Here is a 72,089-nt window from a genome sequence, read left to right as displayed (position 1 = left end):
GAATAATGGGCATCTTTCCTTGGCAAATTTCCCTGAAATGTGAGCATCCCCAACCCCAGGAAAAGTCAACCTCAGTTGCCAAACAAAAGAAGTGTGTCAGCGTGAGACTTGTGCAGAGGTGGTATTCAGCAGGTTCTGACCAGTTCTGGAGAACCGGTAGTGGAAATTTTGAGTAGTTCGAAGAACCGGCAAATACCACCTCTGACTGGAGATTTTACAGTATCCTTCCCCTGCCATGCCCACCAAGCCACGCCCACAGAACTGGTAGTAAAAAAAAATTGAATCCCACCACTGACTTTTGTGCTTGGGGTACTCCATCCAATTAATATTTTTTCTGGTTTTCTCCTAAAGATTGCTGCCTAATCAACCACCAGATGGCAACAAAAAGTTTGTCTTTCCGAATTGCAGTTTTAGTTTGTGCATGGATTTGGGCAGTCAATGTGTGAATGTTCCTGCCTGGAGCTGGAACTCAAAAATCCCTCAAGAAAGGGATTTTAATGTATGCAAGGGACAAGTTTAGCTGTAGGACACTCTCAGGTATACTCACAAAATTTCTCCAAAATTATTATCGACTTGTTAAATGATCAATAACTGGGTAGATGTAAAAAGTTCTGAGTTTATCTCTCTTAGATGCTATTTAGTAGTTTTCCATGTTTGGGTAGCACGATGCAACTGCTGCATATCTTTAAGACCCGGAAAATTGATTTTTGTTAAATCTCCCTCTCCCTCTCCTTCTCCCTCCCCCCCTCCCCCCCTGTGTGTGTGTGTGTGTGTGTGTGTGTAAAGAATACAGCAGATAATTCTCGGCTTACAACAACAATTGGGACTGAAATTTCTGTTGCAAAGTGATATGGTTGTAAAGGTCGACCATGTTGCTTAATGATGGCAATCTTTGCAGTTCTGATTGCTGTCATTAATTGAATCCCTGAAGTCATTGGGGAAGCCAGTAGGAAGTTGCAAGTCCCAGGCCCAAAGGCAGATAATTGGCTGCTGCTAGATGGGAAAGGAAGCAAAGGGGTAGGCAAGGGTCAGGGAGCATGTGCAGGGATGCTTTAGCAGTCTGCAAATACAAAGGGGCTGGGGAAGAGTGCCTGGGCAGGAGAGACATACCACCCATAACTTGTGATCTTCCTTAGGATAGATAATCAGAGTTGGAAGGGAACTTATAGGTCATCTAGTCCAACCCCCTCCCCAAGCGGGAAACCCTACACCATTTCTGACAAATGGCAGTCCAATCTCTTCTTGAAAGTCTAAAGTGATGGCATTCCCACAACTTCCGAGGGCAAGCTGTTCCATTGGTTGATTGTTCTCACTGTCAGAAAAAATCTCCTTATTTCCAGGTTGAATCTCTCCTTGTTGAGTTTCCATCCATTATTCATTGTCTGGCCTTCAGGTGCTTTAGAGAATAGCTTGACCCCTTCCTCTCTGTGGCAGTCCCTCAAATATTGGAAGACTGCTATCATGTCTCCCCCAGTCCTTCTCTTCACTAGAATAGCCAAGCCCAGTACCTGTAACGGTTCTTCATATGTTTTAGTCTCTAATCCTTCTTCATTGACTTTCTGGGGGAGCCAGCAGAGAAGGTTGCAAATGCCAATCATGTGATTGTGGGGCACTGCAACCAGTTGTAAGTGTAAAATGGTTGCCAAGTGCCTAGTTCATGTGACATGGGAGTGCTGGGATGGGCAGAACTCAAGGGGACTGGTCATAACCACAATTCATTCAGTGCTCTTGTAATTCCAAATAGTCATGGGTGAAGGACTGCCTCTAAATACAAAAGCTACTGGTTAAGGCACTGGCTTAATAACTGGGAAACTATGTATTAAGCATGCTACAGCCTTTCCGTAAGCCAGCTATAGCCTTTGGACCAGTCCCTCTCTCCCAGTCCTAGGAGGGAGGCAAAGGTAAACCACATCCCCAAAATATTGCCAGTAAAACTGCGAGGGCCACTGCTAGTCACCAGGACTCACAATTGATTTGAAAGCACTCTGCCTTATCTCCATCAGAGATGGAAATAAGGTTTGAAAAGCTTCTCAGAACAACGTTCAGGAGGAGAGGAACTGAAGTCAGGGCTTCCCTGAGGGTAGCGACTACTAGGAAAGGAATTCTGTAGCTGCAGGAGTGAGAGAGTAGAGACCTTTCAATTATATGCATCAGTTGGGAATAGACTTTGTTACTTTCAGAGTCTCTCTCTCTCTCTTCTCTCTCTCTCTCTCCCCCTCCCTCCCTCCTTCCCTCCCCCTCTCTCTCCCTCGCCCCCTCTCTCCATCCACCATTCAACTAATCTATTGGAAAAGGGAATCAGTCTGGTGCAATGGTTAGGGCACAAGACTTGAAACCAGGAGACTGTGAGTTCTAGTCCTCTTTTAGGCATGAAAGCCAACTGGGTGATCTTGGTCCAGATATTTTTTTCAGTCCTAGGGAGGAGGTAAGGCTAATCACTATCAAAAACCTTCCCAAGAACACTACAGGGCAAGTCCTTGCAGCTACCAGGAGTAAAAAAAAAAAAAAAACCAATCCAAAGGCACAAAAACAGACTGCCTTTAGAAGGAATCGGAAAAGATGAGGAGGGGAGTATTATCTTGATCTGGGGGTGGGGGTGAGACAAAGAAATGGAAACATGCAGAAAAAAGAACATACTTATGTCAGACAAATGGGGAAAAGTTATCTTTCCATTTCATTTTATTCTGCCCATGGCTTAGTTTAAACTGCCCAAAGGCACTTGTCACCCCCATTTTTGTGATTGAGATTCTTGAAATACATTACACGGGGAATCTGTGTCTCTCCAGATGCCGCCGAACAGCACCCCCAAAATCTCAGCCAGCATGGCCAATAGTAAAGAAGGCTGGCAATTGTAGTTCCCCAACATATGGAGGGAACGCAGGTGCCCGGTTCCTGTAAACACCTTTTTCTTTGTTCCATCTTTTAAGAATAATCCTATGCATGTTATTTGAGAGAAAGCTGTTACTATATAAATCAGTGGGAAACATCTGGTCCTTTGTATTTTTTTTCTTTTTTTCAATTCTACCTAGGTATTTTGTTTCTCATTTTTTTCAATCATATATAGCCACAGAACTGCTTCACTCCTCCAAATATATCTAGTGGTGTGTGTGTGTGTGTGTTTTGTATTTGGGTACTATTTTATGAAGCCGAGTAGGAGGGCAGCAGACTGTACTTCTGCTTCTCTGTGCACTAGTGGGCATGAAACAGTGGGACTCCCTTGGTTACAGTTGCTATGGAAAAGAGACTATAAATTGATATTCCAAATATGACAAAAGTAGTCTTCATTTATCTAAATTCACTGGAGACAGCTGTCTTGCAGTCACCTTGTGAGGAGCAACTGTCTGGAACACTTGTGGATGATCTTAAATCCTCCCCCTGTCTGGAGAGAATGAAGAGCCAATCTACTCACCTGCAGAGCACCTGGAAAATTAAATTTAAGCCTCACTTTCCCTGGAATCTCTTCCAAGCATGTTATCTAATTAAGCAACCTTCAGTGTGTCTCCTGGTCCATCGCTCTGAAGTGGCTGAGCTGAGAAGAAGAGTTTGGTAGTCTCCTGGATGCCAGTGGAGCGGCAGTAGCCTTTCTGTTTCCTATGGCTACATGGCTAGGCTGTCATGAGGCAAAAGTCAGCTGTGGATTCAGGAGATGGTGGCAGATAGAAGCTTGCAGGGAGGATGAGAAGAAGGCAATGAGAGAAAAATGGAGCAGCAGCAGCTGTGTGTGCTTGTGAGAGATATTGTCCCAACTAGTTTTGGCTTAAGACTCTTAAGACAGGGCTGTCAAAATCCCGGCCTGTGAACCGAATGCGTCACATGTTGGCCACACCCACACCCGCTTTAGTGAATGTCCTGATATGGGGGAAAAGTCCTGATATGTCACGTGACACCACCGTGACATGAGTTTGACACCCCTGTTCTAAGAGCTTCTTCCTTATAGGAAGATGCATTCCAGTCCAGTATGCTTCCCCATAATTTTATTTCATCATCACAATATTTTTGACTGTTGATTTTCATTGTTCACAGACTTCTCAAATCCATTGATTTACTGTGTTTTCATAATTACGTATCATCTGAAAGAAAATTGTTATGTTGTGCATTCATATAATTCCAGCAAATATAAAATAAATTTACACTGCTAAATGTTGCCAGGTATCAGTTTGTATCAAAGTAGATATAATTACAGTTGGGTGTCATTATAGTGAGAATCCCATATTTGACAGAATTTTTGTATTTAAAAAGCTTGCTGCATTTACATCTAGAATACAAATGGATGAATGCTGGGTAGTTAAAATGGTTGCAGGTAATATAGCAGATGGTATTTATAATAATTTGGCTTTTAATTAAGCAAATATAAGATCCTATAAAATATTGAGTTTAAAAAAGCAACAACAAGTAATGTGGAACAGATTGTCCCCATTGCATCGTTTAATTATTCACACATAGATTTGGATACCCCCACAAAATAGATCTTGTTAAAACGTAATTTAATAAAACACCAGCAATGAATTTTGTGAATAGTCTTCTTTATTACATTAAAAATGAATTGCTACTGTGTTTAAAGTTAACTACTTGCTTAAGGGGTTATCCAAATCAGGCTCACAGAGGAATTTATTCTGATTTTCTAATCTTACAATTACATCTTATTTCTTTTCTTAGAGATCACTGGAAAAGCTGGACTCTAATACAACTTATGCTCCCTTAAAAATATGTGTACAATTGCATGGATCTGTCTCTCTCTTCCTCCCTCCCTTCTCCTAATGTAGTCATGGAAGAGTATCTGTTATGTCCTGAGGACTCAAGGAGTTCTCACTCAGGTCCACTCACTTTGTGTGGGCGATATTCCCCCATTCCCATTGGTTGGTTCTTCCCCAGCAGCCAGCTATAAAAGCAGGCTGCGGGGTCCAACTGGTTGCTGATTGCTGCGAGCCAGTTCCAGGCTTGGCAAGCACGGTCAGCCCTTTATTTGTAAAATAAAGTACTGTTGCACTCATGCTCTGGTTCAGCCTCTCATTGCTCAAACTTAACACTGGCGACGAGGATGGGATGGCTACCAGATGCACCTTGCAACCGCTGAGTCACTAGCCACCGATCCGCAGCCCAGAGAGAGCGATCGGCTGGCGATAAGGGGAACGCTGATCCGCAGCCAGAGAGAGCGGTCAGCTAACTAAACGAGCGATCAAAAGAGCAAACGCAGATCCGCAGCCAGAGAAAGCGGTCTGAGTCAAAGTTAGAAGCGCTCTGTAGCCGCTTGTTAGCCCCGCTACGGGAAAGTGAAGCGCTGCGAGCCGCAGCCGCTCAGATTTGGCGCGAAATTCAAACGGGTGTCATTTGAATTTCAACCAGTAGGAATCACAGCACAGCGCTGTAGAGAGTCACTAACGCCCACTTTTTTGGCGCGAATCCAGACACCTCCAACGGCTGGCAGCCAACGTGGTAACCCAGAGAGAGAAAGAGAGGTTAGCAAAAACCTCTCCAGAGCTGATATCACTAGTAACTCACGAGCGCCGTAGTCCCAGAGAGATTTTTCCGCAGGTAGCCCAGCCGCTCCAGCACCATGAGTTCCAACCCAGTATTCCCAGCGTTTAAACCAGACGAAGAGAAGTGGGAATCGTGATAAGAACCGTTTCAATCATTACATCGATGCGGTCGGCCTGGCGGATGCGGAGAGCATCGGAAAAATCCTATTTCCTAATCTACTGCGGAGCCACCGCTTTACGATACCGCCGCAGCACTCGTAGCGCCGAGAGAATTGAAAAACGCTCCGTGGTCCGAGTTGCTTGAGATCCTCACTAACCACTACGCTCCCAGGCCTTCACAAATCGCCAGGAGGTTCACGCCCGTATGAGGAAGCAATCAAGTAAGGAGACCATCAATCAATATATGGCCGCCTCAGAACAGCAGCCCTGCACTGCGGGTTTGGAACATACCTGGAGGACATGCTCCTCGATCAATTAGTTTGTGGGGTCAAGGATCTCAACCTACAGAGGCGACTGCTAGCCAAAAAGACCTCAACCTTGCGCAAGCGGTAGAGGAGGCCCTAGCAGCCGAGCTAGCAACGAACTCAGCCACCGAAATTCAGGGCCCAAGTGCCAAGCTAGCATCGCTCCCAGTCCATTCGAAGAGGTGGAAGCGGAGGAAGCCCACAATGATGAGAACGATGTCCATCGCCTCACCAATGACAGACGGTCGCAGGTAGGGGCCAAACAAGAATACACCGGTCCACCCAAGCACATCACGCTGTGCCTAGCCTGTGGGGATCACATCAAAGGGCCACCTGCAAGTTTAAAGGAGCCGTTTGCAACAACTGCCATAAGAGGGGGCACATTGCGAGAGTCTGCCAAGCCCCCAAAGCGCTGCACACAGACCCCCGTCCTCGCACTCGGGACCACAGAGGCAAGTATTAAACTGTCGCACGCACCGCCTTGCCAGGCGTACTTGCCACTCTGTTAGTAAAATTTCTCTCCGTTTCCCTAGAAGGTAAACCATGCCACATGGAGGTGGACACAGGGTCAGCGCTCTCAATAATCTCGTGGAACACCCTCAAGAGACTCCACCCCAGCCTATCTACTACCCGGCTTCAGAGATGCCAGTTCGGTCTGAAGGACTACCAGGGAAGGCCATTCCCGTGATCGGCAGAGGCAAGTTTTTTGTCAGTTTTAGAGCTTTTAAAGGCCACCTACCTCTAGTGGTAGTTAACGGCAATCTACCCACCTTATTGGGGCTCGATTGGTTTCCCCACCTCGGCCTAGGGTTAACAGGAGTCCATGCTGTCTCAACCTCAGACACTGACTCCTTATTCGCTGACTACGCAGATGTGTTCAGCGAGGAGCTGGGGTGTTATAATGGAACCCCCATCTCGCTCACCGTTGACCCCCAGGCAGTCCCAATCAGATTAAAACCGCTGAGAGTTCCATTTGCTATTCGACCAAAACTAGACGCTGAATTGGATAAACTACTAAAACAAGGGGTCATTGAGCCAACAGATTTCGCCAAGTGGGAGACGCCCATTGTCACACCCTCAAAAAGATGGTAGCCTGAGAATTTGCTCGGACTACAAGACAACAATCAATAAATATTTACAAGTTAGTGCCTACCCCGCGTCCGTCATTCAGCACTTATTGCACACATTCGAACCGGGCAGTATTTTTGCTAAATTGGACATGTCTCAAGCATATCAACAGTTCCCTGTTGATAACCAAACAGCGGAACTTCAGACCATCATCACTCACAGGGGTGCCTTCCGATGCAAGCGCCCCAATTTGGCGTAAGTGTTGCCCCCGGTATTTTTCAATCCCTCATGGAGCGGATTTTACAGGGCCTCCCTGGTGTAGTACCCTACTTGACGACATCTTGGTCTCGGCCAGGGACAGACCCCAACTCTTCCAGAGAGTGCAAGCAGTGTTAGAGAGGTTCAGACAGCATGGCCTCAAGTTAAAGAAAGAAAATGCGCCATTGCCACTAGACAGGTGGACTTTCTGGGTTATAAAATTGACGCTCTGGCATTCACCCCTGGAGTCCAAGGTCAGGGCGATCCACGAAGCTCCCACACCGACCTCCAAAACGGAGCTACAAGCTTTCTTGGGGCTCCTAAACTTTTATGCATCCTTTTTGCCCCATAAAGCCTCAGTAGCCGAACCCCTACACAGATTACTAGACAAAAAGTCACCGTGGCACTGGGGGCACAAAGAAGACCAGGCGTTTAACTCCGTCAAATCACTACTTACGTCAGAGGCAGTGCTCATCCAATTCGACCCCAACCTTCCTTTAGTACTGGCAGCAGACGCATCCCCTTTTGGAATTGGGGCGGTCCTTAGTCACCGACTCGCCAATGGCGCCGAGGCCCCCATCGCCTTTTTCTCCAGGACGCTCTCGGCCACGGAGCGAAATTACAGCCAAATAGACAAGGAAGCCCTAGCAGCTGTTGCAGCCGTGAAAAAGTTTCACGAATTCCTTTTGGCCACTTTTCGAACTGGTCACCGACCATAAGCCCCTCCTGGGCCTACTGGCCGGCGACAAGCAGACACCTCAAGTCCTCTCCCTCGGATGACAAGGTGACACTTTTCCTAGCGGCCTACTCATACAAACTTATCCACCGCCCGGCAAAACTCTATCCCACGCTGACGCGCTCAGTCGCTGCCCCTTACCCGCTCCGGCTGAAGACCCAGCTCCTGTCAATGCCATTTTGAAATCACCCAGTTGGACCTGCCCATCACCGCCTTGACATCGCCGCCAAAACCAAGGCAGACCAAACGCCGCCCAGGTGCTCGACTGGGTGAGGAGGGGTGGCTGGGAGGCAATGTTGATAACAAATTCGCACCCTTTAAGACTCGCATGCAGGAGCTGTCCAGTTTGCAGGGTTGTCTACTGTGGGGCACTCGAGTGGTCATTCCGACCTCGCTGTGTACCCGAGTCCTGGAGGCGTTGCACCAGGGACACCCCGGCATTGTGAGAATGAAGGCGTGGCACGCAGCCACGTGTGGTGGCCGGGTCTAGACGAGGACATTGTCAATTGGGTAAGTTCCTGCAGCATTTGCCAGGAATCCCGTCCTGCTCCCCCATCGCCACCCCTACCAGATGGGAGAGCGCCAGCGCCCTTGGTCTAGAATCCATATCAATCTGGCCGGCCCGTGCATGGAAAGATGTTCCTAGTGGTCGTGGGACGCTTATTCCAAATGGATAGACGTGGCACAGCTATCCACGACCACCACACTAGCAATCACCAACGTGTTAACGCGCCTGTTCGTTACATGGACTACCCGACTCCTTGGTCTCCGATAATGGCCCACAGTTCGCATCAGTAGAATTCAGCCGTTTTGCAGCCAACCTAGGCATTCGCCACATTTTCACAGCCCCATTTCACCCTGCGAGTAATGGGTTGGCTGAAAGGGCCGTCAGGACCACCAAAGAGGCCTCGCTAGGTTTGGCAGAGATGACTGGCACCACAAACTCTCACGGTTCCTGATGAGCCAGCACTCAACCCCTGTGCAGTCACCAATAAGTCCCCAGCGGAACTTCTGATGGGCCGGCGCCTGAGGACTGTATTAGATAGACTGCACCCACAATACTGCCCTGACTCTCCCCTCGCTTCCACTTCGGGGTTAGACATTTTATGTTACAGGAGCCGATATTCGCAAGGAATTTCGCTGGGGACCCACTTTGGATTCCGGGCGAGGTCATGTCGCCGTCACCGGGCCGAGATCGTATAGAGTCAGGCTGGAGGATGGTCGCGCCTGGAGGAGACACATAGACCAACTCAGAAGGCGCCTCAGCAACCTCGCAAACAAGAATCCAGAGTCTCCAGTCGAAGGGGAACCGCCTCATCCGCCACCCAGCCACACCGCACCCAGTGACCAGTCTGCGCCAGCGGTCGCCCGGTCAGCCCAAACTCGGACAACAGCGCCCAGAGAGTTGACCAACCGGATCCAACCCACGAGAGCTCGACCCCAGAAACCAACCCGGTGGTTTCCGAGGATGCCCAGGCCAGAGAGAGTGTTGGCGACACTATGCCAGCTCAACCGTCACAGACTGATACCGAACAGTCAGACAATGTTCCCGAGTTGCGCCGCTCCGGCGCCAACACAAACCCCCATCTACCTCAAGGACTATGCGTGTTCGCATCTGGGGGAAGGGGTGTTATGTCCTGAGGACTCAAGGAGTTCTCACTCAGGTCCACTCACTTTGTGTGGGCGATATTCCCCCATTCCCATTGGTTGGTTCTCCCCAGCAGCCAGCTATAAAAGCAGGCTGCGGGGTCCAACTGGTTGCTGATTGCTGCGAGCCAGTTCCAGGCTTGGCAAGCACGGTCAGCCCTTTATTTGTAAAATAAAGTACTGTTGCACTCATGCTCTGGTTCAGCCTCTCATTGCTCAAACTTAACAGTATCTTTGTTGAAACTCAGGTGGGAGAGAAATTCTCTCCCATGTAGATTTGCATGTTGAAGCTGCTAGGCTCCTTCAGTTCTGCAGTAGAGCAGATATGTCCTTTTAAAATCAGCATGTGTCTTTTTTTCCCTTCCCTTTGTGTATTATCAGTATCATATAATGGGTAGCTTACCTTAAAAATTAAGTAGGATGGAGCCTATGTGCTCCTTGGAAGGAAGACCACTCCAAAAACTTAGAGCTGTATGCTGGACTGTGAACTTACATAAAATCTTAAAAAAAGACAATAGCAAAACATTATTTCCAAAGTAAACCATAATGTCCATGGAGAAACCTGATATTAAGCTCAATAAAAGGCTGCCATGGTTTTTTATAATAATAGTAGTAACTAGACAGCCCATGATCCACTGGGTCATCATTTCAGAAATATTTTCTCACCTAACACCTCTGCACACATTCTCCGAATCTCCCTCGAACACTTGTGTGCCCTCTCGTGCCCCTCGGCACCCATTCACCCACCCATACACCTCCAGCCCCCCCTGTTCAACCTGTATCACATCCATGCACAACCTTTCTGACTTGCATAGCACCTTTCAAGTATCCCCACACATCCACACACACCATCCTTGACCTGTGTAGCAACTTTTGTATATCCTCCCCATGACCCATTTGCATTATCTCACGCTGCTTTAGAGGGAATCTAACATAGTCCAGATAGAAAACCCAAACCGTGAGTACTGCCATTATTGTTGTATGATTTTGCAGAATACTACTGATCATGAAAACGATTGTAAGATTATAATAACACAGTCTTGCAAACCTGAAAGTACTTCTCTCCTTTCCTTGCTTTTAGTTTCCAGAGAACTTACAAAGGATATCTTCTGAGACATTTTCTCTACCCTCTTTCCTTCTGTGGGCTGAGATATATCTTAACTGACTAATGCCCTGACTACATCTCTTCCTTCTGTCTCCTAAACTTTTTCTGACTACCCCTTCCAGATTCAGCCTATAATTTTGTGAGGAATCAAAATACAATTATTTGTTCCCAGCCCCTTAAGAAGGCTTTATGAAATCCTAAAAGATGCACATTTTTATAGGCTAAGGCTGGACTTATGTTTTGGTTCTTATGTTATAGTCTAGTCCAAAAACTCAGGGATTTTCCAAGATAAAAATCTAGATTTGATTTTATTTGCATGTACATTTAAATAGAATAAAAATTAAATATGGTAAAATCTGATTATTCTCCAGGTCTGTATTTAATGATTTCCCTAATACATTAAACAAGATCATTCGAAACAAATTTTAACAGTGTTTTATATCACGCAGCTCCAGGTTCTCAACTTGTTCCTCTGTCAGAATGAAAAAAAGAGAAAAAAACAAAAGAATTTTCCAAAGGATTGTAGCAAAACAATGAAAAACTTGGCAACACATTAAAGACTACTGTAATGCATTTATTATCTGCAGAAATGGATTGAATTCCTCCTTAGTGACAAAGCATACATGATAATAAATTTGTCATTCTTTAAAGAGCCATAAAAATCTTGTTTCTGGAAGTGAGCAATATAACATCTATCTATGGGGTAGAGTGGAGACAAGGGAGGGTGAGTCATTTTTAATCATCATAAGTAGTCATGGATGGTTATGCATACAAATACTAGAAAACTACAATACTGTAGTCTTCCTATTCAACCCAATAATCCAAACCTCTTGATTTGGTGTGTTGTAATGAATTGTTTGGAGAGTTGTTTAAAATGAGGCAAGCCCTATCAGGATAAAAGGGTCTCCAGTGCTGGAGCCTAAATAGTTCTAGCTTTTCTTTTTTGCTTTTTAAAATAAAGTAATAATAATAGATATTACGATTATTTATTCCCAACAGTTAGATGATTAGGAAATGCCATGTTTTTAATTTCCCCAATGTCTCAGACATAGAAAAATATATGACCCTTTGAAAACAAATGAATCATTTTTATAAAGATTCCTGCAACAGTTTTACATCATTATTTTTCCAATAATAATGTTATTAATATTTATTTAATTTCTGAGCAGCTGAGCACTCCAAGATTTTCCTGGCTTTTACCCCAGTGGCATTTCTGTAAGGTAAGATTTGATCACATACAATACACTAACTTGAGAGTTTGAAATATCAGGCTCAAAATTCCCATCAAATAAGTAGGAGATCCAAAAGCGCCATGCTATTGACTATTGTGAGCAAAATTACTTCTTTTTCAGATTCAGTTCTCTTACACAGAATCCCTGCTGTTTATCTAGTGATGGAAATAAGGTTTCAATACCTAGCACTGTTGGAGTACTATAAGCAATTAGAAAGCCTTCAAGAAAAGCACTTTTGCCAAACTTTATGGGGTTTCTTTATTGCACAGCTGGGAATCCCCGACCCAAACTTTTGTCACGTAACCTCCAAATGTATTTGCTATCCACTTTGAACTTAGCTTTTGGAACAGATAAAATATTAGAGATGATGGATGTTTGGTTTCAGCACTATAAAAATGTCAGAAGCCTCCCCAAAAGCCTCTGGTTAATATTACTAGTGCCCCAATTATGAAGGCTTTGATGTCCCTTTGCTTGCAGACCAAGCCTCCAGCATATCTTGAAAGGAGATTTGTTAAGTGCCCTGTTGAACAGTGTTTCTATCCTTATAGTTGGTCAAGAGAAGGACATTAAGTCTACCACTGCTTTAATTAGAACAAGATCAGGCTATATACTATTGATGCAGGGGTGGGATTCCACCAGTATAACAACCAGTTTGGTGATCGCGCACTTCGCACTAAATGTGTGCTCCGTGCACATGCTCTGCATTTCAAACACTCTAATACTTGCCTTCTACAGAAGTCCCTGTGAAGAAAACAGCTGAGGTGTTCAGAGACAGCTGATCTTCGGAGCAAGGAGTTCACCTGAACCAGTTGAATCCTACCCCTGTATTGATGGTAAGCAAATTCAAGGGCTTGGACTTTGAACAAGTGAATTATCTTCTTATGGATGTGTTTTCCATTATTAATACTCAAGTTACTATCTTTGCTTTGTTGTGATTTATACTTTGAACAAAATATTGAAGTTCATATTCACAGACCTGGCTGCTTTTGTTTTAATCTCAAAACATTTTTTTATTATTTCATTGTTATTTCAGTTTATTGAATTTTATGCAATTTTACCCTATTACAAAAACCTTCAGGAATTCCTAAATGTTTTTTCCTTGACTGTGATTTTTCTGTAGTGAGGTTCAATTAACTATTTTTTTAAACAAAGCTCTCCAAAATGAATTTACTAACCCCATCTTCAAAGAGTAAAGTCATAAAATATCAACCCAGATTCCACAGTCTATGCCTTCTTTTTCCCTTCTCATCCAGCCTGTGTCCTCTGATGGCAGAGCAGCTGCATTGTGTTTATAGCAGACAAACAGATGTCTAATCTACTAATGCTATACTTAAAATATTAAAGGGTGAAATTGCCAAACAAGTTTCTTCTTCACCTCCTAGACTTGACTGAGGAGGTGGGAAAATAATGGTTTTTGACTGGGCTTTCAGGCTTGATTTAGTTCCTTGCTTGTGTTGTATGCAGTTTCTTCTGATGTAGGAGGGAGATCTCTTCAGATCAAATCTCCACAACAGAGAACAAATACATAACATTTGTCTAGCCTTCAGGTTCTGTAGAAAAGCATCAAATGTTCCCTGCTGGCAAACCCACTACAAACTAACAAAATCAATGAACAGCTAAGTAGGGTTATCTATATGAAACACTTCCAGATAAAGCTTTAATGCCCAATTGTCCTTTCTTATTCATTATTTCTCATTCTTTTTTCCTGTCTTTTTTCTTACCATAAAAAAATCCTTAAAGTATTACTTGGAGCCTTTTATTGGAAAGCAATTTTATGATCTTTCAAATTCCCACTGTATATAAACTCACAAATCAATGCCATCTTTTATGTTTTACCAGTTGTCTCCACAATAAAGCTTATGCATTTAGGAATCTCAGTAATTTTCCCCCTGTTCCAGTAGACTTGTTATAGTCTGGAATCCATTTTAAACAGTGATACCCAGAACTAGACACATGTACAGTAAAGTAACTGCTATCCACTCAGCTTTTGAAAGCTTTACATTTCACTTAAAATGAAATCTATATTTTTCATTAAAATTATCCATTTAAAATGCAGACTACGTTTTTCATTATGCATTTTGACTAGAGATAGGCAAAACTCAACTGATTTGGGAAGTGAATGCTCCAGAGAATTCTATTCCCCATGGAGCAGGGGTGGGATTCTACCAGTTCGCACCAGTTCTATAGAACCGGTTGTTAACATTCCCGTTTGTTCAGAGAACCGGTAAAACGGCCCCCTGGATGGCCCTGCCCCTTTCCACCTGCTCCTCCGCTCTTGGAACTGGATTTTGTTATTGTGCAACATGCCTGCAGCCTGCTTTTGCCCGCCAGGCCAGCCATTGTTGCCTGCCTTTCGCTGCAACAGAGCAAAAAGCTTACAATCCCCTCCCTTCAGGAATCAGTTGAATCCTGTTTCTCTCTGCTGCCCAGGAGCCATTTCCGAAGGGAGGGGGACTTGCAAGGTTTTTGGTCTGCTAGGAGCGGCTCTCCCAGCAAGAGCAGGTGAGAAGTAGCCCGGAGCCAGCATGAGCCTCTCCTGATCTGCCTGCTCACAGGTAAGCCTGCAAGTCATGCTAGCCTTTTCCCCACTGTCCCTGGGGCTCCCCTGGCCTCACCCAGCCTCCTAGCTGCCCTCCCAACGTCCCTGGGCTCGGCAGGCTGGCTTCCCTGCTGGTGCGGCCCCATCCCGCCAGTGCGGGTGGCTGGGGCCTACCTAGTTGCCTCCCCAATGTCCCCAGGATCAGCTGGTTAGCTAAGCTGCCACGCGGTGCTCTCCCGGCTTTCCCTGGTGTTATGTCCTGAGGACTCTAGGAGTTCTCACTCAGGTCCAGTCCCTTTGCGTGGGCGACCTTTCCCTTTCTCCCATTGGTTGGTTCTCCCAGCAGCCAGCTATAAAAGCGGGCTGCGGGGTCCAACCAGTTGCTGATTGCTGCGAGCCAGTTCCAGGCGTGGCAAGCACGGTCAGCCCTTTATTGTTATAATAAAGTATTGTTGCATTCATGCTCTGGTTCAGCCTCTCATTGCCCAAACTTAACACTGGCGACGAGGCTCGGATGGCTACCAGAAGCACCATGCAACCGCTGAGTCACTAGCCGCCGATCCGCAGCCCAGAGAGAGCGATCAGCCGGCGATAAGAGAAACGCTGATCCGCAGCCAGAGAGAGCGGTCAGCCAACAAAAAGAGCAAACAAAAAGAGCAAACGCTGATCCGCCGACAGAGAAAGCGGTCAGCAAGCGAAGAGAAGCGAACGCTGATCCGCAGCCAGAGAAAGCGGTCAGGTTCGAAAGTTAGAAGCGTCTGTAGCCGCTTGTTAGCCCAGCTACAGGGAAAGTGAAGCGCTGCGAGCCGCAGCCGCTCTGTATCAGGCGCGAAATTCAAACGGTTGTCATTTGAATTTCAAACCTAGGAGAGACACAGCACAGCGCTGTAGCAAAGTCACTAACGCCCACACTGGCGCGAACCTAGACACCACCAACGGCTAACAGCCAACGTGGTTAACCCAGAGAGAGAGAGAGGATAGCGAAAAGCCTCTCCAGAGCTGAAATCACTTGCATACCACGAGCACTAAAACCTTGCCCGTTGTCCCAGAGAGATTTTTTTTCACAGGTAGCTCAGCCGGTCCCAGCACCATGAGTTCCAATCCAGTATTCCCGGCGTTCAAACCAGATGAAGAGAAGTGGGAATCGTATAAGAACCGCTTCAATCATTACATCGATGCGGTCGGCCTGGCGGATGCGGGAGAGCATCGGAAAAAATCCTATTTCCTAATCTACTGCGGAGCCACCGTTTACGATACTGCCGCAGCGCTCGTAGCTCCAAGGGAGTTGAAAAACGTTCCGTGGTCCGAGTTGCTTGAGATCCTCACTAACCACTATGCTCCCAGGCCCTCACAGATCACCAGGAGGTTCACTTTCCGTATGAGGAAGCAATCGAGTAAAGAGACCATCAATCAATATATGGCCGCTCTCAGAACAGCAGCACTGCATTGCGGGTTTGGAACCTACCTGGAGGACATGCTCCTCGATCAATTAGTCTGCGGGGTCAAGGACCTCAACCTACAAAGGCGCCTTCTAGCAAAAAAAGACCTCAACCTCGCACAAGTGGTCGAGGAGGCCTTGGCAGCCGAGCTGGCAACGAACTCAGCCACCGAAATACAGGGCCCAAGTGCCAAGCTGACTTCACTCCCAGTCCACTCCGAGGAGGTGGTAGCAGAGGAAACCCTCAACGATGAAAACGACGTCCACCGCCTCGCCAACGACAGACGGCCGCAGGTAGGGGCCAAACAAGAAAACACCGGTCCACCCAAGCACATCACCCTGTGCCTAGCCTGTGGGGGATCGCATCAAAGGGCCACCTGCAAGTTTAAAGAAGCCACCTGCAACAACTGCCATAAAAGGGGCACATCGCGAGAGTCTGCCAAGCCCCCAAAGCGCAGCACAAAGACACCCTCCCTCGCACTCGGGACCACAGAGGCAAGTATTAAACTGTCGCACGCACCACCTTGCCAAGCGCACTTGCCACACTGTTAGTAAAATTTCTCTCTCCATTCCCCTAGAAGGTAAACCGTGCCACATGGAGGTTGACACAGGGTCAGCGCTTTCAATAATTTTGTGGAACACCCTCAAGAGACTCCTCCCCAGCCTATCTACTACCCGGCTTCAAAGATGCCAGTTCGGCCTGAAGGACTACCAGGGGAAGACCATTCCTGTGATCGGCAGAGGCAAGTTCCTTGTCAGTTTTAGAACTTTTAAAGGTCACCTACCTCTAGTGGTAGTTAACGGCAATCTACCCACATTATTGGGGCTCGATTGGTTTCCCCACCTCGGCCTAGGGCTAACAGGAGTCCATGCTGTCTCAACCTTAGACACTGACTCCTTATTCGCTGATTACGCAGATGTGTTCAGCGAGGAGCTGGGGTGTTATAATGGGACCCCCATCTCATTCTCAGTTGACCCCCAGGCAGTCCCAATCAGACCAAAACCACGTAGAGTCCCATTCGCTATTCGGCCAAAACTAGATGCTGAATTGGATAAACTATTAAAACAAGGGGTCATTGAGCCAACAGATTTCGCCAAGTGGGAGACGCCCATTGTCACACCCCTCAAAAAAGACGGTAGCCTGAGAATTTGCTTGGACTACAAGACAACAATCAATAAATATTTACAAGTTAGCGCTTACCCTGTGCCCGTCATTCAGCATTTATTGCACACATTCGAGCCAGGCAGTGTTTTTGCTAAATTGGACATGTCTCAAGCATATCAGCAGTTCCCTGTTGATAACCAAACAGCGGAACTCCAGACCATCGTCACTCACAGGGGTGCCTTCCGATGCAAGCGTCTCCAATTTGGCGTTAGTGTTGCCCCAGGTATTTTTCAATCCCTCATGGAGCGGATTTTACAGGGCCTCCCTGGTGTAGTACCCTACTTCGATGACATCTTAGTCTCGGCCAGGGACAGACCCCAACTCTTCCAGAGAGTGCGAGCAGTGTTAGAGCGGTTCAGACAGCATGGCCTCAAGTTGAAAAAAGAAAAATGTGCCATTGCCACTAGACAGGTGGACTTTCTGGGTTATAAAATTGACGCCTCTGGCATTCACCCCCTGGAGTCCAAGGTTAGGGCAATCCACGAGGCACCCACTCCAACCTCCAAAACTGAGCTACAAGCTTTCTTGGGGCTGCTGAACTTTTATGCATCCTTCTTGCCCCACAAAGCCTCAGTAGCCGAACCCCTACACAGATTACTGGACAAAAAGTCACCTTGGCACTGGGGGCACAAAGAAGACCAGGCGTTTAACGCCGTCAAATCACTACTCACGTCGGAGGCGGTGCTTATCCAATTCGACCCTAACCTTCCTTTAGTACTGGCAGCAGACGCATCCCCTTTTGGAATTGGGGCGGTCCTTAGTCATAGACTTCCCAATGGCGCCGAGGCTCCCATCGCCTTTTTCTCAAGGACGCTCTCTGCCACGGAGCGCAATTACAGCCAGATCGACAAGGAAGCCCTAGCAGCTGTTGCGGCCGTGAAAAAATTTCACGAATTCCTTTTTGGCCATTTTTTCGAACTGGTTACGGACCACAAGCCCCTCCTGGGCCTACTGGCCGGGGACAAACAGACCCCTCAGGTCCTTTCCCCTAGGATGACAAGGTGGACACTCTTCCTAGCAGCCTACTCCTACAGACTTATACACCGCCCGGGCAAAACACTGTCCCACGCCGACGCTCTCAGTCGCTGCCCCTTACCCGCTCCGGCTGAAGACCCCGCTCCTGTCAACGCTATTTTCGAGATCACCCAGTTGGACCTGCCCATCACTGCCCTTGACATTGCTGCTAAAACCAAGGCAGACCAAACGCTCGCCCAGGTGCTCGACTGGGTGAGGAGGGGTGGCCGGGTGGCAACGTTGAAAACAAATTCACACCCTTTAAGACTCGCATGCAGGAGCTGTCCAGTTTGCAGGGTTGTCTACTATGGGGCACTCGAGTGGTCATCCCGACCTCGCTGCTGCACCCGAGTCCTGGAGGCGTTGCACGAGGGACACCCTGGCATCGTGAGAATGAAGGCATTAGCACGCAGCTACGTGTGGTGGCCGGGTCTTGACGAGGACATTGTCAATTGGGTAAGTTCCTGCAACATCTGTCAGGAATCCCGTCCTGCTCCCCCCATTGCCACCCCTACCAGATGGGAGAGCGCCAGCGCCCCTTGGTCTAGAATCCATATCGATCTGGCCGGCCACTTGCATGGGAAGATGTTCCTAGTGGTCGTGGACGCCTATTCCAAATGGATTGACGTAGCACAGCTATCCACGACCACCACACTAGCAATCACCAACGTGTTAACGCGCCTGTTCGTAACACACGGACTACCCGACTCCATTGTCTCCGACAATGGCCCACAGTTCGCATCGATCGAGTTCAGCCGTTTCGCTGCCAACCTGGGTATCCGCCACATTTTCACAGCCCCATTTCATCCTGCCAGTAATGGGTTGGCTGAAAGAGCCGTCAGGACCACTAAAGAAGCCCTCGCCAGGTTCAGCAGGGATGACTGGCACCACAAACTCTCGCGGTTCCTGATGAGCCAGCACTCAACCCCCTGTTCAGTCACCAATAAGTCCCCAGCGGAGCTCCTGATGGGCCGGCGCCTGAGGACTGTATTGGACAGACTTCACCCACAATACTGCCCTGACTCTCCCCTTGCTTCCTCATCGGGGGTTAGACATTTTATGTTACAGGAGCCAGTATTCGCGAGGAACTTCGCTGGGGACCCACTATGGATTCCAGGCGAGGTCATAGCCATCACCGGGCCGAGATCGTATAGAGTCAGGCTGGAGGATGGCCGTGTCTGGAGGAGGCACATAGACCAACTGCGGAGGCGCCTCAGCACCCTTGCCAGCAGGGATCCAGAGTCACCAGACGAAGGGGAACCTCCTCATCCGCCTCACAGCCACATCGTGCCCAACGACCAGTTCGCACCTACAGTCGTTCCTGACAGCCCGAACTCGGACAACAGCGCCCAGAGGGTTGACCAGCCCGATCCAGTCCACGGGAGCTCGTCCCCAGTAACCAACCCTGCGAGTCCTGGGGATGCCCGAGCCGGAGAGCGCGTTGGCGACACCCTGCCGGCCCTACCGTCACAGGCTGATCCTGAACGGACAGACAATGTTCCCGAGCTGCGCCGTTCCGGGCGCCAACACAAGCCCCCTGTCTACCTCAAGGACTATGCATGTTCGCATCTGGGGGGAAGGGGTGTTATGTCCTGAGGACTCTAGGAGTTCTCACTCAGGTCCAGTCCCTTTGCGTGGGCGACCTTTCCCTTTCTCCCATTGGTTGGTTCTCCCAGCAGCCAGCTATAAAAGCGGGCTGCGGGGTCCAACCAGTTGCTGATTGCTGCGAGCCAGTTCCAGGCGTGGCAAGCACGGTCAGCCCTTTATTGTTATAATAAAGTATTGTTGCATTCATGCTCTGGTTCAGCCTCTCATTGCCCAAACTTAACACCTACCATGTGGCGGACCAGTTGGGTGGTGGATCTGGCTGCCGCCCATAAGTAGCATCATCACCACAGTGTCTCCGCTGCCTCTGCCTGCTTCTCCCAGGGGCAAAATGGGAGGAAGCCAGGTCCGCTGCCTCTGCCGCCCGTGGAGATGCTTTCGGAGGGCTGGGAGGGTGCTCACGCTTTAAAGCAGCATGCTTTAAAGCATGCAGCTGTTGCTGCACGCTTAAAGCAGCAGGGCCATGAGCACCCTCCCTCCCCACCACAGCCATCGCAAACACACACACACACCTGGTCCGGGATGAACTGTGATCCTGCGAGCTCCGGTCAGCAGCGGGTGGTGGGAAAAGGAAGAAGGGGGGGAGGAGGGGGTGGTGTGTAATTGCAACGGGGCTTTGAGCACCCCCACCCAAGCCGTTTTCGTTCCACTAAGAGATGCTTTTGGAGGGCTGAGGCAGGGGGTAATCATGCTTAAAGCATGCATGCTTCTTTAAATTCTGCCTGCCACTTTAAGTATGAGTACCCTTGCCTCAGCCCTCTGAAAGCATCTCCCAGTGAAGCCAAGACGGCTGGGGTGGGGGGTGCTGAAAGCCCCGTTGCAAGGTCCCCTCACGCTTAAGTGGCAGGCTTTAAAATGGCAGGCAGGCATGATGGGACTTTGCAATGGGACTCCTTTAAGCATGATTACTTATGGAGGGGCTCTGAAAGGGAGGGGCTGCTTGCTTTCTTATTCTCCCGCTGCCCGCTCATGTGTGGGGGTGTGTGTAAGAGAGAGAGGGGAGGGAGAGAAGGAAGGAAGGGAGGAAGGAAGGAAGGAAGGGCAAGAAAGAGGAAGGGAGAGAGAGAAAGAAAAAGAGAAAAAAAGAAAGAAAAAGGGAGGGAGAAAGGAAGTGAAAGGAAGAAAGGGGATGGAAGGAAGGGACAGAAAGAAAAAGAAAGAGAGGGAGAGAGGGAGGGGAGAGAGAGAGAAAGAGAGAGGGAAGAGAAGGAGAGAGAGAGAGAAAGAGAAAGAGAGGGGGAGAGAGAAGGAAAGAGAAAGAGAGAGAAAGAGAGAATCCCACCCCTGGGTGGCTGCTGCCCAGGGGTGGGATTCTACCAGGTTGCACCTATTCGCTAGAACTATTTGTTAACATTCTAAGCAGTTCAGAGAACCGGTTGTTAGAAGAAATTACTGGCCTAATTCTGTAAGGAAGGCAGGAAGGAAACATTCTGGTGTTGCTTACAGAAACTGCCTCTCCGTTAACCCTTATTACATTCCTGGCAGGACTAGACTTCCTGTCTCAGGAACTTCTCTGGAGTTTTTTTCCCCTCCTTTGCTGGTACTTTGCTTGTGTGGAGTGACCATTCAAAGTTACAATGGCATTGAAAAAAGTGACTTATGACCATTTTTCATACTTACGACTGTTGCAGCATCCCCACAGTCATGAGAGGCCAGGCAAGGAGATGCATGCCACAATGTGAGTGGTGTTGAGTTGGCCACACCCAGCCAGTCACATGACCACCAAGCCACGCCCACCCAGTTACATGATCACCAAGCCATGACCACCAACTAAGCCACGCCCACAGAACCGGTTGTTAAAAAATTTGAATCCCACCCCTGCTGCCCCCCCCACCGCATCTGGTTCAATAGCTTGTGATCCAATGTAAGAAGGATGTTGAGGAACAAAGAGTGAAAGGGTGCAGAAGTATTCATCCAGAATCGAAGGTTGGGCTCCTGGGGAGAAGGAGCATCTTTGGGACTGAAACTCATGTACAGTAGATACAATAAGAAGCACCAGTTGGGTCTAGGAAGGGTCACCAATCTGAAACGTTAAAGGCTGCATGATTCTGCAGCCCTCGGTAGAGTGGTTTCTTTCTTTCTTTCTTTCTTTCTTTCTTTCTTTCTTTCTTTCTTTCTTTCTTTCTTTCTTTCTTTCTTTCTTTCTTTCTTTCTTTCCAGCCCTCAGTAGGTTTCTTCTTTCTTTCTTTCTTTCTTTCTTTCTTTCTTTCTTTCTTTCTTTCTTTCTTTCTTTCTTTCTTTCTTTCTTTCTTCCTTCCTTCCTTCCTTCCTTCCTTCCTTCCTTCCTTCCTTCCTTCCTTCCTCCCTCCCTCCCTCCCTCCCTTCCTTCCTCCCTTCCTTCCTGCTATTGCCTTTCTTCTGGGCTGTTGTTATTCTATGATACTGTAGAACTGGGATTGCTCTGAGCATCCTCTTGTTTCTAAGCTGCCTCATTTGTTTCTGTTGATTGCATGCATTTTTTTTAAAGACCCTGCACAAAGATTAAAAAGCACAGTCCCTGCCTGCAGGCTTATTCTCTGATAGGCAGAGTACAATAGAACAGGGCCAAACTGGGAGAATCCCACCCCTGGGGGTGTGTGCATGTGTGTGTTTCAGGTGGGCTTCCTAGCTTTAAAAGGAGTGAGGGAAGGAGGAAGGGACAGAAAGAAAGAGAGAAAGAGGGAGAGAGGAGACAAAAAGAGAGGGGGATACAGAAAGAGAGAAAGAGAGGGAAAGAGAGGGGAGAGAGAAAGGGAGAAGGAAGATACAAGAAAGAAAAGAAAGAGAAAACACAAAGAAAAAGGGAGAGAGAAAGGAAGTGAAAGGAAGAAAGGGGGATGGAAGGAAGGGGCAGAAAGAAAGGGAGGGAAAGGAAGAAAGAAAGAAAGAGAAAAAGGAAAGAAAGAGAGAAAGAGGAGAAAGTAAATGAGATACATGGATGGATAGATAAATACATGGAAGGAGGGAGGGAGACAGAAAAAAAGGAGAGGAAGGAAGGACATAAACCCTGGCTTCAGAAGACTTTGAAGCAGCACAGCAATCTAGGGCTGGCCTGCAAGGGATCTCGGAGGTCATCTAGTCCAACCCCCTGCTCCAGCAGGAGATCTTTACAGAATCAAAGAATAGCAGGGTTAGAAGTGTGTGTGTGTGTCTGTCTGTCTGTCTGTCTGTCAAAACACCAAAAACAGGCCAAGTAGCTCTGTGGAAGTCAGTCGTAAATTACAACACTTGCTAAGCAACTGACCATTAAACCAGGACCTGGTCATTAAGCAAGGACCACTTACATTTGGTTTGCCAGTCACATGGCCACCTGCCCAGACCTCACTCTGCCCTCTCCAGGGATCCCGAGGCCTTGGAAACTGGCAAAAAACACTTGCAAAGCAACTGGCCATTAAGCAAGGACCTAAGCAACTGATCATTAAATGAGGACCATTTACATTTGGTTTGCCAGTCACATGGCCACTTGGCCACACCCCCGTCACATGACCACCTAGCCATGCCCAATCAGCAAGCCACTTCCACCCCAGTCACATGACCACCAAGCCACACCCACAAATTAGGCCACACCCATAGAACCGGTTGTTAAGAAATTTGAATTCCACCCTGCCATGTAGGCTATGCCAAACCTTCTCTAGACCATGCCATTCCAGAGAGACACTTTGAATCACATCTGGTTTGGAGAACTATAGCTCTTTGGAATGGCCCAGTCTGAAGGTTTTTGGCATGGCTTGGAGAAGAAACAGAATGTTCTAGAGTTTTCCAGAACATTTCATTTCCAAATTAACAAGTTTTGCCCACATAAATTTATTTTTAATTTATTACTTAGACTAACATACTTCCAGAATCCAAAGATTTGTTTGAATCATTTTTCCACTCTCCAATCTGTCCAATCAAGTCTCCTTTTATAAGCAGAACACACATCTATTGGCAGCATGATCTACTGCATCGGGTAGATTACAAATGGCTAAAATAATGTGTTTGCTTTGAACTGAGTATCTTGTATTCATATTATTATTATGAGTGTGTTCTGGGGAGAAGTGAAGCACTAGAGCCCAATGACATAAATAGAAATAAATTTCTAAACAAATCTTATACTATCAAATTCAAAAAGTATTTGTTTTTCTTCAGTTTTGAGGACTTAAAACTATTGCCATTTTTTTCACTTATCTGGTCTTATATCCTGTAGAGCTAATTACCTGTTCTTCACCAAGTATATTTTATTCTTCAAACATTACGTATGTTGTCATGGTTATAAGCACCGTCTCCCTTTTCAGGGTTATTTAAATGTGTTTTGTCTCCCTTAAATGTGTACTCAGTTTTATAGTTTGTGTGTATTTTACTTGACACAAAGAAATAAAAGTGAGGAAATGATTTGCACTGAAACTGAAATGATGGAATATTGGAAGGCACATATTAGAGATTTCCATAGGAATGATAGTGATAATTTGAAGAATGGAATTTAAACAAATGCTGATCAATGTCTGTTTCAAAGAAAAAAAAAGATGAGGACAACATATATGTGGCAATATTAAAAAATGAAAAAGCTGCAGATACTGATGGCATAACTAATGAAATGTTGAAGTATAGTTTAATATAAGTGTGTGTGTGTGTGTGTGAAGAGTGTATTGGGCAAGATATCAGAAAAGCAAAGGCAGCAAGAAGTAAGCAAAAACTATACAGAGTATAGTTTAAGTGTGCCTAGGAGGCTGTTTGGCAAAATTCTGATTAAGAAAGAAAAAAAGTAATGAGCAAAATTTGAGAACTGTGTTGTGGCTTTATAACAACCATTGTGTGTGTGTGTGTGTGTGTGTGTGTGTGTGTGTGTGTGTGTGTGCTGAATTCTTGCTCTTCAGAAAATAACTGAAAGAATAGGTAAAAGCAGTGAAAGAAGCAAAAAACGATGTGTATTAGAATGTGTTCTAATCTATACAACTGAATGCTGGGTCAAGGCAAGTCTAAATTTAAGTGAATGTTGTAGGAATGTGAGCCTTAGATGTATGTATAACAGCAACTTTTCCACTCTACTGTACAATTATTCTATCTGTTGATGTTGCAGTTTGGGCACAGACATGCTCTGGTTCCTCATTTGGTGACATCAAGGAAGAAAGTCCAGTTGGCTGGCCAAGCCAGAGGAGAGAAAGGAGCTCTTGCCACAGGCACTTTAGAGAACCCCCAGGGATGTATGGATGTGGTTGGATAAAGGATAGAAAAGTACACTGAGACAAAGGGCGTGTCAGATTTAGTTATATTTTCTTTTATTTATTTTTTTCTTCTCTTGCATCTCTTTGCTTTCTGATCATTTCTTTGGCCTCATAGCACTTTAAGACAAACAAATATTGTGTACAACACAATATGAAAGTGAGAGTAGAGCAGAGCATGTGGTGCATCTGTAAGCTGTTTCAGCAATCCCGGAGATTTCGTGCTATTTAACAGAAAAGGGCTCTCAACCAATCCAGAAAGGCTTCTCTGTAGCCAATCCAAAGCTGTTTTACAGAGTTGTCTGAGAAAAAGGAAGCATAACAAGCAGGGCTTCTGTGCTGCTTGCTAATGGTGCTTGAAGACTCTCTGAGGAGGGGTGTGTGTGCGTTTAGGCAAAGCTGAAAGACTGGGGGCAGATCTACTCACAAAAAGAAGAAACCAAATGCAAAGAAGCCTCTCCTTGGTTTTGCTGCTGCCCGCTTGAGGGCTTCCTTTCTCATTAATGCATTCACTCACCCAAGAAATCAAATCCTTCTCCAGGACTAATTTGAAAAAGCAATGCACCAGAGTCACAACTTTATCTGGGAGGAGACTTATTGAGACTTGGAGGGATGCCCAGATGCAAGTGGTGGAAGTGGCTGATTGTAAGGAGGGGGATGCCTGTGGTTATGTGCAGGATCTGAACCTGGATCTTCAAATTGGGGTGATTAAGCCGTGGCTCTTGCTGGGTATGTAGGTTTTAGCCAAAGTAGTAGTAATAATTAAGCATACTGGTGTGCACTGGCAAACTGTGGGTGTGTATGTATGGCTGTGCACCATGGCCATGCATGGTCGATATGTGCCTGTGTTTGTGTATATACTGGGATAAGAGACTATGACTTGGCACCAGGTTTTTGTTGTTTTTAATGTGCATTGTTTTATAGCAATTAAGATTTTTAGGTTCTTGCTTTTAACTGGGAGCTACCCAGAGTCGGTTATAAATGGGTAGCTATTGCTTTGGGATCAAAATGGTAATAGTGTAAAATACAATAATAATAATGCACTGATTCTATCAATGTACTACTTTCAATAGATAAGATTAACTTCAGAAATGAAATCTGTAGATCTTCAATTGGTAATAATTGGCATAGCTAATTCAAACTGGATCCATTCTATAAAAAGGTTTTCCACACAACCCCTTGGCTGTACCCATGTCTGGTATGTACATATATGTACATATACATGCATGTGTGTAATAATGTACTTAATTTCATCACAATGATACGCAGTATTTGATCTTATTGTCTGCATGCAGTTATTTCCCAAAATTGATGGGAATAATATCTCTCTTTCACAGGTTCCCAGGATGCTGCTCATGACCTGGAAATAATGAAAAAATATAAGGTAATATATGGGTTTTTAAAAAAGCTGTTGCAGCTGATGGTTAACATTAATATAGTTCTGGTATTAGAAAATTGGCAACATTTGGGTAAAGCTTTGGGGCTTTTTTGCCCATAGCCTCTCACAAAGCCCCATCAAGTTCTTGCAGAACCTAGAGTTTTATAAAACATAGTTTGAGAAACTCTAGTTTACTGGTTTTGTATTGAAATATACTTAATCACAACCTTGCAGTTGATTTCATGACAGAAGATAATTGCATGTTTTCCATTCTGAACACGGAGATAATTAAAAAAACACACACACATTCTTTCTAACTGATGGGCTGCAGACAATATAGCATGTTGGCTTTCAAGATAGTTGTAGATTAGAGCAGCTACCCCTCCTTTTGGGCACCAGGGACTGGTTCCTTGGAGAGATATTTTTCTGTGGACTGGAGGGGGCATGGTTTTGTGTGCTTGCCTGCATCCTGTGGATGGGGTTTTGCTTGTTTGCGCAGACCTGTTTCTGGCATGAACTGGTGCTGGTCCACAGACTGGGAGTTGGGGACCCCTGTATTAGAGACCTCAACTTGTTTAGGGTAACATGAGCAAGGTTAAGGTAAAATTAGCTGTGCTTGCAGGACACAGGGCATATTATGCCAAATTAAGTTAATATTGTTTTATTACTGTTGGCAAGGAATCTTGCTTATCTATGGGCTAAGGATGGTAACAATATCTACATCTTATTTATGCTGCTAAAATGTTTTTTTTTGTAATTTAAATTTTTTTTTAACAAACATAAACATAAAGCAACAAATAAAACCTTTCAATTGTACAGTGTGTCAGATGGTATATATTTCTTGTGCATAATGTCTGTAGTTAGTCTTTTCCTCTTAGATTTAAATTTACATTCAAATTATATTAATCAATTTTCCATGTCATGTTATATTATTATTACATCATTAGACTTTAATTTCAAATTCACATTATCCTTTTAGAGCATATCCCAGTTCTTACTTATTCTAATTCATATTATAATCCATTCCATAATAACTAATTATAACATGTCATTACTATTGTATTATATTTACTACTATATTATATTTATATTATATTTCATTAAATGTTATGTGAAAGGCTCAATTGACCAGAAAAGGAATGAATATTTGTGACCCCCACTGATGGTAATCATAGTAGGCAAAGATTGTGACTTGAAATGTAAGAGGAGAAATGATCATGATACAGAAGAATGAAACGATGTAGAAAAAGTATTTGTCAAACTAAGAGAGAGTATGAATTTAACAGAACTGAATGAAGGTGCCGCTCTGATCCTGTGACTGATGAATGGAATTCTTTTGAAAGTGCTATCTTGATTGTATGTCTTTTCTGTTTTAGGTTACCCATGTTCTAAATGTAGCTTATGGAGTCGAAAATGCCTTCCCCAATGACTTGACATATAAAACTATCCCTATTCTTGACCTGCCTGAGACTGACATCACCTCCTATTTTCCTCAATGTTTTGAATTTATTGAGCAAATCAAGTTAAAGGTAATTAGTTGTTGCAAGGAGTGATGCTTGGCAATGTGTAGCTCTGTGTGTGTATGAAACTCATCCATTTTTGCATTGATTAGTTAGGAGTCTTTTAGGACATGTCCAGTTAAAGTATCTTAAGGTTGGAACTGCCTATTTATTCCCGTCCTTATTTGAACAAAGGTTTAGATATGTATTTCCCTGGCAGGGAGATGATCTTCTTTAAAAATTGTCTCAAGGTAATCATGGTAATGTAAAGCTTAATAATGCATGTTAAGTCTTGAAGATCCAAAAGCTGTGGAGTGTGATTGTGTAGTGGAAATCAACACTGAATGTGGATCCTTGAAATGCTTTTAACTCTGTACTAAACTGTGGCACTGAACCCAATAGGAAATATTTAGTTTTCGTACATATGACTAGGATTTTGTTTTGCATATACAGGATAACCTGTCAAAAATAAATTAGAAAAATCATTTTATAAAGATACAATACTCCTATACCTAAATGCGTGTATAAATAACCTGATGTCTGATCTATTTCATATAACTTCACTTGATGCTACAACCTGTTAGTATCTTCCCATTTTCAAACCTGGTTCCAAGTACTTGAGTTTCATCATGTTCATTATCTACACAGTTTGAAAGAAAGGAAGATAACTTTGCTCCATTACCCTTTGTCTTATTTTAGAAAGAAGAATGTGGTGTATTATTAACAAGTTACCTGAAACGTGTCTTCATTTCATGCTCTCCTGAAGGTTTCTAGTTACCGTTTCCACTTCATTTCTAAATTAGATTGGCCATTCTAAGATCCTGGTATTACTGTTCTGCCTCAGAAGTTTTAATTTTTCAGTTAGCTTTGTATACCCAAGATTGTTTTTATAATCTTTCTTTCCTGATATTTCTGATACTTCATAATGCAAATTTTTCTTATTGTACAGACAGAAACATTCAATATTTTATTGAAGGCACCCTGCCAGGCAAAGCAGGACAAATTAATAAAATATGAGATCACAAATTGCTTTATTAAAGCAAACAAACCTGCAATAGAATACATTTTCTATATTCCCCTGCATGACATAGGTTTTTGAGATCAACATTCTCAATTATAGAAGTTTACGACTACCAAATTATATTTTTGTACAGTGTTGTTATTGTTGCGCATACAGTAGCTATGTCAATTTGAAGGGTAGGATCACAAAAATTTGCATTATCTAATTTTAATGAAAACTTTAATTCTTAGAGCTTTAACTTATCTGTCTTAAATGTAATCCTAATCCTATGTGACCATATGTTCTCAAATCCCCAATTACTTCTAATGTACACCAGAAAAAAACGAGCATTACCCATTCTGATGTCAAATGATGTACTGTTACATTCAGTACATTTAAATTTTCTGATTATTGAAACATGCCATTGCCATCCTAATAAAATGGATCTTCGGTAACTGGTTAAGCCCACTATGGCAGATCAGACCATCATCAGAAATATATACAGCAGACCGTTAAATGTGCTTGTTGACATGAACAGATGGCTTGTCTGTCATAACACAGACTCCAGCTACCATAAATCTCATATTTTTGCTGGTGTGCTGAAAACCATTGCAGCTAAGGGAGAGAAAAATAAACAGTAGAAGATCCTGGTTATCGATCTGAAAAGAGAAGCATTGATTCTAATTTACCTTTTAGCCGTCTCTGAGTACTTCAGAAAGAGAGCATTGACTAAATACTGAGGCGGCGGGGAGATTGAATCTAGCAAAATCTACGCAGTCCACAGGGATTCTGGTAAAAATAAATGTATGAAAAAGAGTATGCATATACTAAGTTATATTTCTGATGACTTTGTAGGAAGCTTGCTTAAAATGCCTTTATAGTAAAAGAAAATATCGGTGGCTCCATTTTGATTGAAAATGTAAGTTTAAATGTGTCTTTTCTTTCTTTTTCAAAGGGTGAAGTTGTGCTTGTTCACTGTAATGCAGGAGTTTCCCGGGCAGCAGCAATTATCATAGGGTTCTTAATGTACTCAGAAGGACTCAATTTTGCCACGGCTTTTTCTGTGGTGAAAAATGCAAGACCTGCTATTTGTCCAAATCCTGGCTTCATGGAGCAGCTGCAGAAATACTGTCAATTCAGTCATTAAAAATGGACACTCAATAGGGGAACAATGAAGAATGAATTTTATGGTTGTGTTTTAATGAGAGAAATGGACTTTTTAAAAAAAAAATCATAGTGTTAATAAAAGTTGCACACCATTATAGTTCTATGTTATCGAAAACTCATGCTCGTTCTTATATGTAATGAATTCATCTCAAATGCATTTTGCTTTTTTTATTTTAATAAATATAACGATTACTGTGGACTTAAGCTTCTTTGATTTAACAATTATGTGTTACTTGCAACTATGTTGTACAATTAAAAAGTTTAGGATAACAATCATATCAACTCACAAAGGTATGTCTGGTTTGTTATGCTGGTTTGTTAGGTTACACTGGAGTCAGCCCAGAATCCAGTAGAAAATTGGCTATTAGTCCATGTGGGTCCTTATAGTAGGAGTCAGGTTCAGAAATAGACCAAACAGGCAGGTCAAAATTCAGACAGATCAGAGGTCAAAGTAAAGAAGCAAAAACTAGGCAGATTCAGAGACAAATCCCTTGGGATATGGATCAGGTCTTTAATTTTGCTGGATTAGGACTGTCCATGAGAAAAACAACAAACTTGCTCCATTTGTACAGTGGCTAGAGCATTGATAACAAGGCATCTGAAGATAACTTCTAGTAATCCAAATACAAGTTTTTCTGCTTGGTGGTATATATTCAAAATCCAAGAAAGAAATACTTAGACTCTTTTAATCAGAGATAAGATATCTTTTACTGGAAATCAAGTGGTAGCAACAAAAGAATTCTGAGAAAATGGGCGCGTAAATCACATATACAAAGTAATGGCAACATTCCCACCCCCAATAGTTCAATTGGCTCATCCAATTAAAAGTTGTGTATATCATCATGTGGGCATCTCCAGGTGGTGAGGCTTCTGTCCGTTGACCTTGACATAGTTTGATAAAGGGTTGCAGCTGCGCATAGCATAGGATAAAAACCTAAGCAAGAATGTACCCCCCCCCTTTATACAGTGCTGGTTTGTAACACCTCCAGCTCACTTCCCATAACAATTCCCCGCCCCCCTTCCCCGGTTACTTATGACAGCCAAAAGATGCAAAGCAAAGGGAGAAAAATCTTGAAGGCTGACAGTATTCATCTGGCATTCCAGCCCTATTGGTCTTTGCATACTGCAGGGATATTGCCTCGAGTAACAATAGCATTTTTCTTTCAATAAGAAACACCCACGTACAGAATAGGGAAGGACTTTTAAACCCAAGAACATGCAACACAAATGCTCACTTCTAGGGTACTTTTTTCCTTCCCTGAAATCCATTTTCCTTCATTTATAAATGTGCCCAATGTTCCATATTTTAAATATTTCAGGGAAGCATTTGTCCTTCATGGCAACTTATACAATAACTGAAATATGCCTAATGTCCAGATGTCAAAAACAAAATGAATTTGAAAAAAAAAGCGTCAAAAAGTTTATATTAAACATTGAAGGATGTTCTGCAAAGGATCTTAAAAAGTAAAATTAAAAACTACTCTCAACATTTGTTTTGAATTTAAATCTTAGTAAGCATATTAATGAACATGATCACTCTAGATCAGGGGTGTCAAACTCATGTCATCATGGCATCACATGATATATCGAGACTTTCCCCTCCTTCACTAAACTAGGTGTGGGCGTGGCCAGTGTGACGCATCAGACCCATGGACCGGGAGTTTGACAGCCCTGCTCTATTTTACATTTGTATCCTAGTAACACATTTCAATTGTGGTAATGATCATAATAATCCCTTTTATCAGAATTTCTAAGCTGCATCAGTAAGGCTGAACATGAGACAAATTTCAACAATTTTTGTCTCAACATACGTCCACACAAAAATCATCAGAACGACAAAATCCCCAATTATAACTTCAAAAAAGGCAACTATGATCTTATAATCAACGATCTCTCTTCCCTTGATTGGCAATTTCTATTCACTGGATGCAATACTGTTGAAGACCATTACAACATATTCTTACTAGAAATCAAAAGAGCCATCGAACTATATGTACCAATAACAACTCCCCAAACCAGGAAAAACAGATTACCTATAACAATAAGAAAGCTTCAATCCAAAAAGAGATCACTTTGGCGGAAAAACAAATCTGGTGACGTTGCCAACTTCAAAAGCCGATACAAAAATCTATGCCACCAGATAAAAACTGAATGCACTAATTATCACATTAAACAAGAGGAAAACCTTCTATGCACCAATTCCACCTGTGCTTTCTACAATTTTGTAAACAACAAACTAAAAGACTCAAGGTCCATCCCACCCCTGAAAGGACCTAATGGCAAAGACTGCAACGACCATGAAAGCAAACCTCTTTAACACATTCTTTGGCTTAGTATTTGTAAACAGCAATGGATCAAGCTTAGTACTTCCTAGATGAACTACAGACAACTGCAATGATCTAATACATAGCGATTTTACAGAAGACAATGTTGAAAAAGCACTGCACAATCTAAAACCATCCCTATCTATTGGACCAGATGGAATATGTGCCTACTTCTTAAAAAAGCTACCCACTGCCATAGCCGAGCCTCTAAGCATAATCTTTGAAAAATCTTTCAGGACCATTTCCTTGCCAAAATTAGGGCAAGCCACGGTCAACCCCATCTTCATCTTTGTGACTTGACAAGCCACGGTCAACCCCATCTTCAAAAAGGGAGACCCCAGCCTAGTTGAAAATTAGACCAATCTCCTTATGCTCTGTCACCTGTAAAGTCATGGAATCAATTATTAACCAATCCATTATTCTCCACTTAGAGACAAACAACCTACTCTCTAATAAACAATTTGGTTTCAGAAAAAAACTATCATGTAATCTGCAACTCTTACACTGCAAAAACATATGGACTACACAACTCGATCAGGGCAAAGCAATACACACAGTCTACATAGAATTCCGTAAAGCCTTTGATTCAGTGGTACACGACAAACTACTCCTAAAACTAAAATCTCATGGTATCTCTGGACACCTACATAACTGGATAGAAGCATTCCTGTCAAACAGACAACAAATGGTCAAAATTGGGAGCGTCCTATCAAATTCTGTACCTGTCAATAGTGCTGTCCCGCACGGCAGTGTTTTAGGACCAACTCTCTTCATACTCTACATAAATGACCTCTGTGATCATATCAAGAGCAACTGCATTCTCTTTGCTGATGATGTAAAGCTATTCAACACCACAGACAATACTACTACCCTCCAAAAAGACCTTGACTATGTACCAGAATGGTCAATCAAATGGCAACTTCAAATCTCAACAAATAAATGTTCAGTCTTACATATTGGCAGAAAAAAATCAGAAAATAAAATGCAAGCTAAATAGTCAAAACCTTGTTGAGGATCCAAACTTTGTCAAGGACTTTGGAGTACTCATCTCTAATGATCTAAGTGCTAGAGCCCACTGTAACTACATAGCCAAAAAGGCATTAAGAGTTGTTAATCTAATCCTATGTAGCTTCTTCTCTGGTAATATCACACTACTAACTAGAGCATACAAAACATTTGCTAGACCTATACTTGAATACAGCTCATCAGTCTGGAACCTATATCATGTATCTGATATTAACACAATTGGAAAAAGTGCAGAAATATTTCACAAGAGTTCTCCGCTCCTCTACTCATTGCAGAATACCTTATGCCACCAGACTTGAAACTCTAGATCTAAAAATCTAGACCTATGCCGCCTCCGGTCTGATCTAAATATAGCATATAAAATCATACATTGCAAAATGAATACTTTCAACTTCAATGATAACAATACAAGAGCACACAATAGATACAAACTCAAGGTTAACCGTACCAAACTTGACTGCAGAAAACACAACTTCAGCAACAGAGTGGTCAATGTCTGGAATACTCTACCTGACTCTGTGGTTTCTTCCCCAAACCCCCAAAACTTTAACCTTAGACTGTCTACTATTGACCTCAACTCCTTCCTAAGAGGCCTGTGGGGGCGTGCATAAGCGCACCAATCGTGCCTACCGTCCCTGTCCTATTGTTTTTTTTATTTTTCTTATAAGTATCTCTCATGTATTCAAAACTATATTTATACTTATACCTGTATCTTGTAAGTGATTGACAAATCAAATAAATACTAAATACTACAAAATTATTAAGTTACCATTAAAAATGTACTACTACTCATTACAGAATGGTTGCAACCAGTTCCATAATGTTAAATTTGAGGATAATGTCTTGGTCATGTTGAAACGATATTAAGATTTTCACTTGCCTGACCCTTCCTATATTTACAATATTTGAATGCTAGTATTAAATCACATTATAAAATGGATCTTTCAAAATTTATCGACTCCAACTGCCATCTATTCCTAGGATTGTTATATTACATGAATATCTTAAAGTAAGATCATGAACTCTTTATGATAATGTCACAAATAATCTATCATTGATGCCATGATGTAAATAACAACTATATAATCATTAATGAGATAACCTATGACATCAGTATTGGTTCATATAATAGCACTGTAATTACTGTAAAGTTATTCTTTTACCACCAGATCCTTCCCCAAAGTGGCACTGCATCACTGAGGGCAATTCTATGCAAATTACTGAGGTTTCAGAGCTAAATCTTTTTCTTTCTCATGCAGGATATTTGAAACTGCATTTACAATAGTATTTTCTTTGAAACATGGCTCAGTGAAGCTTGTGGATGATTAGATATCATAGAATATCTCTGCAGATATTATAGAGTATCTGCAGATATTCCTCCTGCACTTGATTTCCTAAGCTTAAACCATCTTATAGTCTTTCAAATGCAAAGTCAGTCTGATATTGTGCAGCTGATATTGTGCAGTTTTCCTAAGAATTCTTTGTTTCTTCTCTAGGACCAGATAGATGCAACCTTCACTTGCACTTCCATTCTCCAACTGTTCAAAAATTCTTTGAAAACGGGCCATGGTGGTTTAATGCCAACAACTCATGATTAAGAAAAAGGAGTAAAGAAGCACACAGCTTAAGTCCAGGACACCCACGACTCTTTCCAAAGGGGAAATATTAGAAATTGTACTGTTTTCCTCCACCTTACTTATCTGATCTAGAATAACTTGTCATTTTTTACTATGAGCACACTGGCCCACATTAAAAATGAAATTTTGTCGTCTGCTCTTAAAAGTATATATCTACACATATACAACACACGTATACACATGCTGTATACATATACACCTATACACACACACTCATATGAATCACTAATTTGAATACATAGCAGAGTTGAGTTCACAAGGTTGATGCTATAGACCTCACGCAATAAAACAATATTCATATTATCCTAGAGCAGGAGGTATTGACGATGCAATTTATGTTTTAAATAACTTTAATTCCTTATTTTTCCGCACATGGAGGTTGAAAAAAGTAAAGAAGTTTTTATCCCGCCTTTCATCTTCCACAGAAGAGTCGCTGTCATTTAAAAAAAAAATCCGCAGCTTTCAAAAAAACTTTTAATTTCTAACCAGCCATGAAAAACCACCACTCCCTCAGACCCACTGGGCCAAGAGCGAAGGCGAGAAATCGAGCCAGGCAATAAAACCCAGGCGGAAACGGCCTTCAAAAAACGAAAGGTTCCGAACACTTTCGTTTCTCCGCGCATTCCAGAAAGGAAAAGACCATAGAGTCACAAACCTATAGGAGAGGCCGCCAACCTCAACTTTATGGTCCGTTCTTGTGAGGAAGTGGCGTCTGCCTCTTTCCCCCCCCACCGCGGGCAAGAACGGCACTTCCGCCTCATTTGAAAGTGACGGGCTGAGGCAAGAAAGAGGCGGCGGCTGTGCACGCGGCCGGTCTGGCAGGGGCTGCTGCTTTTCCCGGCGTGGATGGCTGCCTTCGCTATGGAGCTACCGCTGTCTTCCCCTTCTTTGGGTGAGCCTCGTCTCGTGTTAAGGGCGAAGAAGACGCCTAATGAAATTATACGAGATTAATTAAAGTGGACTTTGTGAGGAAGGCGGGAAGGGGAGGTGTGCTCGTTGCCGGTCGTTTCTCTCTCTCTCTCTCTCTCTCTGCCTCACGTCAAGGGCTCGGCCATTTGGGACACAGTGACGGGCTGGGGGGCGGGAGGTGGGATTCTAGAACGCCCCCTGAGTCTCGCGGGGAGGGGAGGGGGGAGTCCCCGATTGTGACGTCACTTGCACCTTGACCTGCATGGCGGAAAGATTGCAAGGGCGCCTGAGGAAGGAAAGCGGGTCGAGGAAAGGGCGTTTGAGGGGAAGCACATGAACCCCCAGTACGGGTTCAAAACACGGTCCGGGAAGCTGTTTTTAGACCTGTTGGCTTAGGTACGCTGTCAAGACTGCCGAACGCTTCTTTGCTCTAAAAGGTTACTGGTGGGTGGGGAGAAACTTGATCTTAACGACTGTTATAATCGTCCCTTGTTTGTTCGGAGGGAACGTCGTTCTGTCTAGGGATAGAGTAACTTGGATTCAAAAATTTGCGGTTGCAATGCAGGTAGTTCTCGAGTTACGACCACCATTGTCTCTCCCCCACCCATATTTACGTTGCTAAACAAAACGTTTGTCCAGAGGGGTTTGCCCCATGTTATGAACTTTCTTGCCCCAGTGAAATCGTTGCAGTTGTTGCGTTAGAACGCACTGTTGTTCAGTCAGTCTGCCTTCCCTGTTGACTTTGTTCACTTTGTTTGGCAAGAAGGTCGCAAAAGCAGATCGCGTTACCCCGGGACACGGCAACTGTCATAACTGTGAACCAGCGGCCAACATATTGATCATGTGAAAGCATTGGGGGTGCTTGCCATGGCTGTAAGTGTGCAGAATGGTCATAAGGCACTTTTCAGTTTGCCGTTGTAACTTTGTAACAGTCACTGAATGAACTGTTGTCAAGGATTCGTTTTATCGTGGTTGCAAAGAAGGGTAATGCTTAACAAGCCAGTTGTAATCAATAGGAAAGCTATATTTTTGTTTCTTTTGTTTTAAGGTCTCAGAATTTAGCAACCAGCTACAGGTTCTCCTTGAGTTGCATTCACAATTGAGCCCAACATTTATGTTGTTAAGTGAAACATTTAAGTGAGTTTGTCCCATTTGATGACTTTTCTTGCTGCAGTTGTTAAGTGAATCATTGCATTGGTTAAGTTAGTGACATGTTTGTTAAGTGAATCTGGACTCCGCATTGACTTTGCTTGTCAGAAGTTCGCAAAAGTTGATCACAAGATCTCAGGACTCTGCAACTGTCATAAATATGAGTCGGTTGCCAAGGGTTGGAATTTTGATCATGTGACCAAGGGGGTGCTGCAAAGGTTGCAATTGTGAAAAATGGTCATAACTCACTTTTTCCAGTGCTGTTGTAACCTTGAGCGGTCACTAAATGAACTGTTGTAAGTTGAGGACCACCTGTACTGTAGTGTCTTTGGTAGAGGCTGAATGTAATTCTTATGTGAACCATCTTTTGTAACACAGGTGCTGAGCCAATGGCATTAGGATCCCCTTCTTCACCAAAACCAGGTGCTGGTGCTCAATTTCTGCCTGGATTTCTGATGGGTGATTTGCCGACTCCAGTGACCCCACAGCCTCGCTCTTTAAGTGGTCCTTCAGTTGGTGTAATGGAAATGAGGTCACCAATGCTTGCTGGTAAGCTGGTTCTGAATTAAAATACTTTCCTAGTAGCCCCAAAGGGCAAAAATTCACCAAGAATTTCCTAGGACAGTATTGAGGGTGGGTTTACTTGAGATAGGGGTAAGTGGCTACTGGTGTTTGCTGAGAACATGTCTTTGCTATTTATTTATTTTTAAATTAAAAACATTAGGAAGCAAGCTCATTTTGGCATAGCAAAAGAGCCCTTGTGTGTATTGTAAGTATTTTCTAGGGTGAATCACTTGAAAGAAACTTTTTGTCTGTTTAACTTGACTGATATTCATGTTACAGAATTTCCAAAACACTGCATTTTACCTCATAACTGCTGTATATATAATGTTCTTCTTCCCTGAGAAAAATACTTAGGATTTATAATCACAAATGCAATTCCCACAATTGTAATTCAGATTTTTTTTCCCTTTAAGAGAATGAATTTGTTTTGGAGAACAGTGATACTGTCCATATTGTACAAGTAGTTCTTGATTTATGACTGTTTGCTTAATGACTGTTTGAAATGACAATAGACTGCCTTAGAACTACTTACATGACCGTGATTTGCAACATTTTTGCCAGTTTCCAGAGTTTCAGCCTTTTTTTTTGACAAGGTTCACAAATAGTTACATAGCTTTATTCATGCAGAAGATTGTTTTATTCATGATAATCACTTTAATTACAAAAAGATAGCAATGATTACAGAAAACTCTATGCTAACTAGTTCTAATATTATGTTTACTTAGGTGGATCTCCTCCACAACCAGTAGTGCCAACACACAAAGATAAAGGTGGTGCTCCTCCAGTAAGAAGTATCTATGATGAAGTAGCTAGCCCAGGTCTTGGATCAACACCTTTGACTTCACGAAGGCCTGTAAGTAATTCCCTCGAAGCTGCAAAGTGAGACTGAAATTAGCAAGTGATAAATGATATTTTTCTGCATTGGCAATGTTGTAGAACTTCCATTGAAGAAAAGAGCACAATAATGAGAAATGGCTGAGCTTTATTCAATGATCATTGGGTGCCTGCTTTACAAGAAAGAAGGACTCTGAACAATAGAATGACATATTTTTATGCATTTTGGGTTTGAATGGTGAGAAATCCAAAAGACTTGATTTATGGTCACATGTGGAATAAGTGAAATAAGTGTTTAAACAAGGGAAAACATATTTTTCTATGTCAAGGTAAAGTTGCCTCACTATAAGGATAGAATGTTGAGCTAATTGTATGCATACTTGATTAGAATGTGGTTTTTCTGTGTTTTTTTTTTCACCACCTGCTTCCTGGATGAACTTTTAGGAGAGGTCTTTATTTCATTTTTCTCCTTGTTGATAGGATTAAAAAGGCTATCTTGGCATTGAAAACATAACCGTGTTTACCTCTAGGCGAAATGTGCAGCATATGTTTAATAAATGTTTGGGTCGTGCATTAGTTTGGGCCTGGTCCATTTTATGTATGCAAGTCATGTGGGGAGCAGGAACAGCAGAGGAAATTGGAAAAGCTGGGGTGGGGGGAGGAAGGGGGAAGAATTTGTAACTTTATAACTCCTTTATAAAGGCCTTACAGTAGGGTTAACCTTTCCGGAAGGTGAACTGAGCATACAAAACAATTGTGATACTATGCCATATTTAATAAAAGAAGTAAAATTCTCTTCATACTTCTGGGTTGGAATCTATAACTTTCATTGCCTAGCGTAAAAAGTGATGCTAAGTCAGCTGTTCTCTTTCTTAGTAGATCCCATTTGGCTATATTAATACATAGCAACGGCACATCATTGTTCCCCTGAAATTATAGCACAACTGAATGTATATGATGAAATTATACAATTATAATTATCCTTGTTATCAATCTTACTTCAGTGTTAATAACATGTAAATATTTTTATAACTATACTTGGTAATGAAAATGCACTTATTGTTTTGAGAGCCACTATATTTCTCTAATGCAGGGTGTCAAACTTTTGTTGTCACATCGTCATCACGTGATGTATCGAATTTAGGGATCCCCTTCCCTAAACCGGGTGGGGGCAGGGCCATCATGTGATGCATGCACCTGCAGACCACAAATTTGACAACCCTGCTCTAATGCATAAAGGAATGTGGAATGTTTTTGTAATTCAGTGAATCTTGGAAAAAGACATAGAATTAATAGAATTTGCTATATTGAGCCCAAAGCTACCATCCTCAGAAAACATTCCTATATGCAGTCAGAGAGCACAATTTGGATTTGAATGCATCAACGTTAAATTCATGGGAGTATTTAATGTTGCACGAATAAAAATTCTTGCTTTTGGAAGAGAAAGGGATGAAGGAAGAACTTAATACTTTGCTGGCTATTCTAGGCTTTGCTGATCTTGTGTGTGCCACAGTATGTTAAAGATATTATACATTTGGGTATGTGAAATATTTTTATGCAATTAATAGTTTCAGAAATCCAAGCCTGATAGCTGAGAAGTGGTTATATACATTTATATTGGAATCCCTATGTTGCTGGAAAATTATTTGTACTAGTTGACATTGCAGTAAACATTTTATACTGATGACTTCATCTGATTTTACACTCAGTTGAATTATCACCTATTTTAAGACAATACTGGACCAAATTACTCAGTTTTGCCTTCTGTTATTGCTCAGTAGAAAAGCATGGCACTTCAACTATGATCAAGCCCCAAAGAAAATGTAAACTGTATATGAGGTCCTATAAAATAATAATCTATACATATGCTATACAGCATATTTTGCTGTATAATTCAATCTTGGGATTTTATTTGCTTTTATCAAAAACAACACGCAAGTATATTTTTGAATTGAATTGTACTGGCTAATTTTAAAATAAAACATTCCTTAAGGAGTTTATTTTCTGGCTTTTAAAACAATTTCTAACTCACATTGTACTTTCATGCAGGCCACTTTTTCTGTAATACAGAGTCCAAATGTTGGGTCTCTGCCAATAACTCCTGGAACAGGTATGACATCTACTTATTTTCTTTTCATGACATTTAATTAAGAATTTATCAGCAAGGGAAACTTCAAGACTATCTGATCTATTTAATTTCTATATGGATCATTACACAATTTATGGGCTGATATATATTTCCTATTGAAATTATATCAACCTAACTTTTACCAGATTTTTAAAATTCTTGCCCTACTTTACAGGTGAAACTCGAAAAATTAGAATATCGTGCAAAAGATCATTTATTTCAATAATGCAACTTAAAAGATGAACCTAATGTATGAGATAGACTCATTACATGCAAAGCAAGATAGTTCAAGCCATGGTGTGTCATAATTGAGATGATTATGGCTTACAGCTCATGAAAACCCCAAATCCACAATCTCAGAAAATTAGAACATTGTGAAAAGGTTCAATATTCTAGGCTCAAAGTGTCCCACTCTAATCAGCTAATGAAGCCATAACACCTGCAAAGGGTTCCTGAGCCTTTAAATGGTGTCTCAGTCTGGTTCAGTAGGAATCACAATCATGGGAAAGACTGCTGACCTGACAGTTGTGCAGAAAACCATCATTGACACCCTCCATAAGGAGGGAAAGCCTCAAAAGGTAATTGCAAAAGAAGTTGGATGTTCCCAAAGTGCTGTATCAAAGCACATGAATAGAAAGTTATGTGGAAGAGAAAAGTGTGGAAGAAAAAGGTGCACAAGCAGCAGGGATGACCGCAGCCTGGAGAGGATTGTCAGGAAAAGGCCATTCAAAAGTGTTGGGGACTTCCACAAGGAGTGGACTGAGGCTAGAGTCAGTGCATCAAGAGCCACCACACACAGACATGGGCTTCAAATGTTGTATTCCTCTTGTCAAGCTGCTCCTGAACAACAAACAATGTCAGAAGTGTCTTACCTGGGCTAAAGAAAAACAGACCTGGTCTGTTGCTCAGTGGTCCAAAGTCCTCTTTTCTGATGAGAGCAACTTTTGCATCTCATTTGGAAACCAAGGACCCAGAGTCTGGAGGAAGAATGGAGAGACAGTGTGAAGTTTCCACAGTGTGTTGATTTGGGGAGCCATGTCATCTGGTGTTGGTCCACTGTGCTTCATTAAGTTCAGGGTCAACACAGTGGTCTACCTGAAGATTTTGGAGCACTTCATGCTTCCTTCTGCAGACGAGCTTTATGGGGATGCTGACTTCATTTTCCAGCAGGACTTGGTACCTGCCCACACTGCCAAAAAGCACCAAAACCTGGTTCAATGATTGTGGGATTACTGTGCTTGATTGGCCAGCAAACTCTCCTGACCTGAACCCCATAGAGAATCTATGGAGCATTGCCAAGAGAAAGATGAGAGACATGACACCGAACAATGCAGAAGAGCTGAAGGCCGCTATTGAAGCATCCTGGTCTTCCATAACACCTCAGCAGTGTCACAGGCTGATAGCTTCCATGCCACACCGCATTGAGGCAGTAATTGCTGCAAAAGGGGCCCAAACCAAGTACTGAGTACATATGCATGCTTATACTTTTCAGAGGTCCGATATTCTATGTACAATCCTTGTTTGATTGACTGCATGTAATATTCTAATTTTCTGAGGTTATGGATTTGGGGTTTTCATGAATTGTAAGCCATAATCATCACAATTATGACACATCACAGCTTGAACTATCTTGCTTTGCATGTAATGAGTCTATCTCATATATTAGTTTCACCTTTTAAGTTGCATTACTGAAATAAATGAACTTTTGCACTATATTCTAATTTTTCGAGTTTCACCTGTATGCCTAACACTGATAGAAGTCTTCCTCTTGTAAGTTACTTTGTTTGCTTTCCATTTTACTTATGTAAAATGCTGGCAGTCAAGATAAAAAGTTTATTATAAACTTTATACATCTTAAGTATTGACAATAGTAACATTTTACTGGCCTTGAGACCTCACGTTACTATCATCACCATTTCTCTTTTTTCAGTTTAAAACTCTGTGAATTTGGTAAGCATGAATTCAAAAATTAACCAGTAAAATAGTTTAATGTGCTGTGCCTATCTTTTATTTTAGCTTGGATACTTAGTTCATCCTTTAACTACGAGGTCTTATAAGGTACATTTCATTATATTTTGACAGGGGCAAGTGTGTTTAGTCCAGCAAGTCTTGCACAACCTAGAAAAACTACCATGTCACCAGCTCAGCTAGATCCATTCTATACTCAAGGAGATACTTTGACATCAGAAGATCAACTTGATGACACCTGGGTAACAGTGTTTGGGTCAGTGATTGGCAGTTCCATATGATAAATAGGAGGGTAACTGGCTACCATGGTTTAATCGGCGTAGAGTTTTTGCATTAGGGATGTTGAATTTATAGGAGAATAGAATGAATTTTATAAAATGCGAGAGTGAGAGTACGTGAGGTTGCAATATACAGTGCAGTTTTTTAAGCTGAATAAGGTGTGCTTAGACTTTCATAAACATAATTGGTAAAGCAATTTGCATAATGAAACAAGGGAATAATCAAACTTCTGAACAGATTTATTTGTAGTTGTCGTTACAACATTTAATTCTTCCTTTGTGCATTGAAATATTGAGGTTTGGACCCAGAAGTAGTGTTGGCTGCTGTATTAGGGAGCAGCCATTCATTAGCAAGAAAGAAAGCAGATGGAGTTTTTAGTTTGAAAGGATAAAAACAAGCAGGGAAAAGTTAATCCCTTAGTTTTTATTAAGTGGGAAAAGTAAGCAGTTACTTCGAAGGCAGAAACATTAAACTGCTCTCTTTTTATGTGTGTGGTTTAGTTTGCCCATTTATAAAAATATTCCCCATGAGATTATGCTGTTCCCCAAAACCTCTCCCTTGATTGTAAATTAAGGTAATATTTTCCATACAGACTTGTAGCCCATTATACATAGCATATAATTTGCAAAGTGAAGCTAACTTTGCAAATGGTACGCTATAAAATGGGCTAGCAAGTAAGGAGCTACTCAGAGATTATCAGTGAATTGGGCATAATATATTTGTATGCATTTCTGTCAGTGATATAGCGTTGAGGTAGACTGAATACTGTATATTTTATTTATGGTTTCAAATAGTGATACAAGTCTTTTCTACTGATATTACAGATTTCCACAAGCATCTGCTTCATATATCCTGCTACAGTTTGCACAGTATGGAAACATACTAAAGCATGTGGTAAGGCTAGATGTGTAGTTTTTGCTTTTGCTTAATGCTTAATGGCCATTTTAGTTTGACTTTGAAATTTTATTTTTCCTCATTGTCTATATAGATGTCTAATACAGGAAATTGGATGCATATTCGATATCAGTCAAAGTTACAGGCTCGGAAAGCCTTGAGCAAAGATGGAAGAATATTTGGAGAATCTATCATGATTGGAGTTAAACCTTGTATTGATAAAGTGAGTTGTTGTTAGATGGTGTTGTAAGCATGAGAAATAGCCTAAAACAGAGTGGAGAATGCAAAGTCAGAACCAATCCTTGCTAGTAAATGTGATTAATAGCACAGGTAGTCCTTGACTTACAACAGATCATTTAGTGACTGTTTAAAGTTACAATGGCACTGAAAAAAGTGACTTATGACCATTTTTCACACTTGCTATCATTGCAGCATCCCCAGGGTCACATGATCAAAATTCAGATACTTGGCAATTGACTCATATTTATGACCGTTGCTGTGTCCCAGGGTCATGTGATCACATTTTGCAATCTTCTGGCAAGCAAAGTCAATGGGGAAGCCAGGTTCACTTAACGACTTCTTACTAAACAACTGCAGTGATTCACTTAGCAACTGTGGCAAGCAAGGCGGTAAATGGGGCAAAACTTACTTAACAAATGTCTCACTTAGGAACAGGAATGTTGGACTCTCTAGAGATTGTAAAGTCAAGGACTACCTATATTGTACCTCTTAAATCAGGAGAAAAAGCTAGAAGAAATATTAAGAAATGAAAATAATGTAATTATTTCATTTTATTGCAGGTTATATGGATAGCATTTAATATATTAGAAAATTAATATGGAAGTAAATAACAAATGTGAACACAGTGTTTCTAGTCCAAGAAAATCATTATTTTCATCCAGCTTAGTTCAGAATATTAAACATTTATTAATATTTATTAATATCTTAAATCAAGTTTTTCAAGGGTTTTTTTTTTTTTTGGTCTGCTAATGACTCTGTAGTCCCTTGCATCAGTCGGGGCAACTGAATGGAGCTGAGTGTTTACTTGCCAGATGCCCTTCCTTTCGCCAATGCAGAGTTCACAGCTGATATTTACTCATTGTGCCCAGAGAGACAAATATCTGGCGCTACCTAGGATCGAACTCACAGCCTCCTGATTGTAAGGCGAGAGCTCCCCCTCGAGGCCACTGCACCACTCAAGTTTTTCAATGACCCTCTAATTTAAAATTTATCCTAAGGTGCAGATGATCAGCTTGGGGAACCAAATGGCTGGTTTGTGACATTTTTTAGTGTTCTCATGGAATCAGAATTGGAAGGAGACATTTGGGCTCCAGAGGCCTGTTCCTTCTGGGTGCAGAAATTCAAATTAAAGTAAGTATAGGATGGCTCTTCATCCTTTACTTTAACTTACTTAGTGAAGCAGAGACTAATGCCCTCCTTTGTCTTCCAATGTTTTTTAAGCTTTAATACTGGCTAGAAACTTCCCTAAATGTGTTCCTTGATCTTCTAGAATGTAATGGAAAATATAGATAGAGGCACTGCATCATCCCCAGCTTCAGTCTTCACACCTCCAATGAAACCATTTGCTGCCCAAGCACAGCCTTCAAGCACACAAAGGATTTCTACCATGAGACCTCTAGCTACTGCATATAAAGCGTCAAGTAGTGATTACCAGGTATTTTTTTAATAACATGGTGAAGAAATACTAGTCACTTTTTTTGAATAAAAGATATTGGCCTTGGTTAAAAAATCATGGAACAACTACTTATTTAAATTTGTCTCTCTTGTAGGTAATTTCTGACAGACAGACTCCAAGGAAAGATGAAAGCATTGTGTCCAAAGCTCTGGAATACATGTTTGGTTGGTAGCTGAGGAAAAAATAGAGTAAGCTTGGTTACAGCATATAAAAGACTGCCTGCACTTCTGGTTAGTTATATAACCATTTGTGATGGTATCAGTTCTGCCTTCTAAAACTTTGGCACAGTTACTTGCACTTTAATCCACAGCTGGGTTTATACTTGACTCATGTTAAAACGGTTGCGATCAATGTTAAACTTATTTCTATAGTAATTGCATGATACTACTAAAATGGACAGGTATATAATACGTGAGTTTTTTTTTCAATACATGCTAATAATACCTTCCTTAATTTTCCAGTTGCATGACTTTCTTTCTACTTCAGGAAATACGGTATTTCTTGCTGCAAGATAAATTCATGGATATTATTATACAAAATGACTGGGATAGATTTTGTCAATTTTAAATTTGAAAGCTGTTCTAAATGTAACCAGTCTTTAAAGGAACTTCGAACAAATTGATTCTAATTTGGAAGATGTGCTTTTTAAAAACTAAATAAAAATTGTGGTGCTATCATTTTTGGAGCTGATGGTGGCTTTTGTAAACTATCCAAATATATTATCAATGTGTACAAATACCACTGCCAGTATTGTTATGTGGCTTTTTGTGTATTGGGATACATTCAATTGCACAGATAGTTTTAAATTTAAATGCTTTTACATGATAACAAATGCATGAAGTGCTCAATCTAGGGCTCATTTGGAAGCTTAAATTTAGTTCTGATAATTCCCCTTCTAAATATGGAACACTGGTCAATATTCAGTTTTACATTTCCTATCCTATAGTAGTTTTACTTTAGTGTCTCTAAAATATACACCAGCAGTTATGTCATCCTTTTGAAGTAGATTTTGGAGGGATAATACTGTAGAATATAGCTTTGCTAATGCTGTTCTGTTGGTGAGAAGATATAGGTTACCTCTCCAAATTATCTGAATGCTACTGTTATCATTAAATTTGTCGCCATTACATTTGTTAGTTGGTATAAGAATTATTTATATACTTGCCTTTCAAATACATAAGAATAGCTAGGCAAACTAATATTAAATACATTCTGCTGAATGTTGAACTTGCACTACCATTTAGTATCATAAATAAAATATGTAGTGTTAAGTCTCTTTTATACCTCACCATTATACAATTTGTAAAATTCTCGAAACTTTATATCAGTGCACCTTGTGTAGGTCACTGACAACTTATAACTACTTCCCCTTCTGCAATTTTCAACAATATTCTATTTTCAATGGATTAGTCAGACTCTTGATGTAGAATAGATAAATATGACAAATCATAGCACAGATCCCTTTGGTTAAATGGCTGTCTTTGTAACAGATTTTAATATTCTCATAGTATCTTTTAAGTACAAACACTGACATACTACATTTATATCCACTTTTTGTCTAGAAAGTTTTTATCCTTTATATTCTTGCAGCAATAACATGGGGAGATAGATTGGACTGAGAAACAGTAACTGGCCCAAAGTCATCTCAAGGATTCCACAGACAGATTGTAATGGTACTTGGGTCTCCATGCTTCCCAGTCCACTATTGTATCCATTGCACCACATTGAATCCTGCTTGATGTTGCTGATAAGGAATTCATTAGTAAACATGAGCTTCAGAACTCTATTCAATAGATAGTAGGCAGCTATTGAAAGAGGAAGCAAAAAAGGATCTAAACATAATTTCAGAAAATGTTTCGTTCCTGGTTTATACTGTTCATTTTCTTCATTAATATATGCTTCCATGCTGATGGGATGTTCTTTTTTGTACAATATAACTATTTTTTTAAAAATATTGTAAATCTCTTGTAAAAATGAATTTGTTCTTCAGACAGACACCAACACACTTCTTGTATGGACATTTCTGCCAAAATAAAACATGCTAACCAAAATAAATGCTACTTTGGTTTTGGTTTCTTTGGTTTTATTCACAACTTTAGATACATTTTTTGGTAGCTGATAATTAAGGGAAACATTTTGGAATTAGATTCAGTTCAGTTTGATGGTGAATGACATTAGAATGAGAAGTTATTTTGATCTCATGCAAAAATTACTAGAACAGCTTTAGTTCTTGAGAAAATTGTGAAAATGGATGTTGTATTTATCTTCGTGAAGATTTTTTCTGTTTGCCTTTTGAAAGGCATCATATTGATTTCAATATTTAAAGCTTTAATAAAGCTTTATACTGTAGTAAAATACTTGCATAGTTAATGACCCATTTTCTGGAACGAAAACTCCTTTGACACTTTTACTAGCAGTTTTTGCAATGTGTTGCTGCTATTAAAAGTTTCATTTCTGAATAAATGAGATGATGCTACGTGGTCAGAACCAAGATGTTAGGTACTAGTTTTTTTGCTCTACCTATCTTTCAAAGATATGCATCACTTGTAAGTGAAATAGTTTTCTGGTTGTTGTGTCTGTTGTCTATCATATGTGCCAGTGAAGTAGATTTTCCTTTCTCCTGTAGGTTCTCAACCTGCTGTGAATTTTTAGGGAACCTTGTAGAGCTGATTTACTGTATGTGGAAGGCTACCTAGAACACATTTACAATATTTCTAAATTAAGGAAAGGGACAAAGAGAGATTGATTTCCTGAGACATTGAATGTAAGTAGCCATACACACTTCAAAAAGAGCTGTGCGACTGCCAAAGTGACCTATATTTTCCAATTGGAGTGTGGGCTGAAATAGGATTGTTTCCTCCCCCTCCCCTCACCATTCAGCCTCATAGATTGTGATTGTCATTATGGCGAGAATTTCACAAAGATAAGGGAATTGACAAGTGCTTTTAGCAATATAGCAAAAGGATTTCTATTGAAATATATCTTTCTGAAACCTCAATTAATGTTGTATTGTGAGAAATGAATGATTAAACTAAGATAAACTTCTGGAAACTATTTTCTTGTTTCATCCTAAGTAATAAACTATTCTTTAAACTAGTACAAAAAAATGAGGAAATTTTCCAAATATTGGTATGGCCTATAGGTGACACATGTTCATGATTGTAAGACCAAGCCAATTGAAGGAAGATGAACTAGTATTTTTTGTTCCACTTGCAACTTTTTTCCAAGTACCTTCATTAAATGTACTGTTTAATGCAACAACAACATATTTTGGGGTGTGAGTGCCTTTGAGTCATTGTTGACTCCTGGCAATTGCCTGGAGAAATTTCCAAAATTTCTTGGCAATTTTTTAAAGTGTTTTTCTATTTCCTCCTTCCTAGGGCTGAAAATGAGTAACCCACCCAGTTGGCTTCATGCCTAAGGTGGGGCTAGAACCCCCAGACTCCAGGTATCCAGTCTGGCATCTTAACCACTCCACAAAAATGACAATAAAACATTTTATTCAGATGAAGATTCCCATTGAAGATGCAGAGACAATTGTCTGCTTTGATTCTTCTGATTAAATCAAGGAAGGACCGTTTAAGCATCACAGACTAGACAAGCTGTATGGTCTGATACTCACATGAGGAAATATGTTCTCAAAAATACCTTGGATTATAAAGCCATATCCCAAGCACCAAAATATCTTGTAGCAGTGGACCAATGGGTTGAGCTTGATTCACAATTCCTCTTAAGTCTTCCTAGCAGCTCAGCTTGCATGCTCCATTATCATAGCTTCTGTTTGCCTCCGCATATGTGACCCATTTCCAAACAAACATATCCAAACCTTTTAAGCCCTATGGATCTTAAATAAAATCTGGAAGCATTGATGTAAATAAAGGTGCTGGAGGTTTGCCCTTTTGCCTTTCCCATGTTTTTTTAAATTAAAGACAGGTGAGTAACTTCAAAGGACATATAACCTTGTAGGAGCTCTGTTCGTCTATGGAAGTGAGGATTCAGGAATTTGGTGGCACATTTCTGACTAACAAATGTTACTAAAAGGTATAAACTTTAATGAGTTCTAGCTCTCTCATTTCATCAGAGATGGAGTAGCTTGCTCAACTTTCTTCAGGTTTCTTCCTGTTCCCAAAGCAGTCCTTATTTTTATTTTGTAATCTTTGTGCTATAATAGGTAGAATACTGGACCATTCCCAAATATTCCTAATCTTGTCTCTGGTTCTTTTTTGTGTTTCATGCAAAATTTGAGTTCCAAGCTGTTCCGTTGGCAAAGCCTTATTTCGAAAGGCTATTGAAATAAGGGTAAGCTTATGTTATTAAATACAGCTGACTGCCACCTTGTGGCATCCATCTAAAGTTTTCCCACAACATCAGCCTCTTAACGTCACTTAATCCATCTACCCTTGAATGTATTATTTTCACATTCAGAATAAATCACCAGAATATTGACCCAGAGTCTTTAAAAAAAACAGACATAGGTGGATTGACAGCTGGCATGAACATGACTTTACTTTCATAAAAATGCCATAGTTCTGAAGCTCTGGAACTATGATGTTTTTTCAACAAGGTGTTTCTTTTGTACTCTGTGAGCCTGTTTATCTGGAGTAGGCAAGTCTAACGTGAGATCTCTGACTTAAAAAGACTGCCTTGGATGGCCTTCTGCTGGTCATCTATCTTTCAACAAGGGTATTTCTCATTTGTAGATATGGGGAATCAGTTGCCCTTGACAAAGTTTATAATTTTAATGTGTGCTACCATATACAGGCTCAGGAGAAAGGGAGTTGTTTTCTTGCCTCTGTTCATACTGGGATTTGTTCTCAGCCATCATTCTGCAGTTTGCATATGATGGCTAAACAAAGAACTAAAAAGTTGTTCAAGCAGAATTTAACCCAGTGGGTATGTACTTTTCTTGGCACATCGCCTTTGTTCCAGGATGTCTTTTCAAATTGTCAGTCTAATGGTTAGACTCTAACCAGGGGTATCAAACTTGTGTCATCACGTCACATGATTTATCCTGACTTTTCCCCCCTTTGCTAAACCGGGTGTGGACGTGGCCAGTGCACAGGCTGTGAGTTTGATAGCCCTGCTCTAACCTATAAACCTGTAACTTGGTGTCTCCTCCCTTCCACACCCAGGTCCAGATCTGCTTAGTTTTCTCAAGAGCATGGCCCTAAGTGTTCCCAATATATTTTATAATATATTGTGTGTATATGTGTGTGTCTATATAGACATAAGCATATATACATTTGTCTCTGCTTGGACTATTATAATGCACTCAACATAGATTTGCCCTTGAAGTCATTTGGAAGATGGAGTGGCATAGAGCTTGATGGCATATCTTAGTATACCCATGTAATAATTTTACTTTGTGAGCAGCACTGGTTTCCAGTAAGCTCCTTGATGCAATTTAAATGGTCACCTATAAACACTATGTGATACAGGGCCAGGTGATTTGTGGGACTGCCTTACTTCAATTATATCTGCATGCCTTCTCAAATCCAATAGGATAGGCATGCCTTAAGTCCTGTCTTTGAAACTATGCCATCTAGTGCAGCAGTCCCCAACCTTTCCAGTGTGGTGGCTTGGTGGGGGGCATGTGAGTGGCAGGCATATTCATGTGCATGCACTGTTCCATTTGAGCAATGGGCGTACACACCCTCCCTTCACACAAGCACCCTCTGTTTATGTGCCTTCTGCTCATGCATGAGTGCAAGTGCCCTCCGCTCATGGCGAGTGAGCTTCACATGCCCTCTTGCCCATCTCTCCTGCAGCCCGGTTTCGAACAGGCCACCGCCCAGGGTTTTGGGACCCCTGATCTAGTAGAATCCAGAAAGTATGCCTGCCCTACGAAACAACATGTATTCCTCTGCTCCCAGCCTAGCAAATTTGGATCAGAGGTTCTACAGGTCCTTTTGGGTTTGAAAGCAGTGACTCCATCAATAGGAGTGTTTAAGGCTTAATTCCAAGGCAACCTAATAAAAATCACATAATTACACGCTGTAGTAATCAAAGAATATTCAAGAAGCCTGAAGAATGTAACACAGCACATGACAGCAATTAAAAGTATACAAGAACACCCTAAGACAATGAAAGACCTTCTGCTCCTTCTGCTAGTCAGTGAACCTTAGAGAAATGACAGCAGGCAGACCCCCCACCTTCAAAGCCAGCAAACAAGCACACTGTCATTAGATATGCATCAAAGCTTTATCCCATGGAGCTGCTCTGACTACTTTATATAGACTTTGAACCATAATGAAGCACACCTGTTTTTCAGTGGTCTCATTGAATTTTACCAAGGGTAAGGAGGGTGAGTCTTAAGTCAGAATACTTTGCCTTCTTATGTCAGAATACTTTCTGTCAACGGAAATTGTCAAGGTTCAAGGTTGAAGATTCCTGTCAGGAAAGACCATTAAAGTTAAGAAGTTTTTGTTTACAATGGGTAGTAATGAGACCACCCCAAAGTTAAGGGCTGACTGTTTCTCAAGGTTAATTGGATTAAAGATGAGAAAGACCGTCCTACTTAACACATATATTTCACCAAGGACAAAACATTGATTATGACTCTTTTAGTGAATAAAAAAAATACTTGCTGAATTCTGCACTATAGTACTGAATTTATTATAAGATCATATAGAGAAAAAAGGTATACATCACTATTAAATTTATCTTTGGCAATCTTCTCATGGAACGTTCAGCACTAAACAGCATCCTTGCTGAGATCTGGGCGGGATTGGCCCTGTTGGAAATTGTCTTTTTTTCTCAGGGCCTGGGTTGTTAATACAGCCTTACATGTATGATTTGATTGTCTTTAATTATTAGGGGTCTGGGCTTTGTTGTAAGATTACTTTGTTTCTTATTTTTATGCTTGCATTATGAGCCTACCAGGCTGACAAGACTGAGATGGTCAGTTTAAATAAATAAATGAATACATCAAACAAACTTTTTTTGTATTTTTGTTTTTAAATCAGTGTTGGCTTAATTAATACTGCAGTATTGGTTCATTATTCAGTTCCTGAATGTTGACTAAAAAAGGAAAAGATTTTACTCAGTTGCAATTCTATTACATAGCTAGGCAATTATAAACACAACACTTTCGGAGAACAATTCCATGAGATAGCAAGACTATTTCTGTCTCTATGTTTTATTTTAAAGAAGGTCCATCCATCAAACATGCTTCTTGAACATCTTGATACAGAAATGGATGGTACTACTTTTTGGTACAGTCTGAATACAAACTAGGTGCAGCTTTAGCACATTATCTGGTTGTAAAGAGTAATTTCCATTACAGTTTTTTTAATCCTCTGAGCTGTAAAATAAAAATTGAAGGAGGACACTATTTCCAAGGCTGATTTTTTTCATGTTTGATGGAATCCATCAAAGATCAATGTCCTTTTGGCATTTAGCAATTATTTTGTCTCTCCTACCTTAACTTTCAAAGAAATTATCCTGAAGATATTAAGGTTGTTTGGATAGAAATATAGCAGAGTTTTTAGCAGAAGCTATTTTTGCACACAACATAGTGGCAAGGAGCCTCAGAAAATATTTTATAAATGTCACTTTAAGTGTTATGAAGCAAAGCAAAACAAAAGAAAAAAAAATCTGTTTTATATTCCTCTGAAAAAAGACTTTGGCAAGGTAGATGCCAGCTACTAATCTTTGCAATTTTTAATACAAATTGATTTGATTTGCATTTTTGGATCGAAGGAGTGGATAAGAACATCAGAATTTTGCAATTCACATGTTGTGATTTGATTCTTGCTTTTCTCCCCCACCAGCTTTCAAAAATATGTATTTAAGTGGGGTTTTTTTAATGTTGAATGTCGAGGACTGGAAATATGCTAATCAGTATGTTCCTAAGATATGCATCTCTCCCTCCCCCCCTCCCCTGTCTGTCAATTTATATAGTTTCTAATCCAGTTTAAACTTATAAGAATGATTACCTGATAAAGAAAATATTTCCAGTTGGTTTAGCTTCTTTCTTTGGAAAAGGAATGCATTCATATTCTTTCTTCTGAACGGCTTGGAAGCTGCATCATTCTTCATGTCTACTTTTCATCATTGCAACTTTCTGAATAGTTAAGACCTGCTTTTTTTGGCCAGCAAGATATTTAAATAACTTCCCCCAAACACCCAAGAGCATTAATATTAGCATGTTAGAATGCCCTCCCAATAACTATTCACGAGAGCAAATTTAAAAAAAAAAGTCTTTTAAGAGTTAAAATTATGCCCTTGCAGAGAAGGACTCTGAATCTATACTCCATGTTCTGTTAGGCTGCACTTTCTATAAGGACACAAGGGCCCACTTCCCAATCTCCCAATGTAATGAAGTTGGCAGACAATTCTGATTTACAGGTAGTTCTTGAGTTATGACCATTTGTTTAATGATTGTTCAAAGTTATGATGGTCTTGAAAATGGTGACTTATGACTTGTACTCACAGTAACAACTATTGTGCCATTCCTGAAATCAATGATCCCAATTTTGGCACATGGCAATTGACTCATATACCCCCTACAGTGTCCTTGGCACATGATTGTGATTTGTGATATTTTTTGCTTATTTTCAGAAAAAAATGACCATTGGAAAAGCTGGATTTACTTATCAATGCATAATTAAGTTAATGAGTGAGTGATTCATTCAAGCCAAACTACCTGATTGGCTTAATGACCTCTGTAAAAATTGTCATAAAATTGGGACCAATTCACAATTGTAATGACTGTATGACAGATATTCACGTCCCAATTGTAGTAGCAATTTGGAGACTTACTACTGTACAGTTGCTTGTCACTGGCCACAGTGGCCGGGACATTTATCCTTTGCTCACTGTAGCAAAATATTGTCCTACTTTATGAAACCCACCATGCCTTAATTTGCCTCAGTTACAGTTTTTAAGTTTCTGTTTTATTTTATCTGAAGTAGAAACTATTTATTGTAACTTGCAGAATTCTGGTCAGAGACTCGAAGGAAGAACTGCAGCCACCAGAGCCCAGGAATCAACCACTTTTCAGGTAGCAACGACCATGCACAAATTTACCCAATATCATGGCTTCAAAGAACAGCTCTTAAATTGATGTTAATATATGTTATGTACATGAAATGTCCTCCATCTTAGGTACAAATACAAATGTGAGATTTGGCTATCTTGTGACATTTTTGTCATTTTAAATCACTGTATTTAATTTCCATGCCCAGTAGATGCTACCTTACGGTACCAAGTATTTATCCAGACATGAACTGTTAACCCCAACCTTGGGCATACATTATTTTACAGAACTTGGACCTGGGTCTAAGAAAGTTTGCTGTAAAATCATCCAGATACTGAGTTCAAGAACTCTGGAACTTCCAAGCACACCGATAGACAACACAGGCTTATATTTCAATAGACTAAAAGGGCCATTTCACCTCTGTCATAGCATCCCTATAATAGACTATTGATTTCAAGCACCATTTTCTATTTCTCTGTAATTGAATTGTGCACATAAACATAAGAATCTGCAAGATGAGGACAATAAAGGGAAAGTGGCATTGTGGGATCAGATTTATGGTGGCTATACTGGAACACGGTGAAGTAAACATTAATTTTCTCATTGTCTTCTGAACGGCTATGATTAAAAAGCAAATTTGTGTACACTTTAAATGATATGTGATTTCATTCCCTAATCTTAAATTAGACACCATACAATTATTTAAACGTTCAATCCTTTTTTTTATGGCATTCATATATACACATTTCTTCTTCTTTCAGATCTTATTGACTTTTCCTGCAAGCACTATTTTCATTTAAGTAAAGGAAACATCAACATCTCCCCACCACCACCCGCTTTGTCTTTTCTTTGTTTCCTGTACAGCAAGTGAATTGTTTGCAGTAAAAGAAAGTGAGGCTGCAGCATTTATTCTAAAAGTGAACCCAAGGTTGATTCCAGAATCCTTTGCATCTTTATTTACCAACCTCCTCAAAACCTTGCTGAATTCTGTGATAGTCAAGATTGATTAAAATCATGTGAGTAAGAGGTGAAAAATAAAAGACATTGGAGGGAAACAAGATACCTAAGGACACTAAAGGACTGTAACCCGTGAATGTGTCATTTAAATGGAAGAAAGTTTAGAAAATGACCTTGTAAGTACACATAATGCTGGTGACCTGCTGGTATAAATGTAGACAAGACCCTCAGGCCAAGGCCTGTTCACTATATGCAACAGAGGAAGTATAATTCTCCTATTCTGACCAAGGCTTCCTAGACCGAAACTACGTGCACGTTTATTTTAAAAACAAGACTTATTTTATTGCAACACTGGGAATTATTTTCATTCCCAGCCGGAATTAATCTCAAACAGTCCCTCAAGATAAGCACCCACCTTTCTTTTCTGTGAAGTGCTGCCAATAACAAAAGTATCAAATGAACTAGAAAAAAAACAAAACAAGCAAAGTACAAAGAACTTCAAGAATGAATCTGAACTGAACGAACTACTTTGTTTCTGCAAAGGTTTCATCATCTTTGCCTGCCCTTTATATCTTATGGGAGGGACAATCACCTCCCAGCCTTACTCCCGAGTCACCCCTTTTGTTTCAGCTGCTCTTGCCTTCTAGCAGCTCTGCGCACATGTGGACTGGGAAGAGGCTCCCCTGGGTCCTCTGCCTGCTGCTGCCAGACTCCGAAGGCTCCAGAGGCAGGACCCCACTCCTGGCCCATGGTCCTGGCCCCATCTTTGCATTGGATGCAGGATCCTCATCAGTCCTCTCCAGACTCCCTGACTGGTTCCCGTTGTTCCCCACTGTCCGATTCCGCTGCCGGCCACATTGGCTGCTGGTGAACCACAACATCTGCCTTGTGTAACATTAACTGTTTAACAAAGTTGAAAGAGACCTTGGAGGTATTTGTGCTCCAAATTGTTTTCCCATTGCCATTGGCGATGTTGGAAGTAGTGCATCTAGGTAGTGTGTTATACTTATTTCATTTAGAATGCTATCAAAATAGTATATACCAGGGGTGTCCAACCTTGGCAACTTTAAGACTCTGCTGGATGAGGAATTCTGGGACTTGAAGTCCACAAGTCTTAAAGTTGCCAAGGTTGGACACCCCTGGTATATATGGTCACCTTCCCTTACATTCTCAGAGCAGAGAAATACACACATTGCATCATGGAGTCCTTAGTAGACTTAGAATAACTTTCTTCTCACTTTGAATGTACACTACCGGCATACATTAAAATGAAATTTTGTTGCATACAAAAGTACTGTTTGAGCTTGGTTATTTGCTTGCAGATGCTTCATTACTCGACTAGCAATAACATCAATGCTAATGCTCCGTATTTATATATAGTGGCTTGCTCTGCCAGGTTTGATAGGGTGTTGTTACACTATGACTTGTAATGCCATACAATAATTATATCACAGTCATGTGAAAAAGAAAGCACACCCTCTTTGAGTTCTATGGTTTTATCAGGTCATACCTAGGGAAGCGGTAAGGATATATTTAGTTTTCACATATGGCTTCTCCATTTTGGCTTTATTTATTTTTTTTGTAAAATAAATGATGACATTTTTTTTCTATTGTAAAAGAAAAGAAAGAAACGATGACATGGTATACGGTAATATGTCGTGTTATTGTTCATCTGACATTTACCTACTTTTAAGAACTGCTAAGGAGCAGATTATTTTACGATGTCCTGATTGATATGTAAACCATAGAATTAAAAAAAGGTCTACTTTCTTTTTCACATGACTGTATGTCATGCCTCATTCTATGGGTTTTTGCAAAATTCCCCAGTATTGAAAAGGAGCAGGGTGTTCTTTATTTTTATGTTGTGTTTATCCTGGCTGTTCTTCATTCTGAGAAGTGAAGAAGTTTCTTGGATGAGAAGTGAAATGTTTTCAAAGGGGGAAAAAAGTCCAGTTGCCTTTTGTAAAGAAACTGTGTTGGGATAACCATGACCTGGATCTTCATAGACATTTATCCTGGGTGGCATTTGTAGTTAGATTGACCACCAGGAGGCACCATGTGATCAATTTTTTTCTTTGAATTCAGTACAATTCCCAGTCAAATGTCTAGATACATCAGGCTCCCTGCATTTGGAGAGTCCCAATAAGGCTGAAACCAATCAAATGGTGACTGCTGTTGACCAGTATTACCAGTATTACTTCATTTTATTACATGTACAATATCAGACTTTTCCCCCTGTCTTTCTTTCAGGTGCTAGAGTGTGTGTGTCCATCCATCCTTCGGTTTCATTCTCACAATAACCCAGTAAATTAGGCAAGGTCCGAATATAATATCTATTTCATTTTTATAATATTGGTGAGATTTGAAAGTACCTCTCCCTGGTCCTAGGCTGGCATTGCATTATATTGACTTATGCAAATTACCATCCATGATTCCTGCAAATATCAAAATAAGATCCTACTAATCAAATCTAGAACAGAATTATATCCTTTATTAGGGCTAATTGACATGTCACAGCAAGCGAAGGGCCAGTGTGTTACGCAAAATAACACAAATCTGGGCTACATGACTTCATGTTCTTCTTAGGATGTTATGCCAGCCTTCAGCACTATTTTTTGAGGGTTAATATTAAGATTTGGGATGTCTTTGAAAGGGGAAGACAAAAAAAGCAGGTGAGAGGGGATGATAATAAAAACAAGTTTTTTGTAGTTTTAAAAGTCCTTCAAAATAGGGTCTATTCCAAGGGTCTTCAAACTTGGCAAGTTTAAGACTTATGGACTTCAACTCTCAGAATTCCCGACTGGAGGAGGAATTCTGGGAGTTGAAGTCCACAAGTCTTAAAGCTGTCATGTTTGAAAATCCCTGCTCTATTCTGAAGGACTCTAAAAAGTACAAGGAATTTGCTTACATTTTGGTACTCTAACACTATATGTTGAATGGTTTGTTTTTCAGTCTGCACCAGTTACAATTTGGTGATGGTATTTTGCCCTGCTTATAGAGGGTGTCTACACATCTACCATGGCCAATGTGAATTTGGTTCAGTGTTGTACATATTGCATGGGGCTGGTCAAATCCAGGTGGTTTTTTCCAAAATGCAATGCAAGGTGGGGGGCAGTTTTCTATCCAATGTTGTTTCCTTAGCAGAAATGGTCAAATTAAATGCTCTGATTAAAAAAAAGAACACAATTAACTTTGTTTCTACTTGGAAACCGCTTTTGGATTTTTGTGCTTGAGGTGGAGAAAATGAATCGTTGATTTTAAGTTTTGCCGATTAGGTCTTGTTATACAAATGGCTAGTTTGTATTATTATATAAAAGTAAAAAGTTGAGGTTTGATGCTGCACCAAAAGGAGTCAGAAGTCAATGGTTCTCTTTCTTTTTTCCCTTTGTCCTGCACTTTTCCCTTCCCCCCCCTTATTTTCCTATTCTTTTGTATTTTACATTAATAAATTTTGAATGTGAAAAAAATCCACTGTTGTTTTCACATATTGTATATCTTCTACTACAGGGCTGGGATTCAAATTTCTTAACCAGTTCTATGGGTGTGGCCTAATTTGTGGGTGTGGCAGATTGAGTTGCTCACAGAATCACAGATTTACTCACAGATCTACCTTACTGCAATCTGCTGCCTGAGTCTGTCACATAAAATTTGCTTGCAAGCAAACTCATAAAATTTGCTAGTAAGGAAATTCACAAAATTAACTCACAACACACCATGTATGATAGTTGGAACAACTGCTCATTTTTTTTTTGGGGGGGGGGGGAGGAAAAATAGCAACTTACCAAAAATCAGGTGAAGGCACAATGCAGGCAAGTTGGATGGCGCGCATGCCAGGTAAGGATTGATGGGGCAGGGTGGGGCAAGCCAGTGATGCGATTTGCCGGTTCACTGAACTGCACAGAATTGTAACAACCAGTTCTGGTTCAACCAGGTGGAATCCCACCGCTGCTTCTACAGGTAAATAATCTTCTACAGGTACTTTAACAGTAGAAATAGCTGGATGTCTAGACATAAGCCTGTTTTACTCAAGGCAAGTTATATTGTTCCAATTGCCAGCTGGGAGTTATCAATAATCTTTGCTGATTTCCTGGCTATGACCGATGAAGCAAAAAATGATATTTGACATTTATGATATTTCATATTTTATATTTTTATCTCTTGTGTTTTTATTAAAAGGTGATGTGGATATGCCATGCAACAATGATGATGATGATTATCATCATCATCCTTCAGTTATATTCCTTCTCCAAAAAAGTAGGGAATTGCAAAGACAGAAATGAGACTGGGCTGCTTTGAAAAGGGCAGCTTGGAGGCCCTCTGAAGGAAGGCCTCAGATGTTCAAATGATTTTTTTCTCTCTCTCAACCTCTAGCATAGTCTCTTGACTGGGATCTACCAGACTCTTGTGCAAGTGGATACATACAATTCCCACTTGGCCAGAATAAGGGTTTCAGGGTAGAATTTGAATTATACTCTGGCATAAGAATGGCTCACATTCAACAGAGAGGCAAACTGCCAGTGGCAGACTTGAGCTGTTCTTCTATGGCAGGGGTGTCAAACTCAAGGCCTGTGCTTAGATCTGGCCTGCGGGGGCCACCCTGAAAACAGCAAAGGACTGGCCCGTGGTGCCTCTGCCAGCAAAAACAGAGCTTGGGAGGGCCACACACAGCTCCTCTGGGCTCTGTTTTCACTGGCAGAGGGCTGCAGGAGGCTGTTGTGGCCGAAAACAGGCCTTTCCCCACTTTTGCATTTGAGCATGCACGAAGGGACAGGAAAGGAGAAAGAGAAAGAGAAAAGAGAAAGAAAAAGAAGGAAAGATGGGAAGAGAGCAAGGAAGGAACAATAGGGAAAGAGGGGAAGGAAGAAGAAAGGAGAATGAAGAGGGAAGGAAAAAGAAGAAAATGCAGGTAGGCAGGAGATTATAATGAGAGTGAGGGAAGATCTGAGGGAAGTCCTGCCTTGGCACTTGGCCAGCATAGGTGCCCCCAAGACGAGTGATGTCAAGCAGGCCACGCCTACCTCAGCCACACCCACCATGGCCCCCAAGGTCAAACACAACCCTAATGTGGCCCTCAATGAAATTGAATTTGACACCCCTGTTCTATGACCTTTGTTACACGTGTTTCAAAGGACCAAGAAAATGTCTTCTCTCCTTCTTGTTTTCATACCGCTCAGAAAATATAACTGATTTGTTTTACTTAGGAAAGGAGAAAAGAGCCTGAGTGAAGGTTTAGAAGGATAATATCATCTAATGAATATTTGAGCTTGCTGTTATTTCAAAATAAAATGGATGGTTAGAAAGGCAACATCAACAAAAAAAAAACCTGATGAAGGGATTTGCTTCACACAAACTATCTCAGAATAGCAATCCTGTGAGAGAAATCAGTCACTCTTCATCTGATGTTAACTGTTCCACATCAAAGGCCACCTGGAAAACTGGCATTTGAATAAAAGATCCACATATGTGCTCATTGCAAAGAGATATTGTTACCTCTTGTTGGATGTAACGTTAGATACGATGCGGGAAGGCACTGATTTAATCTTCTCTTCCAAGTTGTTGATATTCTTCTGTAGTTCAAAACAGCTCGTTATGAGAATCATTTGCATCAGGAGATTGGCATAAAAAGAATTAGTTCACTCATCTCTCTCTTCCTTCTAAACTCTTGGTCCAAATTTAATTCTGTCTCCCCCTTCTCTGTATCTTTTTTAAATCTGTCTTCTAGCTTTTCCCCTTGGCAGCTCTTTAAAAACAGCAGTAACAACTGTTAGTTTTATTATGACCTTGAGTTCATAATTTAATGTCTTATCCAGTCATCTCTAGTGTGGTTTCTTCCAACAAAACAGGTCTTCAACAATCTGGGTTGTAGGATGCACATCCGGAGGGCAACCGGTTAATTTATTTGATTGTTTCCTATATTGGCTTCTACCCAGCTTGGAACTTGCTCATAAGGTATTTTCATGAGTGAGGTCCGAATTGATGGATGCTTGGCCTTGACCTTGGTGTTTCCAGAACTTCTTTCAGACAAAATCCCAATAGTTTTCTCCTATGGAGAGAGAGAGAAGAAGGAAATAATGCCATATATGGGATATATGGGATCCACAGAAATCTACCTGGAGACCTTATGATGGAAATCACTTCAAAAATACCCCCATAATTTAACACAGGTAAATGTTGGTTTTTTTGCTACCAACTTTTTAAATATTGAATTGCATTCTTGTACACCTTTCCTCCCTCCACCAAAATCCCTGGTAATATCCACATGGGGTTCTTTAAGGACAATTTGGAAGAAGATCTGATGTTGATCGTTCACTTTCAACAAAGAGCTTTTTGAACAAAAACTTTAAAATCCTTATTCTAAGAGTCCATCATACTTCATTACTCCTAAAATCTGGAAACAGAATGCCCCTGGCACGAGAATGCATTAGCTGATTTTCTGCAGTGCTGTCTATTTTGATATAATGCTGATGCTGTTATTTTTTGCAATATATTCCAACTGGCATGGGAGTTGAAGGCATAATTTTCATTACATGCCGCTACACCAGATAGCAAAAAGCAACAACCCTGATTAATCCTTGGATCTCACCCAATGGTGCAGCAAGCTAATGTGGTTTTGAAAATGAAAATGAGCACTGCCTCACTCATATTCAGAAATACAGTTAAGTAAAAGCTACAAAATAAATATGAGGGTATTTTATTATTCATTGTTCCTGTAGGATTTTTTCTTTTTTTTTCTTTTTTACCTTTAAATTAAAATGTTTGTGAACTCTGAGGAAGGACCCGTCTTATTAATATAGCTTTGTATATTGGAAAAGCTGTAAACTGAAAGACAAATTGGGCCATATTTTTATTCTGAAGTGATGCATTGGCTTGGCAGCAGCAAACAATAACAGTAAATGAAATTTCCCCAAGAGAAGTTGTCCACAGAACCTGAGCAGGCTAGTTTTGTAAAACAAAGAAATTTCTAGTCAGCAGATTTCAGCTGTCCTTGGACTCCTCCTCCTGGCTTAGTTAAACTATTCAATTCTCCAGGCTTTGGGCAGAAAATTATGTCAGCCTAAATTCTGCCACCTCAATTGCAATCCTTATCTACCAGACAAGAGAATGGTGCTATCTTTATAGTTCTTTGAGTCAAGTTTATTTTATTTTTTAAATTGTTTATTAAATTTTTATGCCACTCATCTCCCGTACAAGATGATTCTGGGCTAAATTAAAGGAGTTGGGTTTGCTCTGCATCACCTGGTCACCTACTGTAGGGTAGGGCAAATTTAGACTGGTGCTTCAAATGTTGGTCTAGCTCTTTATCCCATAGCTCCTGTCTGTACCTGGAGCATTAAATGTATGATCAAAATTAGCCTGCCTGATAGATAATAAGAGTGGGAGGTAGAGGGAAAAATGAGAAGGAGCAATCAGTACCAGCTAGCTCCATCTCTGACTAGTGCAGGGAATTAATAATCAAGAAATTTACTTCTGGCCAAATGACCAGCAGTAACCAAAAGTATCCAATGGATGCCCATGGAGAACCTACATGCTCAAGCATACCATAGTTCCAGAACTACTGGTTGTGAGGAGCATAATAGTAACAATCAAACCATATAGTGTCATTAAAATCAGAACGCAGTAGAATATACACTGTGGTCTCGCTACAAAAAACTGTGAAAACTGCAGTGGCATGAGATGATCCTAGGAGCATTGCTGTCGAGTGTGATAAATCAGGAAATCCAGGCAGTTCAAATGAATATAAAGATTTATCACAAGCTTAAGCTCTCTTCAAGAATAATTAACAGTCAAAAAGCAAATTAGTGGTGGATGAAGTCAATGGAATTCAAGGTGGGCTCAACTTAGATCTCTTGTGGGCATGAAGGAACTTGAGGCTGATGACATGTTGACGTCTCCTTCAAGCTCAGTCTGGTGATCTCCTACATCTGCCAACTGCTCCTATGATGGTGACAGTACTAGCAGCACTAGCAGCAGAATGCAGCTATATTTTCTGGTTAAAATCAACCACTTCTCCCCCATGATATCTGGTCATTCCCATGCTTCAGTGGGTTGGAAACACTTCAGATCCCTTCCCTGAAACAATACCACTGATGAGATCCAGGAGGCATAGCACTTCTGGGGTAGCATCTGTTCTCTGGAATAATCTCCCCTGTTTTCTGAGATATAACTGGCTCAGAAAAGCAGATGAAAACTTAGCCTTTTCTAGATATGTTTTTTGGGGGAGGGGAATAGGAGGATTGATATTTTCTCATTTGGAGAGGGAAGCAATTTGCCTACTAATGTATTGGACTTTGAACTAAAACTGTTTTGTTTTTGACCTGGTATGCTTCCAGGGTTGCAATGCCTGAAGCGAGCAGATATTATATGCACATGTGCATAGGTATATATGTACATACGTATTTGTTTTCTTAAGTTTTATATATATAATATATATATATATATATAGCTATATTTGTTTTCTTAAGTTTTCGCAGGTACTTACATGTATGGCATTCAGCTTTGTTCGGGTATTTTCCCACGTCATTGTAGTTGTGCTTTTAGAGTTGTAGCAACGTTTTGGCAGAATCTCATGAGATTCTGCCGAAACGTTGCTACAACTCTAAAAGCACAACTACAATGTATGGTCAACTACAATGACGTGGGAAAATCGGAAAATACCGAAGTCGTAATGTTGAATGCCATACATATATATGTATATATATGTATGTATGTATGTATGTGTATATATATATATATATATATATATATATATATATATATATATGTGTGTGTGTGTGTGTGTGTGTGTGTGTGTGTGTGTGTGTGTGTGTGTGTATACGCTACATCCAACCCATCCCCAACCAATTTGGCCTGTAACAGGAATTACATTGGCTCCATAAGAAGGTATTGGTTGCTTAGCTGGTAGCTTGTCAGCTTAGAGAGAAAGCAATGCAATTCAGCTCCAATTACAATCATTGTGGGTGATGCTTCTAATTAGCCATCCCTACCTTTTGTTGCTTTTGCTGCCACTGGGTATAAAGGCTGGCGTTGATATTTAGAACTTAATCCCACCATTTCCTAAAAGTGGTCCTCAGTAATGAAGTTCAAGTTTTCTATATCTTAAAGACTTTGTTGATGATGATGTTGGTATGTCCTCTCTCTCTCTCTCTCTCCCCCCTCTCTCCCCACCTGTCTATCACTTTCTCTCCCTCCCTCCCTGCCTCTCCTGGCTGCATAGCTATTTATTAGAAGGTCTGACAGTTTAAATGGCTCTTGTCAACAACTGCTCACTTAGGAAAGGGGCAAGCTTTGCTTATGGTGCCGTAATGAAAACTGACCTCCAAAGAAAAATCTTTTACAATATGAAGCAATATTTCTAATATGTAGTAGGTGAAAGGTTGAAAACTATGAAAATAAATGCATCCAATAGATCTGTGTGGAACACAAAGCTGAACTTCTCTTCCATTTAGTCTTTGAGGTACATTTTCCTCTTAGTTTCATGTAATAATTCACTGCAGGTAGTCCTCGAATTGCAACCACAACTGAGCCCAAACTTTCTGTTGCTAAGTGAAACATTTGTTAAGTGAGTTTCACTTGCCATTTTACAACATTTCTTACCACTGTTGTTAAGTGAGTCACTACAATTAAGTTAGTGAGACGGTTGTTAAACGAAACTGGCTTCCCCATTGATTTTGCTTGTCAGGCCGCAAAAGGTGAATCACATGACACTGGTGTACCATAACCATCATAAATATGAGCCAGTTGCCAAGCACCTGAATTTTGATCATGTGACCCTGGGGATGCTGCAATGGTCATAAGTGTAAAAAATGGTCACAAGTCACATTTTCAATCTCACTGTAACTTCAAATGGTCACTTAAATGAATTATTGTTAGTCTTTGAGCTGTGTATGGGGCAAGTGTGCCTTTGACACAGAAGCAGCTGCATTAGTTTGAAGTAGCAAAAGTAAAAGAAATAGTACTTGAAAGATCAGTCCAAAATGTATGATAGTTTTTTTTAACTTCTGTGGATAACAGACCTCTTCATCAGAAGCAAAGTGCATGATCCTGAAAAAGAAGCTATATAAATTACATCTAGGAAATGCAGCCAGTGGCAATTACCAAAATACAGCATCGATTTATAACAGAGTTGTTGGATGTGATACAGACTTTCTTGCACCGATGGGCCAATACCAAGTGTTTTACAACTTTTAAGTAAAGGTGGATGTGGGAGATTAGTGTCTTCTGCTTTAGCTAACATGATCTCATCAAAATGCCTTTAATCAAAACCAACAACAAACCCAAAGCAGCATAAAATAAAAAGCAAGGGGATAAAAAGTATGATTACAAACCGAAATAGCAATTCTCATCTTTAAAATACGGAGCTTGGAGGGGTTCAGCAGAATTTTGGTTGCTGAAGTTCTCCAGTTTCTGCAACTCTAGACATCTAGACTCTAGTCTCTACCCTGATTCCAAGTGTTGAAGGATAAATTCCCAAACATTCGCTCTCTCAGTAATGTCATCCCCTTCTTTAGGAGTCATTTTCTCATTGTCATTTGTTAGGGTTCATATGTTGTTAGCGTTCATATGGCGATAGTAACTCCTGCAGTTCCTCCTCCTGAGTGAGGCGTTAGTACATTTGCTATAATCTTTCTAGCTAGTCCTCCTTCAATTGCATGGCTGGGGAGAATTCTGGGCTGGCTCCCAGAATTCTCAGTAATATCCATGCTGCCAGAGGAATTCTGGGAGTTGAAGTCTACATAGCTGGCTGGGTGACATCTAGGTTGGAAAAATATATTTCTGTGTTCCTCTCAGTATAATCTACTCAAACTTATATCAATAGCATTTTGCAATGGGTGCTGATAAATATATGTTGCAGAACATGCACCGAAGTCTTATTTCCATCGCTATGATACATCTTGGGTTTCTTAAAGAAGCAATTGCCTGTTTCCACTGCTGATTGTTGCTTTCTCCTCTTATCTTTAAAATCTTACACATGCTTGACATTGCCAGGTCAAATTGGCAAATTGAATTGAATAGCAATTTTCAAACATATAAACCCCTGGTCAATAGCTCACCATTTATTTTTAAAGCAGGCAACTTTATTTCTTTATTTCCATACAGGCGTTTCCATTTTCAAAGAGTAAAGAATATATGAACAGAGTTGAAACTTCTCAAGTTTTACAGACACTGGAAAATAATAAAAAACCCAAGGAGAATCAAGACTTATAAACATTGCCCCCTCTCTCTCTTCTGTCTGCCAAGCCCTTTCACTTTCACTTGCCTCACATCCACTTTTTGGCCTCTTTCTTTTAGGGCTCCGGACAGACACTTGTAACAGCCTTATAAAAGTCTATGGCATTCCAATCCTCCTCTCCGACGCTAATTTTCTCTGCCACACTCTTCCCCGATGATCTCACAAACTGTCAGTCACTTGCTTCTTTACATCGGTGGCAGTCCGGACTTCAGAGCTGCCATTGATAGGGGGCTGTTTCTTGCTCGTTGGGCTCTGGAGGGCTCCTCTTCGCTGCAGTGGGGTTGCCTTCCCCACACTGCAACCCGAGTCTGCCCCAGGCTGGCAAGAATCTCTCCGGGACTCGTGCACCCTCAAAGGATCGCGCCAACCACAAAAAGAGATTAACTGAAACCACAGACGGGCTTCTGCACCTCTGTTCGTCCTTGCCTTGCCACCAGAAGTCCTCTTATTGAATTTACAAAAGGCTTTTCAGTAGATGAAAGAGGAATTGAAGAGAAACCAAATTGTATGATAATATTTATTGAATTAAAAATTTAAACAGTTTGAAATAAAAAGAAGGAACATAAAGTTGACTTATTTGATCATGGTTAGAATTAGATTCCCCCCCCCCAATTTTTTCATAATTTCATGTTTTACAACTGTCTACTTTCATGTAACTTATAAAAATGTTTCTTATCCTTCCATATCCCTTTTGTCTTTTTCATGGTTCTATTTCCTCCAATTTCTAAGTCTCCTTAAATATATTCTTTACCCTCACTTGTCTTGCCTATTTGAGTGCCTATCAGTGGTGGGATTAATTTTTTTTACTAATGGTTCTGTGGGTGTGGCTTTGTGGGTGTGGTGTGGCTTTGTGGGCATGGCAGGGGAAGGATACTGTAAAATCATTCCCACCCCACTCCAGGGGAAGGATACTGCAAAATCCCCATTCCCTCCCCACTCCACTAACCTGCTTTCCAGTTCCGTTCTCCTGTGCAGGGCAACAAAAGAATACCCATCCAATCAGCTGGGATTTGGGAGAAAGAAAATAGATGGGGGCGGGGCCAGTCAGAGGTGGTATTTACTGGTTTTCCAAACTACCTAAAATTTCTGCTACCAGTTCTCCAGAACTGGTCAGAACCTGCTGAATACCACCTCTGGTGCCTATCACCCCTGATTCTTCCAGTTTGTTTGAGTCCTTTCTTTTTATTCTGCTTCACTGGTCAGTCTTCTTCTCCTATTTGTTATTTTGTCTATCCTTCTTCATCTCACCTTCTCTTTCTAGGGCTTTCATCATGAGAAGTTTAAATGAATCTTCTAGCCTTTGTCAGTAAAAAAGATGTCAATACTTATTGGCTTTCTAGATCGTGTCCTCTAACTTTTTATATACTTAAAACATAATCCTGATCACTTCCCATAGGAGATCACTTTATCTTAGCTCCCTGGAAAGGGATGATGAATTTTTAATACATTGTTGTTGTTGTTACAGAGATAACCTGCTCGTTTAAATAAGAACAGCTGCTTTTTAAAAACCGGAAGGATTGGTATAACATTCTATACATTCAGAATGTTTTATCAATTCTATTTTTCTCATATTTCATATCTCAGTTGTCATCTGTAATTTTTTAAAATGCAAAATAATAAAGATTGCCTTTCTTAACATGTTTAGCAATAGCCATTTTTAAAAGCCGTCATTTTAAAGAAACCTATTTTGGGGTGATTATAACTTAACAATGGTGCCTTATTGGCTATGGATCAAAGTTTAGTAGCTGTCTTTGTTAACTCCTAGACCCAAAAGGTATGACAATAAGTCTTCCTTTAGTAACTAATCTTTAAAAAGCAGGATGGAAACATTGCTACTGTAATGGAATTCTCTGACTCTGGGAATGAGAATGGATGTTTTCAAAACAACATAGAACAAGAACAGATGAACTTTCCAATCTTCTAAATGGATAGCCAACTCTGCCTTAAATCAAGATTGTTAGAAGGAAAATCAAAAGTATCAAGGAAGACCTATCTCAGCACAGTTGCTGATAAAAAGGCAGCTTAAGTACACTTACATCCAGTTCTTAAGATTCTGTAACCTTTGTTACAATTGTAAGCCCCTTTTCTTTGCAACAAACCTGGCTAATAATGCTTTGTAAGAATCTATTTTTTTTTATTACTCACGGGACACTGAATATTAAAAAAAGGCAGAATATTATCTTTCCCCAAAGGAGAAATGGAGAAACACAGAAAGCAGCCCCAGTCTTTCTCTGCCATAGGAAAACAGCCTCAAGCAGAAGAGGCTGGTCTTTTGGAATGGAGATTTGGTATCCATTCAGAAAGACTGGGCCAATCTATTCATAAACAAAACGCCTTCAGCCACAGCTCCCACAGAAGGCTGGAGCTGATGGGATTTTTAAAAAGTAGAAAAACAAAGACTCCTAAAATCTACATTCCCCTACCCAAATTCTTAGGACAGGACATGACCTCTAGGACATAATAGGATTCATCCATCATCATTACAATAGCAAAAGACACAAGGCTCACTACATTGTACAACCCGCTGGAGCATCTCAATCACCAAACCCCAGAACCCTATAAAAATCCACCCACTCACCCAGCTAATTGGTCAGCCACACCAGAAACATTCCTCGGTCACTGAAGTTTCTGGAAACCAAATAAACAGAGACAGGGATGAGATTTCACTGGTATAACAACCGGTTCAGTGATTGCGCACATGCTCCACATTTAAAAAAGTCAAGCCCATATTTACCTTGAACTGCAGTCTCTGTGAAGAAAACAGCTGAGGCACGGCAAACATCTCTGCCACGTGAATCAGCTGTGATCTAAACAAAGGCATAAAGCACAGGAAAGAGCAGGGGTGGGAGGGCCCACTTCCTCGTCACAGCAAATTGGTTCAAAGCAAGCTGAACATGGGAACAAAGGGTTTGCTCAATCCGATCTGAACTGGTAGAATCCCAATGACATAAATAGAAATAAATTTCTAAACAATTCTTATACAATCAAATTTAAGAAGTATTTGTTTTTCTTCCGTCTTTGAGACTTAAACTATTGCCTTTTTTTTTTTTTACTTATCTGGTCTTGTATCCTGTAGAACCAATTACCTGTCCTAGACCAAGTATATTTTATTCTGCAAACATTACGTATGTTGTCATGGTTATAAGCATCATTTCCCCTTTTCAGGGTTATTTAAGTGTGTTTTGTCTCCCTTAAATGTATACTCAGTTTTAGAGTTTGTGTGTGTTTTACTTGACACAAAGAAATAAAAGTGAGGAAATGATTTGCACTGAAGCTGAAATGATGGAATATTGGAAGGCACATATTAGAGATTTCAGTAGGAATGATAGTGATAATTTGAAGAATGGAATTGAAACAAATGCTCATCAATGTCTGTTTCAAAGAAAAAAAAAGATGAGGACAACATATATGTAGCAATATTAAAAAATGAAAAAGCTGCAGATACTGATGACATAACTAATGAAATGTTGAAAGATAGATGTTAGTTTATTTTAATGTAAGTGAGAGTATATGTGTGTGTGAAGAGTGTATTTGGCAAGATGTGGGAATGATTTTACAGTATTCTTCCTCTGGGGTGGCCCTGCCACGCCCACTAAGCCATGCCCACCGAGCCACACGCACAGAACTGGTCGTAACTTTTTTTTAAATCCCACCACTGAGAAGTGCTCAATGAATGAATAAATAATAAATAAAAAACTTATGCGCAGTGATTTTACATTATTTTGTATTTGTCTTGGTATCATTTAATTATATTTCAAAGGCAGAAAAAAAGAAGCAAAAAGAGAAAAACAAACCACACCATTTTATTTATTTTATTAAATTTGATAGCATATTTGTCCATAAGAAAATTTCTTCTTTTTATGGATGTCAGTTTCAAAATGAATGTGTCTTTTAGTGCTAGGAATGATTTAATAACAGATTGAACTGACAGCATACTGCCAAAATGCTTCAGATTTTTCTGTGGGAAGAAAAAAAAGATATTTTTAATCTGCCATGTAGAGGAAAGAAGGACCATTTCCTCTCTCCTTGTTAAAAGAAAAAGAATCTGCTGGAACTTTGAAAAAGCAAAGAAATGATCTTTGGGTGGCCAGGATAGTCCAATTTGCTTTTCTGGTGAGAAAGAATTGGGCTAGTAAAAAAATTGACAGTTGGCACAATGAAAAGAAATTTTTGTCACAGACAAAACGGATATAAAATATGAGGCTCGGGTTTTTATAGATGCAGGGATCAGAAAGCTTGGATTTAATGTAAAGATTTCTGAAATAAATGAAAGAGGAACTTTCTCTTTTCCCTGAGTTTAGCATTCAATGTCATGAAGTTAAGGAGAAAGATAATTTCTTTTGAAAAATTCAAAGCCAAAAAATGCAGAGGTAAGCTATTTTTTTAAAAAAAGAAAACATATTCATATACCACAGTTTTTCTATGAAGAAAATTGATTTTTTTTCTTTTACTGATGCAGTTGGCCAAACCAAGAAACTGACAGGGTTTATCCAAATGTTGGCTTTTCCTTCAAAAAGAAGCCAATTATATACAGGAATGTTCCTGCCAGGAACTAATGTTCTAACATTTGACTTGCAATTTCTCCTGTGTTTTCCCCCCGCGTGAAAGGGACTTTTTCATATCTAGCTTATCATTAGAGTGCTTCTATTTACACTCATCTAATCCTGACCCATTCCATATTAAAGAAAAAGATTGGTGGATCTTTACCTAATAATAGAGGATACTTGGTGGGACAGGTAACAAAGCTAGGGATCCACCAATCCCTTTCCTTAATGTCTTCCACAATAAAACAATAAAGAAGTGTTAGTGTGCAGATTAGAAATCAGCAATGGGGGGGGCACATTTTATGCCAGTATACTTTTCTGCTGAGTCAGTGACTGCTGGATGGCATTTTAATACAGTCATTGCACTATTTCCTTGTAGAAGTATTTTTTTTTTCATGATGCGTTCTCTTGGGATGCAAATGACCCAAAGGTGTCAAGGAGGCTGCAGACTTTTGGAGCTACGATTATACAGTGAAGATCAAGACATTTGTGTGCTCCTTAGCCCCTGATGCCTTGTCCCTCAATAAATACAGGAATACCACATATGATTATCAAAGGCCACATCCAAGAGAATTTGATGGATTTTTCTTCTCTCTGAAAAAAAGAAAGAAAACAAATTATGTTTCTTCCAATTGAATCAATGGTAGAAAAAAAAAAGGGAGAATTTGTCTTCTTAGCACTCCTGGGAGCATAAGAATCTGAATTAGAACACAGATCCAAACACCCCAGGATTGTCCAAACTGACTTGCAATTGCTCTTCAAAATTTCAAACGAGTCATTCCTAGCTCTGCCTTGTGAAGCTGGGGGTTGATCCTAGAGCGTTGTGCATGCAAAGCTATAGAAATTATCATCCTTCTCCAAAAAAGAACACTGGGACAAATGTTGGAATCAACATTTTTCTCTAATACTGTACAGTACTTTTGGAAGAAATATCCTTCTGGGTTCAGTTCCAAGTGGGGAAAAAGACACTGGAAACATGGAGGATGTTTGGAAGCTTTAAT

The 72,089-nt window shown here is 40.9% G+C and overlaps 2 protein-coding genes across 6 annotated transcripts; both read left to right on the top strand.

Annotated features, from left to right (window-relative positions):
* Positions 1-25,212: 25,212 nt before the first annotated feature.
* On the top strand, positions 25,213-30,168 carry DUSP19 (dual specificity phosphatase 19). The gene is made up of 4 exons (XM_026696945.2): positions 25,213-25,654; positions 26,263-26,309; positions 27,680-27,832; positions 29,758-30,168. The coding sequence occupies exons 1-4, from the start codon at positions 25,429-25,431 to the stop codon at positions 29,947-29,949; spliced, it is 618 nt and encodes a 205-aa protein (XP_026552730.1). The 5' UTR covers positions 25,213-25,428; the 3' UTR covers positions 29,950-30,168.
* A 5,536-nt stretch (positions 30,169-35,704) lies between these two features.
* NUP35 (nucleoporin 35) lies at positions 35,705-49,579 on the top strand. Of its 5 annotated transcripts, none has more exons than XR_015740725.1 (10): positions 35,705-35,848; positions 37,393-37,563; positions 38,304-38,431; positions 40,462-40,522; positions 42,623-42,764; positions 43,612-43,681; positions 43,776-43,904; positions 45,192-45,356; positions 45,472-45,607; positions 48,758-49,579. XR_015740725.1 is itself a non-coding variant. In XM_026696943.2 (9 exons), the coding sequence occupies exons 1-9, from the start codon at positions 35,803-35,805 to the stop codon at positions 45,547-45,549; spliced, it is 990 nt and encodes a 329-aa protein (XP_026552728.1). In that variant the 5' UTR covers positions 35,705-35,802; the 3' UTR covers positions 45,550-47,432. The 5 variants fall into 5 exon arrangements, 3 of the variants coding, with proteins under 3 accessions (XP_026552728.1, XP_087775967.1, XP_087775968.1); XR_015740726.1 differs by lacking the exon at positions 35,705-35,848 and adding an exon at positions 36,132-36,261 and having other exon boundaries at positions 48,758-49,269; XM_026696943.2 differs by lacking the exon at positions 48,758-49,579 and having other exon boundaries at positions 45,472-47,432.
* The last annotated feature ends 22,510 nt before the right edge of the window (positions 49,580-72,089 follow it).

Source organism: Pseudonaja textilis, chromosome 1 (genome assembly GCF_049901715.1).
Source record: "Pseudonaja textilis isolate UNSWEBS1 chromosome 1, rPseTex1.2, whole genome shotgun sequence".
Taxonomy (NCBI): domain Eukaryota; kingdom Metazoa; phylum Chordata; class Lepidosauria; order Squamata; family Elapidae; genus Pseudonaja; species Pseudonaja textilis.
This window is presented reverse-complemented; position numbering and strand designations above follow the sequence as displayed.

Coding starts and splice junctions, on each gene's coding strand:
- DUSP19 (XM_026696945.2), top strand. CDS start 25,429: ATGCATTCACTCACCCAAGAAATCAAATCCTTCTCCAGGACTAATTTG. Junction 26,310..27,679: donor AAATAATGAAAAAATATAAG/GTAATATATGGG, acceptor TTTCTGTTTTAG/GTTACCCATGTTCTAAATGT. Junction 27,833..29,757: donor TTGAGCAAATCAAGTTAAAG/GTAATTAGTTGT, acceptor TCTTTTTCAAAG/GGTGAAGTTGTGCTTGTTCA.
- NUP35 (XM_026696943.2), top strand. CDS start 35,803: ATGGCTGCCTTCGCTATGGAGCTACCGCTGTCTTCCCCTTCTTTGG. Junction 37,564..38,303: donor GAGGTCACCAATGCTTGCTG/GTAAGCTGGTTC, acceptor ATGTTTACTTAG/GTGGATCTCCTCCACAACCA. Junction 43,682..43,775: donor GAAACATACTAAAGCATGTG/GTAAGGCTAGAT, acceptor TTGTCTATATAG/ATGTCTAATACAGGAAATTG.